General features: G+C 36.4%; 3 protein-coding genes and 1 pseudogene across 4 annotated transcripts in view; 2 read left to right on the top strand and 2 right to left on the bottom strand.

Moving 5' to 3' along the window:
• The window catches only part of LOC132603102 (LRR receptor-like serine/threonine-protein kinase GSO1), a 4,632-nt gene extending 888 nt beyond the window's left edge, over window positions 1-3,744 (top strand). Inside the window, exons 1-2 of the mRNA XM_060315996.1 lie at window positions 1-2,963; window positions 3,093-3,744. The exon at window positions 1-2,963 is cut by the window's left edge and continues 888 nt beyond it. Of these exons, the coding sequence (XP_060171979.1) occupies window positions 1-2,963; window positions 3,093-3,463 (3,334 nt within the window). The 3' untranslated portion in view covers window positions 3,464-3,744. The remainder of the gene's footprint in view (window positions 2,964-3,092) is intronic.
• A 41,010-nt stretch (window positions 3,745-44,754) lies between these two features.
• LOC132603101 (triphosphate tunnel metalloenzyme 3) lies at window positions 44,755-49,032 on the top strand. 2 transcript variants are annotated; one of them, XM_060315994.1, is made up of 3 exons: window positions 44,755-44,965; window positions 45,950-46,598; window positions 48,771-49,032. In XM_060315994.1, coding segments are annotated over exons 2-3 (609 nt in total). In that variant the 5' UTR covers window positions 44,755-44,965; window positions 45,950-45,990; the 3' UTR covers window positions 48,772-49,032. The 2 variants fall into 2 exon arrangements, with proteins under 2 accessions (XP_060171977.1, XP_060171978.1); XM_060315995.1 differs by lacking the exon at window positions 48,771-49,032 and having other exon boundaries at window positions 45,950-46,599.
• A 637-nt stretch (window positions 49,033-49,669) lies between these two features.
• LOC132601273 (F-box protein At5g07610-like) lies at window positions 49,670-50,793 on the bottom strand (annotated as a pseudogene).
• A 550-nt stretch (window positions 50,794-51,343) lies between these two features.
• LOC132603100 (phosphopantothenoylcysteine decarboxylase subunit VHS3-like) lies at window positions 51,344-54,958 on the bottom strand. Its single transcript, XM_060315993.1, has 3 exons — window positions 54,629-54,958; window positions 52,269-52,381; window positions 51,344-51,890 (listed from the first exon to the last, which is right to left on the bottom strand). The coding sequence occupies exons 1-3, from the start codon at window positions 54,755-54,757 to the stop codon at window positions 51,551-51,553; spliced, it is 582 nt and encodes a 193-aa protein (XP_060171976.1). The 5' UTR covers window positions 54,758-54,958; the 3' UTR covers window positions 51,344-51,550.
• Window positions 54,959-72,089: the final 17,131 nt, after the last annotated feature.

The raw sequence follows: 72,089 nt of genomic DNA, 5'->3' as shown, positions 1-72,089 counted from the left end.
TCTCCAAGTTCTCAGAATTGGAGATAATGGCCTAACAGGATCAATTCCAAATACTTTTGGTAATCTTGAAAATTTGGTCACTCTTGGCTTGGCCTCATGCAGCATGAGTGGTATGATTCCTCTTGAATTAGGAAAACTCAGCCTGCTTGAGAACTTGAATTTGCAGGAGAATCAACTGGAAGGTCCAATTCCAGCTGAGATTGGCAACTGCTTTAGCCTTGTTGCATTCAGTATTGCACTCAACAATCTCAATGGATCAATCCCTGAAGAATTAGCTAACCTTAGAAACCTCCAAGTTCTCAATTTTGCTAATAATAGCCTTTCCGGACAGATTCCTAGTCAGCTTGTCGAAATGAACCAGCTGCAGTATCTCAACTTGCTTGGTAATCAGCTGGAAGGTCCGATTCCCAAGTCCTTGGCAAAGTTGAGCAACCTTCAGAAATTAGACTTGTCTGGAAATAGGCTTACTGGTGAAATTCCTGGAGAATTTGGCAACATGGGTCAGCTACAATTCTTGGTTCTGACAAGCAATAATCTTTCTGGTAGCATACCAAAAACGATTTGTTCCAATGCAAGCAGCTTGGAACACTTGATGCTTTCTGAAAACCAACTTTCTGGTGAGATCCCTGTGGAATTGAGAGAATGCATTTCACTGAAGCAGCTCGATTTGTCTAACAACACGCTCAATGGTTCGATACCAGTAGAACTGTACGAGTTGGTTGAGTTGACTGATCTCCTCCTTAACAACAACACTTTGGTTGGTTCACTTTCTCCATTGATCGCAAACCTCACCAATCTCCAAACATTGGCATTGTCTCACAATAATTTACGTGGCAATATACCGAAAGAGATTGGGATGCTTGGAAATCTTGAGATCCTCTTTTTATATGAGAATCAGTTATCTGGAGATATCCCTATGGAGATAGGTAACTGCTCTAGCTTGCAGATGATCGATTTTTATGGAAATGCATTCACAGGCCACATTCCCATCACAATTGGAAGGCTGAAGCAGCTGAATTTCATTGATCTTAGACAGAATGATCTCTCTGGTGAGATTCCTGCAAGCTTGGGGAACTGTCACCAACTGAAGATCCTTGATTTGGCAGATAATCGCTTATCTGGTAGCATTCCTGCGACGTTTGGTTATCTTCGAGCTCTGGAGCAGCTTATGCTTTATAACAACTCGTTCAAAGGTAATCTTCCAGATGAACTGATCAATGTTTCAAACCTGACAAGAATAAATCTTTCTCATAACAAACTGAGTGGTAGTTTAGCTGCCCTGTGCAGTTCAACATCTTTTCTTTCTTTTGATGTAACAAATAATGCATTTGATCATGAGGTTCCACCCCATCTGGGATATTCACCATTTCTTGAAAGGTTAAGGCTAGGAAACAACCGTTTCACTGGAAAAATCCCTTGGACATTGGGGTTAATCCGTGAACTATCCCTGCTAGATCTCTCTGGAAATGAATTGACAGGTCCAATACCTCCACAGCTTTCTCTGTGCAGAAAGCTCACCCATCTGGATCTCAATAACAACCTTCTTTATGGATCCATTCCTACTTGGCTTGGAAATTTACCACTCTTGGGCGAGCTCAAGCTTTCCTCAAATAAGTTCTCAGGACCTCTTCCTCGAGAATTGTTTAACTGCTCAAAGCTTTTGGTGCTGTCTCTAGAAGATAACTCACTGAATGGAACTCTACGACTTGAAATTGGTAAACTAAAGTCTCTAAATGTCCTAAATCTTGACAGAAATGAGCTCTCTGGTCCCATTCCATCTACCATCGGCAACCTAAGCAAGCTCTACATGCTCCGGCTCTCGGGAAACACCTTCACAGGTGAAATACCCAGTGAGCTTGGACAACTCCAGAATCTACAAAGCATACTGGATTTAAGTTTCAACAGCATCACTGGTAAAATTCCTCCTTCTGTTGGGACACTCACTAAACTTGAAGCACTTGATCTATCTCATAACCAGCTCACTGGAGAAGTTCCTCCTCAAGTTGGTGAAATGAGCAGCCTGGGAAAGCTTAACCTTTCCTACAACAATCTTCAGGGCAAATTGTACAAACAGTATGCACATTGGCCAGCTGATGCATTCACTGGGAATCCACATCTTTGTGGAAGTCCTCTGCAAAATTGCCAAGACTCGAGGTCCAAAAATCAGGATCCACCAGGACTAAGTAACTCAACAGTGGTAATCATTTCAGTGATATCAACTACAGTGGCAATCATACTTATGTTGCTTGGAGCTACCCTCTTTTTCAAGCAAAGGCGGGAAGCCTTCAGAAGAGGAATTGAAGTAAATAGTGCTTACTCTTCCAGCTCTTCCCAGGGACAAAAGAGACCACTTTTTGCAAGAGCGGGTGCCAAGCGTGATATCAGGTGGGATGACATCATGGAAGCAACAAATAATCTAAGCGATGACTTCATAATCGGATCTGGTGGGTCTGGAACTGTCTATAAAGCTGAGTTGTTTAATGGAGAGATAGTGGCAATCAAGAGAATACCAAGCAAGGATGATCTGTTGCTGGACAAAAGCTTTGCAAGAGAAATCAAGACACTTTGGAGGATAAGGCACAGGCACTTGGTGAGGCTACTGGGGTACTGTAATAATAGAGGAGAAGGTTCAAACGTATTGATTTATGAGTACATGGAGAATGGAAGTGTGTGGGATTGGCTGCACAAGCAGCCGGCTAATAACAACAGGAAGAGTTGCCTCGACTGGCAGGCAAGGCTGAGGATAGCTGTGGGATTGATACAAGGGGTTGAGTACCTTCACCATGATTGTGTGCCTAAGATCATTCACAGGGATATCAAATCCAGCAATATTCTGCTGGACTCTAACATGGAGGCGCATTTGGGGGATTTTGGGCTGGCCAAAGCCATTCACGATAATTATGATTCCTACAACACTGAATCAAATTTGTGGTTTGCTGGTTCCTATGGTTATATTGCTCCAGGTATATAAATTCATATCTTTTTCTGAATTTTCGATTAGCATTTCTTGTATCTGCAAAAATTGTGTGTGTGTGTGTGTTTTTTTTTTTTGTTTTTTTTTTTTTTTAACCAAGTTGACTATTTGTTCGCAGAGTATGCTTATTCTTTGAAGGCAACAGAGAAGAGTGATGTTTATAGCATGGGTATTGTACTCATGGAGCTTGTGAGTGGAAGGATGCCAACTGATGGGAGTTTTGGAGAAGACATGGACATGGTGAGGTGGGTTGAGTCGCGTATTGAAATGTCTGAAACTGCTAGGGAAGAGCTCATTGATCCTGTATTGAAACCATTGTTACCCAATGAAAAAAGTGCTGCACTTCAGGTGCTGGAAATAGCACTGGAATGTACCAAAACTGCACCTGCAGAAAGGCCATCTTCCCGCAAAGTTTGTGATCTATTGCTACATGCATATAATGACAAGGTGGTTCATTCTGATAAGCTGAGTCCAGACAATTACGTTTAGCCAAGGAAATTTCTTAAGGTTTGCAAGATCAGAGAAGATCTATCTTTGTGAAAAATTGAATATGTAAAAGCATTGTTTCGGGCTAGGTTTATTGAGTTCACTGTTATTTGTTGCTAGTCTAATGCCTTAAAACATTTTTGGTACAGTTGATGGGAATAATACTCTGACAAATGTCTTAATGTCAGAAGCAAGAAAACATCCATCGATTAACATAATGTTAATCATAAACAAGAACTTTAACCGGTTCTTATCAATGGTCTGCCGCCAACATACTTATCCCGCAAAAATTTTCTCAACCTCGAACTTGATGTTGTATTCAACCATAGTTACTTGATTGTTTATGGCTCAGCAAAATTAAGCTTACTTTATATTCTTATTCAAGAATTTCACCCTTGGTAAAGGGAGAAGCGCTGCAGATGGGGGTGTGGGTTGGATATTATATTAAGTACTCCCTCCGGATCAAAAAAAGTATCAACTTAACCTTTTTTTCTTGGGTAAAAAAAGTGTCCACTTATTAAATCAAGAAACAATTAACCTTATTTTTCCGGATTTCCCCATATTAAGTGTTATGTGATCAAATTCCAATAACTATTTAATTAGGCGTAATTTAGTCAATTTACATATTTTTTTCTTGGAGTGAGTAATTCCTTAAGGGATGTGCAAATGACTAAGTGTACTCTTTTTCTGATACGGAGGGAGCACAATACAAGGAGTTGTGAGAAAGTATAATCCTCGTGGTAAGATTGATCCTTGACGACCCATAAGAGTATAGGTTCATGCTGCTGTCTGAGCTACTAACCAAAAAAAAAAAAGGACAGCCCGGTGCACCAAGCTCCAGCTATGCGTGGGGTCCGGGGAAGGGACGGACCATAAGGCTCTATTGTACACAGTCTTACCCCGCATTTCTGCAAGTGGCTGTTTCCATGGCTTGAAACCTTGACCTTGTCACATGGCAGCAACTACGAACCAATTCATTAGCACCGTAAAATAACAGATGTGGTTATGTTGACAACAGAAGCATAATCACATGAAAAAACACATACTTCATCTGTACACACTCCACATTTGCAGAAAATCAATCCTGTAGTTGATAGAAACTGGAAAGTCACAATTCTAAAACATACAATAAGCGTCAAAAACTGTAACAACAACAACATACCCAGTGTAATCCCACGGGTGGGGTCTAAGGAAGGTAGGCTTTACTCAGACCTTACCTCTACCTTTATGGGTGTAGAGAGGATGTTTCTATAGACCCTCAGCATATCATTATATTCTTGAACATTTTTTCCATGTAAAATGTTTTTCTGTCTATTTAATGGAAAGATTGATCCGACACAACCAGAACCAACTAGCAATAGTTTGCATCCTAACAACCTCATACCTAGATGAAAGTTCCAACTAGTTATATTGAATTGGCAGCGAAGAATTAGGGGAGCCCATTTCCACCATGCCAATGAATGGACCAAAATATAAGTAGATTTCTGCGTAAAGAAAATGGAGCCTTATTACTTATAATGGATTTTCCATTATTAGAAAACTCAACTACAGGCCTTCCACTTCCAGATACGGTTCTACTATAAAGCGTTTTAGCTGATTCCAAGATAAATGAATTTCTGTAGCCCAATAAAGAGGAAACAGCCACTCAAACAAACAAAGCGGAATCATCGTATAAGCTGCTACTGCTACTGCACCATCTTCTGTGAAAACAACCGACACTGTTTATCTTCATCATCATCTGCAACAAACGTTTCCATATCAATATGGGAAGTGATATACAAGAGCACAAAAAAATCAACTAAGGACTACACAAAGCATGCAAGTTTCAAAAGTTCTATAGACACAATTTGAAATGTTTAAGGCCAACAACAACAACATACCCGGTGTAGTCCCACAATTAGGTGCGGTCGGGGAGGGTGGAGTATACACAGACCTTACTCCTACCTTTGTGGGGTAGGCCACAAATTCCAAGATTCTTCATTCGTTTCTCAAACTCTATTTGGATTCAAACTATATCACATAAATTGGAACAAGAGAGTATCTCTTTTCTTGTTGGATAACCGAGAAATTTCCAACGGCCAAGTGGAGCACGGTTCGAAACTTCTTAGATAATGGGCCCGCAGCTCTACCCATCTCCACTTTTAGACCAGGCTTTGGGAGGGTTCAAACCAATGATGTGCATCTAACTCACACATTACGCATTGCTCCTCTAACCACTAGATCGTAGCCCTGGGGACTCTAGTATCTCTTAATCTTGTTAAAGTCTCAATCTTAATGATCAGGCTAGTTTAACCTGGCTTGACATAAAAGCAGTAATAGGACTCCAAAATCCTGTGTATGTAGCTTTGTGGAGTTGAACCAACATGCTAGAGGGGGACATGCTTCAAATCTAAGCTTGATACTTCACTTCAAGAAAATATGTAAAAAGTACTTTTGGCAATAAAAAAAAAATTATTGCATAGAATTTTCCCAATGGTTATTATCGCAACAACGTGCAATAACTTTTTTTTTTTTTGGGTTGTCAAAAGTTTTCTTGCAACAATAAACAATACAATGGCAGCAAAACTAAATCCTTTGGCAATAAAAAAATTCTTTGCCAATTATAAAACTAAGTTGTTGCCAAATATTAAATTTTTTGTTGTCATTTCTATACTTTCTTGTAATGCTTGGCCTAGGCCTCATATTGGCAGACTGATATGTCCATATAAGAAAGGAATTTGCAGTTAAACTAATAAAGTACTCCTGTTTATTGCTGAAGTCTAGAAAAATTGATAAAGCTTCATAGAGAAAATTCAGCTGCGTAAAGCTAATTATGCCCACCAAGTTAAAATTTACTGAAAAATTACTTGTTCATCATAAAGGTTAGACCTAAAAACTGAGGACCTCCAACAATACTATATCCTCCTTTTTTTGGTTGACAATGATATACCTGGATCAAGTTGATCTTTGTAAAATTTCTTCAAGAACATATCCTTTTTATACCCTAACATACATGTGAGACACATGTGATCTAAGACAAGGGCAAAAGAAGTTAATAGGAGATTAGGGATGGGTGTGCTAAGTTTCCTTTCACTTGCCACTCCCAGCAAAATAGAGACCGATTTAAAAATCTACTCCAATTCTTAAATCACACATGCTAAATTTTATGTTATGTATGTTTTTGAACAAATGATACAGAAGTAAAAGGTCAAGTATCTAATTATGGAGAAAACCAGATATGGTACGAAGTGCCAAGGAATGAATAGATTAGGGGTACAAACCTCTTTAAATCCTAAAAAGTCAAGCAATACATGCGTCCGAATCCTGCCTCTCTCCTCTCAACCCAAAGCTACTCTTTTGGCACCACAATGCCTCTTCTTATTTCGACCCTTAAACAAGCCTGCTAAGGCACAAACCAAACTGTTAGCCTATGGGCTGAGTTGTAATTAGCTGATATATAAAATCTATTGAACAGATTGTAACAGTTGTAATTAGCTGATAAATAGAATCATTCAAGTAGCATGATTGTAGGCATAATTAGCTAGGGCTGAGTAATCATAAGTCGTATAAATGTACTACCTATTCTATTGTGAACAGTATTCAGAGAGTCTGCAATAGAACTTCAGTTTATAATTCTATCATGGTATAAGAAGTCTGGAGAATCTTAACCAGTTTCTTGTCTTTTTTTTTTTTTTCTTCTGACCAGTTTCCTATCTTTTTTTTTTCCAGATCTTGCTTCTGCACTTTGTGTTCTCTTGTCTGTCTTTTATTTCTTATTGGTTCCTGCTCCCGGTGATTATTTTCATTGATCTTGTTCATGATGGAATCGAAGCTTTGATCTTTGTCTGAGTTGGTGATGACCAAACTAACTGGTAAGAATTTTGCCGACTGGAGTTTCACTTTAGGGTTTTTATCCAAGGGAAAGGTCTTTTTGGATTTCTCGATGGTTCGTCCAAAATGCCGACCGATGCGACAAAAAAAGAGGATTGGATTACGTCCAACGCTAAGATGATTGGAGGGAAGGTAAGTTATGTGTCGGACGACATCGCTGCAGGGTTTAGGATGTATGAGACGGTGGCTGAGATGTGGTTTTATGTGCATCGGCTTCATCGTCAACGAAGCCTAGCGACAACCCTTGAACTGGAACGAAACCTTGCTGCCTATGAGCAAGGTGACAAGGACGTGGGCAGTTACAACGCCGGATTCATGGCGTTGTGGTCGGAGCAAGATCACACTGTTCCTTTTACTCTTTCCGTTGCGCTATTAAAAGAGATATGTAGTGAACGACAACAATCTAGGGTGGTCAAGTTCCTCATGATGTTGAGGCCTGAATTTGATCACATCCGCTCTAATATCTTGAATCGAGAACCTCTGCCAGATATAGACACAGTAGTGGCTGCTATTTTGCAAGAAGAAATCCATCTTTCGTCCTCTCTGGTGTTGTTTGCAGCTCCTTCTACGGCTGCTCTTGCTGCTAGATCAAATTACCGTGCTACTTCACATGTTGTTTCGTCTGGCAAACAAATCCAGTGTTATGGGTGCCAGGGTTTGGCCATATTGCAGCCCGGTGCCATAAGAAACAATCAGGCCCAACGACATATTGCAACTATTGTCTTGAAATGGGCCATCTGCTAGTTGATTGCCCAGCCCGACCCCCTAAGCGATTCCCGGCCCGACACAAAGCTTTGGAGACAGAGGTGATAAAATAACCAGTTGTTGCTCCCCTGTCTTTTGATATGACCCGTATGACTGAGCTTATGGAGAAAGCCGTTGCCCGCATCCTTTAAGCATCAGCACAAGGTAAAAATAATTTAGCTATACCTTCTAATCTTAGCATATCGACAGTGGTGCTGGTAATTATATGACAGGTGATGCTTCACAATTATCGAATATTTCTCCGTTATAATCGTCTGCTGAGGTTGTTACTGCTAAGGGTCATGTTTTACCTACATCTAGTTCTGGTTCAATTGCTTCACTTTCAAATGTCCTCTTTGTTCCAAATTTGACAACTAATCTTGTTTCGGTTGGACAGTTAGTAGACCAAAATTGTATTGTTCTATTCTCATGATTTTCTTGTATTGTTCAGAGCGTGACAATGGGACAAACCATAGCAAGGGGATGTAAGGTGGGACACTTATTTTTCCTTAGATCAGTTGGTACTGAGAAGTTTACATGTTTTCTATCGGCTTCGGTGGATGAAGTTTCTCGTTCGAATAAATTGGTTGCCCTATGGCATAATAGGTTGGGTCATCCTCATTCTCACTGCCTAGATTCTATGCTCAAGTCTTGTTCGTTGCCGGATACACAAGCTCTTGGTGATGTTTCTAGTTTGATGTGTGAAAGTTGTGTCTCTTCAAAAAGTCACAAGCTATCTTTTCCTACTAGTGTACTAAATATGTTGCACCTTTTGATTTAGTTCATAGTGATGTATGGGGACCTTCCCCTGTATAGTCAAGACTTGGTTATAAGTATTTTCTTTTACTTATTAATCACGCTTCACGTTTTACATGGGTTTTCTTTATTAGAAACAAGAGCGAAGTTCCTACAATTATTATGAAATTTATTTCATTCATTCACACGCAATTTGGAAAGACAATTAAGATTTTTCGATCAGATTCAAGTGGAGAATTTACTTCCACAATCTTGCTCAATTTCTTTAAAAACAAAGGAATTTTGGCTCAACGGTCCTGCCTCCATACTCCGGAATAAAATGGGGTTGTGGAATGTAAGAATAGACATATTTTAGAAACAACATTAGCTCTGTTGGATAGTTCTTCATGTCCTTCTCGGTTTTGGGTTGAGGCAGTTCAAACGGTGATTTACTCGATTAATAGACAACCTTCTCCTGTTAGTAAGAATGTTTTTCCTTATCGATGTCTTTATGGAACTTATCCAAATCTTTCAAGGTTGAAGGTGTTTGTTTTTGCCTGCTATGTGTTGCTATCACTACATGACCGTCATAAATTATCAAGTAAGGCAGCTCGGTGTGTATTTCTTGGGTATAATGATATACAAAAGGGCTACTTATGTTATGATCAATCTCGTCGTTTACTATGAGTGTCCCACTATGTCATCTTTTTCGAAACTGTTTTTCCTTTCCAGATTTTGAAGACAGTTTGTAGTAAGAATACTACAAACAAGTTTGTGCTTTTACCGATGGTGGACGACGAAGTTACTGGTCCGAATGGTCCTTACCCAATTGTCTTTGTCGATGAGGACAATGGTAATTCATCTGGGTCACCATCTAGTCCTAGCTCTTCACACTCTCCCAGACCAGCCTCGTCAGAGCTCAGTTGTACTTCCGCTGACTCTTCATCTGAAGCCTTGACTAGTCCCCCACCTCGATGATCTTCTCGAATCTTCAATGCTCTAGTTCACTATGGCTATTCTCCCAATCAATATGGCAAGTCTTACGCACATCGTGCTCTTCAATCATCCATGGTTTTTACTCAGATTCTAACTTCATATGCTAAGGCCGCTTTAGACACCAATTGGCAGCAGGCCATGGCTACCGAAATTGAAGCTTTGGAGAAGAATCATACTTGGAGTTTGGTTGATAAACCTCCTGGATGTACAGTTATCGGTAGTCGTTGGGTGTACTTAGTTAAGCTTACTGTTGATGGGAAGATTGATCGGTATAAAGCACGGTTGGTTGCTCAAGGGTACAAACAAGAATACGACATTGATTATGAAGAAACGTTTGCCCCAATTGCAAAAATGACGACAGTACATATTCTGTTAACTCTTGCTACTGCTCGCTTTTGGAATCTTCATCAGATGGATGTCACGAATACATTTCTTCATGGTGATTTAGACGAAGTTGTGTATCTCAAACCACCTCCGGGATATGCTATCCCCATCCTAACCTTGTTTGCCGTCTTTGGAAGTCTCTTTATGGCCTCAAACAAGATCTACGGGCTTGGTTTGATAATTTTCGATGTACAATATGTTTAGCTGGCTTCTCTCAGAGTTCGTCTGATCATTCACTTTTCCTTCATCATTCAGTTGCAGGTATTACTATACTTCTCTTGTGTGGATGACATCATTATTATAGGAGATGATACTGGCGGTGTTGCTCAGTTGAAATCATTTCTTCATGCTTCATTTAAGATGAAATATTTGCGTCATCTTACATACTTTCTGGGTTTGAAGGTTGGGTATACCCCATCTAGTATTACGTTGGGCCAACAGAAGTATACGTCTGAGGTAGTTGCTTTGTCTGGTTTAACTGATACAAAGGTGGTTCTTATGCCAATGGAGGTTAACACCAAGTATGGTAAAAACGATGGTGAGCGTTTTCCCGATCACACACTTTATAGGACGTTGGTTGGTTCAGTTGTGTACTTGACAATGACTAGGCCGGATATCTCCTATGCGGTTAAGGTATTGAGCTAGTTTGTTTCATGCCTTACCCGTATTCATTACTCGGCTTTGCTTCGTGTGATTCGATATGTTCAGAGGACAGTTTCTCGTAGCTTATTCTTTCCGTCAGTTTCTACATGTTAATTAGAGGGGTATTCTGACGTTGACTAGGCTGGTTGTCCCGACTCCAGGCGATCGATTACGGGATGGTGTATGTTTCTTTGCTCATTACTGGTTTCTTGGAAGTGTAAGAAGTAGACTCGCGCATCCAAGTCGAGCACTGAGGTTGAATATCGCTCTATGTCAGCTGCTAGCTCAAAGAATATTTGGCTTCATTGGATTCTATCTAATTTGGGGATTCCCGTTACTGGTCCATCAGTATTGCATGTAGATAACACTAGTGCTATTCAGACATCCGGCCCATTATGAGAACATGAAGCATATCGATGTAGACTGCCATCATATCAGGGAGCTTGTTGCCGATAAGACTCTCATCATTCGGCATATTTATTCTCAGGATCAACTCGCTGACATTTTCACCAAAGCCATGACACGTTTACGACATCAATTTCTTCTCTCTAAATTGTTGCTTCGTGATACTCCACACCAATTTGAGGGGGGATGTTAGCCAATGGGCTGAGTTATAATTAGCTGATACATGGAATCAATTAAATAGATTGTAACACTTGTAATTAGCTGATAGACAAAATCATTCAAGTAGCATGATTGTTGACATAATTAGTTAGGGCCGAGTAATCATAAGTTGTATAAATGCACTACCTATTCTATTGCGAACAACATTCAGAAAGTATGCAAAAAAACTTCAGTCTATAATTGTATCACAAACAAAAATAAAATAACACTTGTTGAAGCTCAAGAGACCCTAGGGTAATCACATGCTTAGGACCCAACCATATATTCAAAATGGTTTTTCTCAAGACAGGAATATAACCCACCAAACAGCCAAACCAAACATAAAATAACTATTGTGAATTTCACAATTGAATTCTGACATAGATAGATGCCAGATTCTTTGTAGTTCATGCTGCAATTGTCACACCCCCACCGAGGAGTGTGACAGGCTCTGACCCGTAGGCCGAGAATCACCTGGCTTAATCGTTACTTGGACATCACATACCATAACTCAAAGCACATCTGCTCGCGAAAAAGGGCTAACATAAAATATTCAATAACTCAACACATTTGTACATATGCGGACCGGCAAGGTCGCTACAATATAAAGTATTTCATGAAGCCGACAAGGCTATCGAAAAAATATCAAGAAGCCAAAACAAGGCCGACAAGGCACACAAGGCCATACATAATATTTACATATCCCACAATGCCCATGAGCCTCTAAGAGTATACATATGAACATATATTATACTAACAGAAAAGTACCGAAAGATAGCAAGCCCGGAGTAGTGGTACTTGCTAACACCGCTAAAGCTGGAAAATCCTACTGCGGTTGCTCCCTAATAATTCTGTCAGAGCCTGCAGCACGAAATGCAGCGTCCCGTCAATGGGACGCCGGTACGGATAAAAGTACTGAGTATGTAAGGCAGGAGGGCAACAACATAATTAAGATAAAATGTGACATTAATATAGGCAAAAGAAATCCGAATATCTAAAAGTAGCACAAAATGCAATGCATGATAAAAAATCATTGGTATGCTATATATATATATATATATATATCAGTGTTCTATGTGTAATATCATGCCCACTCGATGTTATCATCATTAGCTCGCGTCCGGGGTAATATCGTAACATGCCCACTGCAGTGGTTTGCGAATCTACGTGCCATGCCCGGCCGACTATAGCGCGGCACGGTGTAGTAAAATAGTGCAATACATTTATATATATACAATGCATGAGAAGCCAATAATTTGACATGTGTAGTAAAGTAGCGCATTACAGTTATTTATATGTATATACCATTGTTAGGTCCGAACCGGGAAAGCTGCGCAGGAATATGCTTTCCTTCCGCAACATAATGTTCTGAGACCTTCCGCTTTCCTTCCGCGATGCGGACGGAAAGCGCAATGTCCTGAGGCCTTCTGCGCAGGACTCCGCTTTCCTTCCGCGCAATGTTCTGAGGCTGATTTTTGAATGAGAAGTCAATGATCTAGCCTTGTCCTTTCGGAGTGACATGAGGTCGGTAGCCACCAAATAGCTTATGGAATTCGTATCAAGCCCAAAGGAGTAATCGATGATGAGTAAAATAATATTTCAAGAATCAATCAAATAACAAGACATTAAGATTTGATATACAAAGCATGGGAATGGAGTGGATTTATTATGGAACGCTCAAGTTTATGTTCTAGTTGGATTTGTGCCCAAGAAAAAGGGAAACGAACACGTTACATACCTTATCCGTCAGGCCACCACTTAAAGAGTTCCTTACCCCGACGCTTGCCCTTCATCCGAACCTATATATCGAGAAACGCATCTTTAATCACACTTCCATCATATATCCATCAACTTATAAGAAATAATTATGGAAGACTAGTTTGGGTTACGAGAATTTGGACAGCATCTCCTCTATATCATCGACTTCCTCCAAATACCAAAACAATTCCCAAACAATACCAACAACATCAATAACAACATCCTCAACATTCTACAAGATAAATATATGTATTTTCATCCAAAATTCTCTTCAAACCTCAAACCACAAGCCAACAACACCAACACAACAAACCATAACTTTTATTCTTGCAACTATTCCTTAATCAATGTTGATAAAGAAAGAGATTCAATGATTCATACCTTATATTTACTAAGATAGCAAGATCTTCAATATCTACTTGTTTCCAAGCTCACTCCAACACCAAACGGAATTATAATTGCGACTACACGTTGTCCGGACTTCGATTAGTATTCCGTAGCTTGAATTTTGCTCAAAATCCTCACTTTTGTGTGATATTTAAGAGCCCTTTTGTTGCTGAAATTTCTGGAAGGTTTTGGAGAATTTTAATGATGAAAAATGGGGTTTTAACCCCTTTTATAGTGGCTAGGTCGGCGTACTGTAGCGGTACTGTAGCAGTACTGTAGCGACCCTGTTTCTGCTTTGTCATCTCAGTTTGTAACGCCCATAATTCTCTACTCAGATGTCCTATCGACGAGCAGTTTGTTGAATTAGAAACTAGACTCGACAAGATTCATTTTAGGATTTTGAAACACCTTAAAACTCCTAATATACATGGAGATATACCTCTCCAAATTTTACTCAAAATTCTATTTCAATTTTTCGACAACTTATTCTCCTTGATTTACTTGGTCCCAGAGTCCTCCATAGCTTATTATATGAACTCAAACCCTCTTAACCATCAGATAAATTCTCCACGTCTAGACTTAAACAACTAACGCCTAATAGATTTCACGTACAAGACTACGAGGTGTAACAGTAATGTACTGACGTCATTTTCAATATGGGTATGTTGATGGATCTGCATATAGGTGATAGGCATTGGTTAGCGTGTCAATATTTTTGATTTGTCAAACCATGGTACTCCTGAATTATTAAGATGTATCCACATTGGTTCTACATACTAAGTTGATCGTACATATTATTATATAGATTATACTCAATGATTGTCGTAAATGGAAAATCCCACTAATTGAACTTTGTTTTCTTAATGTACCCTATACTCAACTATGTAACCCAACCTTTGTATATATTTTACCATCAATTCAAAGAAGTTCTTCATCTTTCTCTTTTTTCACATGGATCATGGTATAAAAGAGCCAGAGAGGAAATCTTGAAGTACAGCTTATCACATTCGCTACAAAAGTTATTTGTTTACCAGTAAAACGGTTCAGTTGAATTTATAGACGTGGTCAGGGACACGTAGATCAAAGTGACCAGTAGAATTGTAATATTCGTATTGAAATAGCGAAGACATGCGTAAATAAAGTAAGTAAATAAGGAAAAGCCTGGGCAGCAGGTATCAGTCCCGAACTTTGCTTCCTTTGTTCCGGTCTAGCCGTGGCACTGGAGCTTAATAAAGATCACAATAAGATAAAAATATATGCAAAGAATAAGTATGGAACTGAGTATATTATCTTGTCTCTCGTGTCCTTGCAATGGGAATGATACTCTCTATTTATACTTAGAACTAAGGGCGTATATTCCATGTATTACGCCCTTGCTCATAATGAGCCTTAAATACATGGAAATAATGAATAATGATGAGGTCCATAAAGCACAAGTGCATCGAATTTGTGACGCTTGGATTGACTTATAACGGGAGACCGTTGGAGTCTCTTCAGGAGCTATTACACTCCACCACCGGTTTGGGCAGTCTTCCGATGCCATATTGCTACCATCGGTGGTAATAATGCCGACTCGCCTTATGATGTCCTTTATGCCGCTTGTCCTAACCATATTGGTACAGCTGTATACTCCTCATTTTTTTCTAATATAGATAGTCCCACTACTTCTCGGGATTCGAAAAGATTTTCCCAGGAAGTGGAAGAAATTCAAATATATCTAGGATGTGCCAGATTCCGAAACATTCTAGGACCTCAATTGCCGCGTCAATCAACCGAAGCATCAAAAATCAATGGAGATGACCACTGACGTTTAGTCGTCTCTAATAACTCCTCGATTTCTGAGGTTTCATAGATTTCCTTCCTTATATAAGCCCCAAATATTTTCCCAATCTTTACATTCGAGCAAAGAATTTCTTTCCTTACATGAAGTTTAGATTTCCTCTACTAAGGACTCAAACCTTCCTTTCTAGAATATCAATTTCAACTATGGCATTGTCTCCCAAAAGCCATGCAAATTCAGTCCCTTCTTCCTCTCGTTCTTCTGGCAATTCCCCGACTTCAGGGTAGGAGAAAAGCCCTGAAGTATCCTTTACCAAAGAAATTGACCTTGGTTCCCTCGCCATAGAAATTCTACCCCTTGCCTGTGTGTACAGGGGGGGACTTCTGTATAGGTACCCGCTATGAATCTGTAGGTGAGATTAATTCCCTAATAACCGACGAGGATCTGTCCCAAGTTTATGCCTACTACAACTGGGGTCCAGAGGTCGTGAACCTCGCCGTTAGTCCCGAGGGCAGGATGACTAACCATATAGAGGAGTATTCTATGGTTCATACTTACCCCTTCACCGTCGAGTTCACCTTACCAGTTCCATGTTTGATCGAGACCTTCTGCCGTAGGTATACAGTTTGCTTAGCCAACTCACTTCTTTGCTATAGAGGACCATTAACTCACCGACAGCGCCGAACTCACCTTCTCTACGACCAACTGATGCAGCTCTACTCTTCGCGCTTATTCGGAGGAACGATCCAATTATTCCCCTGCAGCTCTCGTGGGTTGATTGCCAGTGCCAAAGATGACTTTGAAAGGGGCTGGTCTGATCGGTTTGTGATTATACAAAAAAATCTTCTCCACCATGCCTCTCTGAAGCCCTTTCCAAAGACGTGGAACAACACTCATAATTTTTCAAAACCTTACCTTCGTTGATCCGCTTTTCCTTTTACCGTTGTATAACCTTCTCTAAATCTATAGCCGCTCCTGTGGCCTCGGATTTTGTACCGGGGATGTTTGACTGGGTTCTGGACCTGCTGAGATCCACTACAAGAGGTACCAAAACTTGGAAAATCTTAACCGCGGAATGGTGAAGAGGCAAGAACCATGGTGAGACTTCGACCCATGATTTAAAGTGATTCCTCATTTTTTTTTCATCTTCCCAAATGGAACCTTTCGGCTGTGCGCAGGAATCTCTATTCGAAGATCGTCAGCCCGGAGGATTCTCTCAAAGGCTACTGCTCTTTCTAACATTATGTCTGCCATTACTGGACACTCTGGTGGTCGAACCGCAGAGTACGGAGTCCCTTACAAATTGCTGGAGCCTCAACTGATAGGATAAGCTCCCGAGTGCGGTCCCAGCACCGCCTTGTTGAGGCGCGAAAAAAGGTGCAAGAAAATGAGGGTGTGATCAACCTTGATAGCGGAAAGAGAATCCTCCGACCCCTAAAATGGCAGGGCCAGAGGCCCCCTCGGAGAAAGAAGGATCGGATGACCCTTCGGAGTATGCAGATCCCGAGCCCATACCTTTGCACTTCAGTACCAACAAAATTGGCGAGCCCTCCACTCACTCAGGGCATTCTGGTTCGAATTTGAAGGTCATGTTGTATCAGCTTGCCAATCCTTGCATGCCATACTTCCACCACTTTCGTAATTTTTGAGGCGAGAAAAATGCAAGTGTCGTACTATGTAACCACTGAAAATCTCCAACTGCATCGAGAAGTTGAAAAGCTCCGAATAAGATGTCGTGAATCTGAATCACTGAAGCATTCCCTGCAATTGAGTTACGATGAAGCAAAACAGCAGATGGATGAAGAAAAGAGGTCCATGCAGGAGATGAATTCTACACTCCAAAACCTGCAGGTGCGAGCCCGTCGTTTGACAAACGAACTAGAAACCGCCCGGGGCCAGCTAAGATGTTCAGAAGATTCACGGGCCCACCTTCGGGCAAGGTAGGAGAGTTTACAGTGGTGTCGGGCTGCCCAAGACATAAGACAGTCTGATACGTGACCTTATCATTCTGAAGTCCCGTCGGGATGCCTTTCAAAAGGCCTTGGATAAGAAGCTGGACCTGTCAGAGACCTTACTATATTCAGACGTAGATTTTATGGCCATTGATTCTGCTATAGAGAACCTGCGATCATTGGAGGACAACAACTCCGAGAATGAAGGCCCAAGGGCTTCTCCTATTGAGGGTGGTTCGTTCTCCCCTTAAATTTTAAATCCAGATAACTTTGACGGGAATGTTCGCCCATGCTTTACTTATATCAGTACTTACATGCGCTTGTTTTAGTTTGTTTCGAACAATTGTATTGCCGTTTGTGTTTTGTGCCAAGGTTTCAGCAAAGTCTGGTTTTCACAACTTCTCTTGTGGGCCTTGCAGTTGTCACTTGCCTCCAGGCCCTGGAAAATTTCATATATATTTAAATTTTTTTCTTTAGCTTCCGTATTATCTCTTAGCTGTTTAAAGAACAAGAAGTATAAATTTATAGTTCCTACAACCCCAAAGGCAGGGCTTATTTGTTGTGCTTTGTCCTTAAGATTTTGGGTGCGTAACGTCCAATTTTTTTTATCACAGTCCCCTGAAAGGCTTGGACTTTGATAATTTCGATTATCTTGTCGGGATGTCCGAACTGTACTTGGTACTAATTTCTAGACATTCAATCTTTTTTGTAAGAAATCGTTTTGTTATAAGAGAGGGCCCTTATTTCTCGGTGATTAGAAAAGGACGCCTCTTATTTTTTTCGGTATGACATTAGTTGCATCCGTTTAACGTATGTTTTTAACACGACAAAGATATTTTCTTAACATGGCAGAGTCATTTTTTTAACATGGCAAAAACAACAGGAAAATTTATTTTTTTCCTTAACTTTAACTTGAGTTACAAAACTCCGGCTTCCATCTAGCGTGGTCAGTAACGCAATTATTCCATCCGAGCAGTCCCTGGTGATTATGTTTAAACTTTAAACCTTCGAGCAGTAGCCATAGTGTCACGCCCTGAACCATGGCTTAGGCCTAACATGACACTTGGTGCCTGATTGTATCGCTGGGGAAGACGGGTTCGCTGTAGCGGAACCTGTTCCCTGGGTTGATTTCTTTTTTCCTCTGTTTTTCCTACATCTAATTGCTGAACGATTGTGATACAAAACTAACTAACATAGTTTCATTACGTAGGTACTTACTTTCCTCCAGACAAATGACCCAACGACAAGAAGAAGCTGCCACATATGAAAAATTTCCCACTCCTCAAAGCAGAAAGCGCTATATGGAGCAACAGAGTAAGGTGTTATTGACCGAGCGGGGCTTCGCTATGGACGAAGTGGATGAGTATGCCTCGTATTTTTTCAATCGCCTTCAAGCCATGGGGTGGCACAATTTGGTAGAGTACCCCGGAAGATGGGTCCGACAGTTTTACGCTATGCTCTCTACGATAGATTGGTCTTGTCCGAATTAGGAGATTCTGATTTGAGGTGTTCGGGATAAAACTAGTGCCGAGGTAATTAATGACATCTATGAGCTGGATAATGTCCCAGACAGTGAGATGCTTGCTAGGGACCACGATAGTAATGTCCCTTGGCTGGTATCTATGCTGGTTCCGGAGAATAAGAGGCGTAAAGTCACTTGGGTTAATAGTTGGATCGGGATCAAAAGTACCTACTTTTCGGCTAACGCCCGCGGGTGGCTGAATCTTGTGTCTCGCCGAATCCTCCCCTCGAGCAACACAACTGATGTTACCTACCCTGGGCGTTTATAGTGGCTTGTGTGATGGTCGAGGTCCCGGTGAATGTGGGGAAGTAGGTGACTCTAGAGTGGAGGGATTTTCTAGCCTAATCAGTTCAGAGTCTGATGTTCCCTTCCCTTATTACTCTGCTGTGCAGCCGGGCCCAGGTGCCTAGAGAGCCTACTGATGTCATGGTCAACATAGATGTTGACTTTGATCCACTAAAGATGAAGGGGTCGAGAAGCCGAAACAAGAGGAGGAAGCTTTATTTTGATGATGATAGCGATGATGATCAGGAAGATGGTGGAGATGGGGTTGGCCCTTCAGCGCCTCCGGCTCAGGGACCCTTTGAGCGGATTAAGACCGAAATGGCGGCTATGAAAAATACAATATTGCGATTATTATGAAAGTCGGTTCATCTAATGTTGTTACTGGGTGGAGTGGCTACACTCTATACAAGGTGAAGAAATATATAGATGCTCAGACCAAGATACAGGAGTCGGTAGACACTTTGCAGGGCGTCTATATTTCTATGGCTGAGAACCAGGGAAGCCTCTGGGCAGATCTCGACCAGGATAAGCAGAAAAGACGGTCTAGGGACAAATTGTTTGCCCGAATGTGGAAGGGAATCAAAAGCCTCTTAAAGGCTTTAGACCCCAAGGCGAATCTCCGCAAAGTGACAAAGGACGACAACCAGCAGTTCTCTTTTTTGAGCCGGTCCGGGCTCGACAGCAACTCTTCCGACAGCTCCAAAAATGGTGATCAGAAAGTGAAAAGCTGGGGCAAGGCGGTAGCCTAGGTGTATCTCCCGCCCTCCTCCCCCTCCTTTCCCCCCCTTTAAGCATGGTTTTTCATTGCCTTTGTGGGCCTTTATCTCAAACAATGGTTTATTTTGTTTGGTTGTATGTTCTGAATGATTTCTTTTATTTTTCTCGAATTTGGTTTTGGATAATTGTGTTTTGGTACTGAATGGCCCTTGCCCTCGTTGGTCTAGGTGCTGTTATAAGTTGTGGCTTTGGAATTTCTGGTTTTTCTTTGAGTTTTGAATGAACTACACATATTGAGAAATTTTGAAACAGGGGATCTGGTCACTGGAATTTTTTTTACCGCTGTAGTGGTGGGATTCCGCTATAGCAGATTCGTTGTGACGAGGAAGGCTTCGCAACAGCGAGGATTGGGAAACTTTAAGGTCCGTTGTAAGGGACCAAATCCCGCTACGGGGAACTCGCTACGTTAGTGTATGCACTGCTGCAGCGAAGGGTCTGAGGCAGTGGGCGTTTTTCTACTGCCCAACAGGATTGTACAACACAGGGAACCCATTGTATATAAACGTAACACGCACATATAATTCACAAATCATTGATAGGATGACACCGCTAGATACCAATTGGACTCGTCGAGATACCAATTGGGATCATCCAGATACCATTGGGATCATCCAGAAACCAATCAGATTCAGCTTGGAGATGAAACTGACTGAGATAGCACGATAGGGAAGAAAGAAAAGAAGTTTCCTAGATCCCCCCATAGCCTCTCGTGGATGGGTACGGACGTCGCCATACCACTCCACGAGACTCTACTAGACATGTCTCTTCTACTCGTGAGATCGATAACCTGGGGCTCTGATACCAACTGTCACGACCCAAATTAAGGATCGTGCGGGCACCTACCTGATTTCCTTTTAGTAGGCAAACCTCATAAATCAACCCATTATTGAAACTCATTTTCCATTCAATAACTGATAAACATTAAGTGCGAAAACAGAAATGACACTCATTATAAATGCAAGCTTATAATTTCCCGAGACCTAGTCTAGACTTATACAAGAGCTTCTACAATACAGAGGAATAAGCTTAAAATGAACGACACAACCTCTGCCTTGGAACAAGATGCACAGAAGCTGTAGGAATGTGTCTGTCACTCCGATTTATGAAACCTTCAACAATAACCTGAAACACATCTATAACCCACAAAGGATGTAGCAAGATCATTATCAACACATCACACGTACTGGTAAGCATCATAGGCTGACTAGGATTAGTTTATGCAATATGATATAAAATCAAACGGAACTCACGCAATATGATATAAAATCAAACTGAATAAACAGATAGGTACAGTCGTGACACCTTTTTAAATCCTACCCGTACTTAAACAGTTCTGATATCATATCCCATTACCATGTTAATGAAACACTAGGAAGTAAGAACTGACAAACAACAGCAGTTACATTCAAGTCATACTCCTGAACCAATTAAACCACAGCAAGTTATAAAGAATAGACCTTAACCTCCCTATCAACCAATACCAGTGGGACCACTAATTCTTACCCTTTTCCTCACTACTTTAACATACTCGTAATTTAACAATTAGACACAACAGCACGACAACCCTAATAAGATAGTAGCCAAAAGTCGCTTATCAATTAAAAATAAGCTAGGTAAAAGCAATACAACCCACAACTATATCTTAATCGTACTTTCAAACCTGGACCATGCTAAAAGAAATCACTCCAACATCACCTTCCCTTATTAGCCAACGAAGCCATGCAATCACACGTAACACAACCACTCAACCATAAGGATAAATCAAGTATGAAATCACAGAATGAGTCATGAGTCAAAGTAATACAACCAAGACGAGTATCGCCCCCATCACATGTATGGAATTAAGTAATATGTAATGTAACCCGAGTTAGTATCACATCCGCACACACATGCTAGATGGTATTATTTATCCAAATATCCATGACTTGTAGGGGATCCATGGTGTCCATATACCACTCGCTCCGGAACTGACCTCGGATCACGAGCCCGTAACTAGGCCACATCCTCACCCCTGTCAAATGTGCCTTTTCATATTTATATAGTCTTTCTTAAATCAATGTATTTTCATTTCAACAATCAATAAGGAATGCAAACAAACAATGAATCAATATCAAAGAACATAAGTCACCATACCACAAGTCATATTAAGACTCAAGAACCAATTCATCAATAACATGAACATGGGATTACTCCAAGTCAACAAGAAGAGTATTCATTAACTTCTTCTTTATCATATTATAATAGTTCATCACATAATCAATCAATAAATATCAAACCTAGGAATTTCCAACCACACTTTATGTCTGAAGTTCTAATCATGCTTTCTCCTATCAATTTCATAACATATACAATCAACTAATCAAAGTCTAACTCAAGTAGACCGTAACTTACCTCAAGGCTGAGCAGGTGCCACGAACAATCACGGAGTCTTCATCCCTTGCTTCCAAATCCGGAAGCCACGATGGGGTAGTCTTGCTTAGGCCTCTATGCGTTATGTCTAGAAATTCTCCCAAGTGACGGCTTAGAGAAGGTTTGGTGGAAAAGTAGAAATTAATCCCGTAATAGGATTTTTTTTAACCAGTTCTAGTTCACTCAGACCGCTGTAGCGGTCTGATTTTCCTCTATGGCGAGTCCTAGACCACTGTGGCGAGGCTGTTCTATCCAGCCCCACAACGCTTTAACTCCTACCAATTTGATCACAGTAAAACAAATATACATAAAAGACTTCCCCGTGGACTAATTATATAACAAGAAACTTGGTTTTCATACACGGGTTGTGGAAGCTCCAATGACGATAATGCGGGTCACTACATTTAGGAACTTGCACTTTAGCTAAACACCCCCACACTTTGAAGTAATTCAAGCTGAGCTTTCTTCCTTTTCATTTTTCATATGGAATAATTTACGTTTTTCAATAGGCACTCGATTGAGTATTCTGGTAGTCATAAGTATAGCTTCCCTCACAAGTTCTACGGGAAACAAAGAACTTATTAACATGGCGTTCATTATTACCAATGATTAATTGAATGTCATATTTATCAAACAATAAAAAAGGGTAGCCTTTCACCAAAATCCATGTTAATACATTTAATTGTATTTTAATTTAATTTTAATAGACACGTATTTTCATGGAACGTCAAGACATTTCTAGTGACACCCATTCATGAAAGAACATAACTTTTCTGTACAAGTATATAACCAATTATCAATTTGGTACTAGTTAATCTCAATGACCACCATATAAAATATCCATTAAAGATTTTGTTGGTTTGGCTAATACAAGAATGCCATCAGTTTTCTCATCTCTTGTTATTCCAAATTAAACACCAAGTCTTATATTGACTTTATCGTAAGCCAGGAAGCCCCCACATTTCAAATATTTTAAGTTCATTGTTCTTAGGAAACTCAAAATTAAAGGACATGTGAAGAATTTCTCTTCATAACATCAAATCAAAACGCACATTAATGATCCTATGTCAGCATGCACATAAAAAAAATGCCCTCAAACGTTTTGATGTTAGAACCTTATTAGCCAAACTTCATGCTAAGCAATCATTCTTTACTGATGCTAAATATTTTTGCACAAAGCATCAAATAACACCCAACTTTTATTTCCATCAAGCCTCTTAAGTTATCCTTCAATGATACGACACAGAGTACGACACAAAACATCTTTCTTATTACCATACGTGGCTTGTAGTTTTAGAAATTCCTTTGAAGTGTCTTTATCTCGTGATTGATTTCATTTGCTAGATGATATGCAAGAATGACATGACAGAGCTCTCCAGTATCATGTCAAAACAACATCTTGTCAAATTGGAATAATTAAATCAGCTACTAAAGGTATCAAACCATCATTTTTTTATGGTTCTGCCAATTAGGATTCAACCTTTCTAATTTATCAAATAGATTCAAGAAAATTCTTGTATTATCCAGATAAAAGTAAGGCAAAAACTTGTCATAAAGTCACCAAATTTTGCTAAAAATTTCATGATATATTTTCCATTCTACATGGTCAAAATACCCTTCACACGAGACACATGTTTAATGGAAAAACATATTACCTACTATTAGTATATTTAATTTAGATGGAAAATTAATTAGCCTTAACATAAGTATGGAACAAAAAATCTATTGTTCATTTCATTTTTAATTGCCACTGCAATGTTGTCAGACCGATTCAACTTCCGTCCATCACAATTCACTCACTGTAAATGTGATGATATACTCTGTAATCTAATTTTCAAGAGGCAGATTTCAAAAATTTGCATACACCTAAAAACAGAATAATTTGTTTTGCAAAAGTTTTTCAGGGAAGTTCATCTAATTTTTGAGCCAAAATAATATATACATATTACTTTCATGATTTCTAGAATAACTTTTCAAGTATTAATGTAAGCCTCATTCATGTCTTACTATCTTGAAAATAACATTTCACGCGCTTCTTGCATGGCACGTAAATAGAATATACTTTGAGATCATCAACTAATAAACGTCTACCCTAACATTTATAAAATCTAAATTTCATAAATCATAAAGAGTAGAAAATTAAAGGATAAGTGTCGCACCCCATTTTAACCCGGGTCAAAATTAGGATTAGGACATTATTGGTGATTCCTATTTTATTTATTTTGAGGAGTCGCCACCTAATTAATTTAACGGTGAATTAGGACACCAAGATGTTAACTAAGGCAAAGTTAAAACTAAACCTCAATTAATAATCTGCTTAACCAGTGTAATTCTAGGTAAGGGCTCTATATTATCCTAAAGGGAAGGGGTTAGGCATCCTTTAAAATCCGTTAACTTACGGTTATCCGACCAAACTTAGGTTAATTAATTGAAGTAAATATAATGTTTAAATTCGTAAATGTTGCTAAAATTTTAAAAAGGAAAATAATATTAGTGAAAATAAGATTTATAGAAAATATAATATAAAAGAAAACTTAAAATGCCATTTTTTTTTAAAAATAGGACTTATAAAAGTTGTTAAGGCTTCCAATGAAAGTATGATAGTGCTGTTTAAAATATAATAACTTTTTAAGAGAAGATTTAGTAGATGTGAACTTTAGATAGAATTACATTATATGAGTATAGTAATGTAGAAAATCTAAACTTATTTTTTATAAATAGAATGCAAAATATAACGAATTTTCTTTCTCTTTTATTTAATTATGCTTGGCTATAAATATGTATAATTGGATGAATCTTGAAAACAGTGTTTATAAAATATACTTGAGTTTATATTTACGTATTAGTGATGTTTTAAAATGTATATGATAGTAAGAATAAAATATGATTCCTTTTACTTAAAATATATAGTCATGTTATTTTGCAAATCAATTGTTCCGAATAAAACAAATATTAGACGTTATAAATAGTTTTAACATGAAAAAAAAGAGAATAAAACTTATGGAATTAATTATTGGTTTACTACCCATTACTAAGACTAAACCCCACTAATTTCACTACGGTTCATCTAAATTAACAAGTGTTAGTCATGTAATACAAATTAAATGCATAAAAAAATAAAATAGAGGAGTAAATAAGTTAAATGGGCTCAGCCCATTTCATGGCTGCTATGATCAGACTGCTGTTGGACTTCAGCCCAGTAATTTCATTGTATTGTTGTGGCCTGCCGCTGTATGGGCTTGGCCCAGAATATTTTTTTTATCTGCTGCGGCGGTAGATTGACCCGAGAGGAGATTGCGTTGGGCTTTTAGCCCAACACCAAATGCGGAAGAAGACGAGTCACTCGGAGTCGTATGCGATGGTCATGCATAAAAAAATGAAAGGAAAAGGATTAATATATGATCAATAAGTAAGCTTAAACATATCAGTAAATTATGTATACATACTATGTATGTCTATGATGTGAAAGCATATGAAATTTCGAACAAGTATGGAAAACACAACTTATTTTAGGATATTAAAAGCTTGACATAACACTTAAAACAGCCAGAGCATAATTAGAAGTGAAAAGTGCAATGCACTCACTGATTTAAAAGCAACAGAAGAGTAATTTTAGACCAAATGTTCATTTAATCACTTAGGAGGCTTAATTTCCATTATTCTCCAACATCTAAAAACTCGTTTTAACCAGAAACTTATACTTATTTACAGAACTGCTAAATTACTATTGAGAGTAAACACAAAGGAAAGGCATGCTTCACTTCTCTTTAATCTATACTTGTAATCACATATAAAACAAAAGCTTAAACTTCCTATAAGAATAGGAGAAAACAGACCCAAACACACATTAATGCAAACTAGAGCATGTACTTTTTGCAAGATTCATAATAATTCCCACTGTGACAGAAAATGAAAACCCCAGTCACAAACCTACTATATTCTTTAGTGCAAAAACAAAATGAAGAATAAGTGCTTACATACTTATTTTTTGTTTATAAACGAGGAGTTAAAGGTTGAAAAACAAGCTGACAGCTCAAAACAGTATACAGCATGAAAGCACAAAGGATTTTGTAATTTGAATGACCAAACAGAGACTTACTAGGTGACCTTAACTACATATTCTAGCAAAATAAGGAAGGCAATTGCCATGTTTTAAGTGTGGTTACCATGACATTTCCTTTTAATCTAGTTAACTAGTTATAGCTTCGATCATGTTTTCATCCATAGATAGTCTCAAAACAAGTTCTCAATGCCATTTTGTAAGATAAGGAGACTATCAAATACTTTGAACCCATATTAAAAGTAAAGCCATATTTTCCATGTTCGAGTAAATTTCAGGAAATCGCAGTCGTTTACAGCCTACAGTTGACTGAAACAGACTGGTTTGGACATATGCAATGGCCAGTATACACATGATATTCAGGGCATACATGATCACTCTTATATGAAGTCACTCGGCATCTTAATTTGACTCAAAGACCAAACTAGGTAGATGCCAAATAGCCTAAGCAAGCACACATGGACAAATTCATTCTTCAAAATCAGCAGGCAAACGCAAGACAAGAAACAGGCTGATACGTTGAGACTCTCTTACAACAAATAACAAGAACTGACAGGAGTATTCAATGCACTGCAGCAACAACAAAAATAGAACTCCCTATCACCAAAAGCATGACAATAAACTAATACCGAGTGCAGAGAATAGAACCATATCCGGATAAAACATTACACATAATCCAAACTGAACAGAAACATAACAAACTTCAAAAGATAAGAGCAACAAAGGCCCTAAGGGCCCCTGCTGAACTTAAAAAAAAATGAAAAAAAATAATTGACAATACTAGTACCATTAAAGAGTCAATAAGAATCATGATTCAGCTAACATAACTAACATAACATTCTCAAGCTATTCCAATATCAAACAAGACCTATGGACTATACTAATAACATGTTAAATCATACTAACTTCATTTAAACAAGTTATAGGCGACTGCAACTAATTAAAACTGAGCATAAACAAGTATCAATGAATCTCCGAGGATTATGCTAACCTACCTTATTACTATGACATTATTAAACCACATTGAACAAACTTATAGAGGTGTTCTTCGTTAATATAATCAGAAGTAGAACAGAAATCAGCCACAGATTCGACTACTAATTATGCCTGACCTAACAACAACCCTTAAACGGGTTCGAATATCCTACTGACTAATTAACCAGATTTGTATAGTTTGATCATATACATCATATTGCAAAGCAAAGAAGATCACAACTTAACAAGATGACATTTCAATTCTTTTTTGGGAAAATGAACAATCATTTTTAAATGTTAATGCGATAAATGAACACTAATGCAGGTTTGGTAAAGAATTCCAAGTAACGAACTGGCATCATGTTAACAATAAACCATATAAGCAAGCAAAAAGATCGAATGAGATAGCACACTATAAACCAAACTGAACCATCCAGAATGTCATTATCGATATCATAGCAGGCATGTGAAATTCTTTATATATCTTAACCAATTTAGTAACTTGTCAATGAATCATAGACTGAATCATATTTGAGTTATTTCATATGCCAGCAATTTGGCCAGATTTGAATTTCGACGCTGATTAAGTTAAATGGCAACAGGAGACAGGACAATGCCTAACTTAAACTAACATACACTTAGTGAAATAGCGACCACCAAAAAAACAGTTGGAACTCATAAGCAAACAGTAATCGACCAATCTCACATTCGAATTATTCCTTCAGTTGTCCAAGCAGTAAGCCAAGGCAAGTTTCAAAGAACTATTAGAATTAAGCATGAACTGCCTTAAAACCAAACAGGCCTGCTGATGATTGGGTAAGCTCACTCAACATCTATTTAACAATCACAAAGAAGGAATGCCGAGTTCACATACAGAGGTCCGACTTATTTTACCATATCTATTATAGTTCATGTGTATATACCAAGTTCTCAAGTTAACAATCTCCATATCTAAGCTCAAAAGTTTACCATACTGACACATAATCAAATTCAAACATCTTCATCTGCATATTCGTAATAAATACTTTTAAAAGCTATCAGCCCCAATCTAAATAACTTGGATCTTGCTTTGAATTGATATTTAAGCACACAGGATCGTGCTGCAATTTAACTTATCACCTACTATCACTAGTTGGTATAATCATCTTCGGATAAACTCTTACGAACACATAAATACTGAAATTAACTGGATTGAATTGAAACATAAACAGCTAAACTCTGTTAACTCCTGAACTGGAGATTAAACCCCTGAATAAAACATGAACCTCCAGATATCTCAACTATTAGAACGAAACTAAACTAACTAAATACGAACACGCCTAAGACCACCATGCTACTAAACTGAAAATAAACCAACTACGACAACTAACATGTATGGACACACCAACACTTGTCAAATACCAGACTGAAACTAAATCAACTAAAAGGGAAGTTGTTTACCTTTTTTGAGTGCAGCGAAGTGGGTACGGGGCCTCGATATCCACTCGAACACTCTCGAATCCGAGCTTGCGATGCTCGATTTCACAGCAACAACAAAACAAACGAATACGAGCTGAACTAGTATTCTTGACCCAATATTGAAATAAGATTACGATTGCTGAAGAAAACTGATTTTTTAAGGAATTCTACGCGGTTAAAGGGCTTGTATTTTAGAGATTTTTTTTTCGGGATTTCAAAGAAAACAAAAGAAAACTTATTTCAGAACTTAATTTTTCCCAGGGGTTTTTTCTGTGATTCAAAAAAAAAGCTACAAAATAGGGGGGGGGGGGGGGGGTTTGGGGTTCAGGAACTGTGATTCTTCCTCCCCTTCCTGCGATTCTAACCCCTCCTATTTATGGGGATTTGGGAGTTCTTTTGAGTTGAAGAAAAAGGAGAGTGGAGCGGGGGGACAAGACGAAGGTGGGGAACAGAGGGAAGTGGGAGCGGGGTGCAGGCGGCGGTGGTGGGGACGATGATGAGAAAAGGAGCGGCGGTGGTGGGGTTGAAGATGACGATGAAAGAGGAAAAGAAAGGGAGAAGGGAAAGGGAAGAGGAGCGGAGGGAGCGGCGGAGGAAAATAAAGGGGGGGGGGGGAACCCTACCTGTTTTCTTCAATTAAGAAACGGGTCGGGTCCATTTTTGGACTGGGTAGGATTTGGGTTGTGGGCTGATCTGAAAAATGTGGGCTGGTCATTATTGGACTGGTATTAAATGAATGGGCTAGTCCGAAGTGTTGGTTAATTATTTGGCCTGCGGTGAATTAAGTTGGGCTGGTAAATTAAAATGATACCAGGTAAATTAAAATGTGGACTGGTATTGTGAATTGATCCGAAAATAATATGAGTTGATTGGGCTACTACATTTAAATAAAAGACTTATTTAAATAACTTGTGTTAAAATATTACTTAATATAAAATATGCAATTATTAGTGCTCAGATAATAAAAATGGCGTTGTAATAGCCGTGCAATAATATTTCAAAAATCCACAGTAAATAAAATTATTATTTAATTAGGCGAAGATAAATGCGATGTGAGTGCGTAAACCGGTAAAATGTGCTAAAATGATAAAATAATAATAATAGTAAATAATAATAATAATAATAATAATAATAATAATAATAATAATAATAATAATAGTAACTGTAATAGAATAATAAAACGTGAGTATTAATAAGAGGCTAAAAATTATAGTAAAATATAAATATATATTTTTTTAATTTTCCCAAAATATTAGAAGCGTAAATAGGTATTTCGGAGGAGAGGCGGGACAAAATTGGGTGTCAACAATAAGCAGAGTAAAGAAAGTAAAATCCAAATTTATTGCCACTTTTTGAACCGATTCATCCTTGAAGTAAACACACATGTTTCTGTGATTTATGCCTCATTTGTGCGAACTCTTAAACGGTGGAACAATGACGATCTTTGTTAAAATGCTGCAATTAAATCCTTAATCACAATTAATTGATTCTCAAATTCCAAACCCTGGAATGCATAACCGAAGAGCCCACATGACTTTCATTTTCTTAACTTTTCTCTTATGTAAAGAGTAGTACTCCCTCCAAATGTGTAGTAAACGCACGAATGAATTACTGGAGCACGCCAGGTCAATTATCCACTTTAATGGTTAGATGGACTATGGAAAAATGTGATATCCAAACAAAACAAAAGATGCACGCCTAACACCCTTTTCTCAAACGACACAATTAGTTGGTGATATGCCATCAATGTAATTTGTTGGTGTCGTAAAATTAATTTGGCGTTGTAACTCGCCACACCAACGTCCTATACAATAATTAATACAACAATGAAGAAACTTGTTCCGCGGCTGAACAGTTTTGTTTGATGTTGTCAATCGAAATTAAATTCTGATTCTTATCTACCTATTTTCTTACTCAGAGAATAAAATGGCGAAGTTTTCATATCTTCAAACCGAATAATCTCTGACACAAATTGATTTAATAAAACGGTGAAGTTTTTATCTTCTTCAACCGAATAATCTCTGACACAAACAAATTTAATAAAACGGTGAAGTTTTTATCTTCTTCAAACCAAATAAACAACAAGCTAAGATTTTATATCTTCAAACCAACTAACGCTACTAAATCGGTAAAGTTTTTATATTCTTTAAACTGAATAGTAACTTGGAGTACAAAATCATGCAAATTTTAATCTCTAAACAGGGGAGTAGAAAACCACAAAGCTTTTAGTCTCCAAAAGGAGAACTTTTTTATTTGTAAAAAGAGTACTTTTTTATATCAAAAACTAGTACTTTTATTTCTGAAAAGAGTACTTTTATTTCTGGAAAATGTACTTTTATTTCTGAAAGAGTTACTTTCTTCTTCATCGAAGTTTCTAATAGGTTAACAGAATACAAAATATATTAACATAATAATTTCCTTAATATATTTGTCAATCTGTATTCGGAAAATAATCTAAAACAGAATCTAAAAAGAGAGAAAAATAAATTCGAGCGTACTGAATTCACAATGTGTCCTTAAGGAAATTATTCTCCTCAAGTACCCAAGTTTATGGAATATATCCTCCCAAGATAAAATGAATTAACTCACCAGCGTAGCGGTACCTCAAACCCCAATGAACGACGAATGTAAAAGACGACAGAAATCACACGCAGAAAATATTTGAAGTATAGAAAAGAAAGAAGAAAAGATCAGAATTTTCGAGGAAAAACTGAAGGGATGGCCAGATATTTATACCAACAACAGGTGTATGTTAAGGAAATAGGTGTGTCTTTTCGAAAAAGGCATGTGCCTTTTTGAAAAAAAAATTGTCTTTCCGAAAAAGGCAAAGAAAATATAACTTTCATTTTCCATTCACACCAAAAATACCTAACAAAAACTTGTGTACTCCTTTATAGCTTTTTTTTTTTATCATGGAACCGCCACATTATTGACATTCTTTTGTGGATAAATACTTTGTTGTCAAGCATTAGTTTATTACCAATACACATGTTTAATTGATATTGTATTGAATGCTGAAAATGATGTTTTTCATTAAAAAAAAAAAAGGAATGTCAAAATGGGAATTTTTATTTAGTACAATTGCAGAGAAATTATACCAATGTTTAATTCTATAACATGTATAGTATTTGGTTCTCTGCATTTGCAAAGTGAAGTTTATTGTTGTTATTACTTTGACAATATTTAAAATTATCACGCCCCGTATCATGACCTGGACATAACACGGCACTCGGTGTCTTGCTGCATCTGACCAAGCGAACCACATGGCTTGCTGAATCAACATGGGGCATGTACTGATGTGGAATATAATATAACATGCATGGTGAGAATAAAGCATATGTTAAGTAATCATAAGTCTGAAACTAAATGATAAATGTTGAGCCAATACTTGCAATACGAATCTGAATATCTGACATAACATAACAGAACTAGTCTAGTCTATGAAACCTTTAACATGAGTCTGACTGCTAAGTTGTTTACCGGGACAAGGACCCTGGCATACCTTTACAGCATAACTGACAGTAAGTAAATAAAGTTAAAACCCCGAATGAGATGGCGCTCACCAATAGCTGGTACGTGTAAAGTCCTAACGAACTAATCCCTCGTCCTGTAAGTCTGCATCGTGCAGCCATCAGGCAAATAAAAGAGGACGTCAGTCTAACTCGTGTGTATTATGTATTTCAGATAATTCCTACAAAAAGAATGTACACCAAAAGAATGTCAACTACTAGCCAAAGGGCTACTTGTTGAGGACTCTCAGACTCAGGAGTTCACATCGAGGCTCAGGCGCTTGCACCGGATGTAGTGCCCCCCGATTTCGGGATCACGCGAATCAAATAAATTAAGTTTGTCAAAATTTTGAAAAACCTTGGTAGAATTTTGGACAGGAATTTTTGGTCCAACTTGAGGGAGATGTATCTCCTAGAATATGAGGAGTTATGGAATGCATAACTTATGTAAATTGAAGTTCATTGAGTTTAGTTTGCAACACAATAAATTTCTCATTGATACGACAATGGAGTAGGAAGTTATGGGTGTTTCAAGACAGATTGCCAGAGACTTTCGCGTTCGAGAGCCAAAGGCCTCGCGATCGCGAAGGCCAATTAGAGAGGCAGTGAAACCGACTTTCAAAGGGTATAAATACCTATTTCTCTCCATTTTATCATGATTTACACTTCTCTTGAGCTCTATAAACCTCGATATATATCTCATAAACACTTATATCCCCTTAGATCAAGAATTCAACAAGATTACACTAAACAAGTTTATGAAAAGTGATTGTTCTTGCTTCTACTTGATGTGGTAGTGAGTTTGGTCTTGAAGCAAGTTGTATGAATTGAAGTTCTTCAAGTATAAGGTATATTTTTCCTCCTATCTCTTATTTTGAGTTGATTTGAAGGAAGCAAGGCTTAAAAGTGAAAATAGTTTTGGAGGAAATATCATAAAGTGGTGTGTTGTAGTTGTTGAGTTTATGACTGTTTTGAGCATGTTGTGGCTATGTTCTTGAGCTAATTTCCTTGTATATGGATGGTATCTAATATTGTTGGTGTGTTGATGAGATTATGCTCCTTGATTAGGAAGAAAAAAGTGTATATTGTTATTCTATATTGGTATACTTTGGGTTGTTTGGTGTATATTCTTTGTATGAGCAGTGAAAGAAGTATTTAAGGACTTTTGTAAGCTTATTTTTATTATTGTGGGTTGTTGTATATGTTGACATGATTGGAGAGTAAGGGGAAATACTGCCCGTTTTACTTTAGAATCAAGTTATCGTTGATATACGTGATATACTAGCTCCATCTAAGTTTATATATGTATTCCTTGTTATAGGATTGGCGTGCTAGTTGTAAGTAGCCCGATTATTGGATTTCTTGGACGGCTTGAGGTATGTAAGGTTGTCTTTTTTTTCTTAAGGCATGATCTTATCGATACATACTTACACCAATGATGTCCATAATAACTTCACTCTTAGAAATGTTAGGAGCTTATGCATCTTGATGTTTCTATGACATAATTAATCTTGTTTATTGTTATTAATATCATTTATGGCCATTGATCCTTTCAAGGTGAGATATGCTGACAATGATAGATCCATAAAGATAATTGGAGGTATAACGACCTTACGTCACTCCGATGAATCAAGAGATGTGTTCTTATGGAATGTTTTGTAAGACATGCATAGTATGCTGATCATAAGATCCCTAATGAGGTACTTAATGCTAGAGGAAAGGTTTATGATGCACCCAGGAATTGACTAAGGTTTAGTCAATCAAAAAGAAGTCTTAGTGGCCCAGAAATGTGCTTATAAGTTTTATATAATCATATAGGCATTAACGAATAAGTAATGATCATGAGAAGTGTATAAAAATCACCCATAGAGGTCTGATTATAATGTTGATTATATTTACTACTGGTCTACAGCCAGTTGGTCATACTATGTATCACTATTTACGACCATGCTACGGCTGGTTAGGCAGTTATTACCACTAATCTACGGCGGTCGGGCAGATAGGTATTTACCACCATGCTACGACTGATTGGGCAGTTACCACTGATCGGTCGGGCAAATGCGCTCTACTATCGGGCAATAATCGGATGGCCAGTTACCACTGATCAGTTGGGCAGATAGCACCAGAATTATAAGTAGGCCAGAGACACAGTATTGTACATAGATGTAGTTAAGCACATAAGAGTATAGAAAGACGTACATGCTATTCTCATCGGTAAGTCAGAAACGCCAGGTTGATTCTTATCCTTTTTCTTTGCAGTGTATGTTTATTATGTTACATTTTTCGCCTTACATACTCGGTACATTATTCGTACTGACATACCTTTACTAGAGGCGCTGCGTTTCATGCCCGCAGGTCTTGAGATACAGGTTGATAGATCTCCAAGTAGGATATCAGCTCAGCAAATAGTGTTTTGGCACTTCACTTGTTCCGGAGTTGCTCTCTGAGTCAGCATGGTTGCATATGCATTTGCATGGGTATGGTGGGACCCTGTCCCAGCCACATTATGTCATGTACTCCAGTAGAGTCTTACAGACAATATGTATAGTTAGATGTATGTGACAGTCTAGTCCAGCTTGTATACTTAGGATTAGCTTGATGACGTATGTATATTATGTTTTGGGCTTGTGTCTCATACAACTTATGTATCTATAACTTAGCATTATGGCCCACCCAGGTATGACTAAGAGTTGCATGTATGTGGTGCTCGGTAGGTTAGCTCCGGGTGCCCATTATGGCCCTCCGTTTGGGTCATGATAATTGACCACTTCTAGCCGATTGAGGTTAGAGAGGCGAAGGCCTACGAATTTGAGAGACTCAAGCAGAATGGTATGAGTGTGAATGAGTACTATCTCAAGTTTGTTTCCTCGGCTAAGTATGCTCAGTATATGGTCCCTGATATGAGAGCCTTAGGAGATTTGTGTTGGGCCTTATACTCGACTTACATGGTGATGCGAATATTACTGCTCAGAATGGGACAATTACTATCATCAAGATGGTTGCTTTTGTTCAGGGTATTGAGGACAGAATGAAAGAGCAAAAAGCTCTTCAGAAAGAAAAAGATAGAGAATTTAATAAAAAAGCTAAATCTGCAGGTAACTTCAATCATGGGGGAGGTGGAGGCAGGAAATTCTTCAAGAACATGTTATCAGGACCCGCTCTATCTACAGTTAGTGCCCCAGCCCCAAAGTTCAATAATGATTAGAAGAGACAGAATTTCAGGCCAATATTACTGCTCAGAATGGGACAATTACTATCATCAAGATGGTTGCTTTTGTTCAGGGTATTGAGGACAGAATGAAAGAGCAAAAAGCTCTTCAGAAAGAAAAAGATAGATAATTTAATAAAAAAGCTAAGTCTGCAGGTAACTTCAATCATGGGGGAGGTGGAGGCAGGAAATTCTTCAAGAACATGTTATCAGGACCCGCTTTATCTACAGTTAGTGCCCCAGCCCCAAAGTTCAAGAATGATTAGAAGAGACAGAATTTCAGGCCAACATACTCCTATTCTCATGCTAGTGTGGGTCATATGGCTTATGATAATCTTGTCTGCAGCAATTGTGGTAAGAGACACCTAGGGAGTGTCGCATGGATATGGATATATGTTATGGGTATGGCCAGCGGGGCCATTTTCAAAGGGATTGTTCATCAACGAGACAGGGCATCGGTGGTAACGTGGCCCAGTCCACTAATTCAGCAGCTCCTCGGAATTCTCAAGACCAGTCAGGGCATGGTGCAGCTAAGTTTGGAAATGTAGGCGGAGCTCAGAACACCTTGTATGCTTTGTCAAGTTGTCACGATACAGAGGCACGTGCAGATATTGTCACAAGTACACTAACAGTTTTCACTTTCGATGTTTATGCCCTTGTTGACCCAAGATCCACCTTATCTTATGTAACCCTATTTATTGCTAAGAAATTTGAGATAGAACCAAAAAAGTTGCATGAACGCTTTGAAGCGTTCACTTCAGTTGGAGAGTCAGTTATAGGTAGACATATTTATTGGGGTTGCCCGATTTTAGTCTATCACCGCAGAACCATAGCCGACTTAGCAGAATTAAGGATGGTAGACTTTGATGTAATCATGGGTATGGAATGGTTAGCTTCATGTTATGCTACAGTAGGTTATAGAACCAAAATAGTAAGATTTGAAATTCCTAATGAACCAGTCATAGAATAGAAGCGTAATTCAGTAGTACCCAGGGGTAGATTTATTTCCTATCTTAAAGCAAGAAAGATGATTTCCAAGGGGTATATCTGTCACTTAGTTCGATCAGGGATACAGATACCTAGACCTCAACTCTCCAGTTTGTACCAGTCGTTAATGAGTTTCCAAAAGATTTTTTCCAGAGTTTCTCCCGACAGGGAAATAGACTTTGGAATTTATCTACTTCCCGACACTAAGCTGATATCTATTCTACCATACAGAATGGCTCCAGCAAAGTTGAAAGTGTTAAAAGTCCAGTTGAAAGATCTTCTTGACAAGGGATTTATTAGGCCAAGTGTCTCACCTTGGGGCGCTCCAGTCTTGTTTGTCCGAAAGAAAGATGGTTCCTTATACATGTGCATTGATTATCGTCAATTGAAAAAGGTTACCATTAACAACAAATACCCTCTACCCAGAATAGATTATTTATTTGACCAACTTCAGGGTGCCAGTATTATTTTAAGATTGACCTCAGATCAGGATACTATCAGTTAAAGGTTAAGGAAGTTAATATTCCGAAGACTGCTTTCAGAACCCGTTATGGTCATTTCGAATTTCTTGTCATGTCATTTGGGTTAACAAATGCACCAGATACTTTCATGGACCTTATGAACAGGGTCTTCAAGCCGTATCTTGAATTATTCGTCATTGTGTTTATTGATGATATTTGGATGTATTCCCGTAGTGAGACTGAACATGTAGAACATCTCAAAATAGTGTTTCAGACACTTCAGGATCATGAGCTTTATGCGAAATTTTCAAAGTGTGAATTTTGGATTAAGTCAGTAGTGTTTTTAGGCCATGTAATTTCAGGTGAAGGTATAAAAGTTGATTCTCAGAAAGTTAATGTCGTAAAGAATTATCCTAGACCCACCTCAGTTTCAGATATAAGAAGTTTCTTGGGTCTGGCAGACTATTACAGACGTTTTATAGAGGGATTTTCCTCTATCTCATCTCCATTGAATAAGTTGACACAGAAAAAGGTCAAATTTCAATGGTCAGATGCGTGTGAGCAAAGTTTCAAAGAGTTGAAGAAGAGGTTAACTTCTGCTCTAGTTTTGACACTACCAGAGGGAACTGAAAGGTTTGTGGTTTATTATGATGCTTCGGAAATTGGTCTCGGATGTGTCTTAATATAGCATGGTAAGGTTGTAGCTTATGCATCTCGACAGCTTACGGCTTATGAAAATAATTATCCAACTCATGACTTGGAATTAGTAGCCATGATTTTTGCACTGACGATATGCGATATTATTTGTATGGAGTGCATGTTGATATTTTCACCGATCACAAGTGCCTGCAGTATATTTTCAAGCAAAGAGAGTTGAACATCTAGAAGAGGAGGTGGCTGGAGTTGCTTAAAAACTATGATGTGGATATTCTCTATCATCCAGGAAAGGCAAATGCTGTAGCCGATGCTCCTAGTTGGCGTTCCATGGGAATTTTACCTCACGTTGAGGTAGACATGAGAAATATGACCAAAGAAGTTCACCGCTTAGCTAATTTAGGAGTTCAACTCTTGGACTCCGAAGATAGGGAAGTTGTTGTTCAGAACAGGGCTTATTCCTCTCTAGTGGCTAAATTGAAGGAGAAACAGTTTAGTGATCCCTGCTTATTGCAGCTAAAAGAGGGGATTTACAAGCATAAGACAACGGTTTTCTAACAAGGGAAAGATGATGGTACCTTAAGGTATAGAGGCAGACTATGTGTTCTAGATATTGATGAGCTTAGAGAGTGAATTATATCAGAAGCTCACAATTCTAGGTATTCCATCCACCCAGGTTCCATGAAGATGTATCATGACCGTAAGGAAATTTATTAATGGAATGATATAAAAAAGAATGTAGCAGATTTTGTAGCTAAGTGTCTGAATTGTTAGCAAGTGAAAGCCGAGCACTAGAAGCCGGGTGGGTTGGCTCAGAATATTGATATTCCTGTTTGGAAATGGGAGATGATAAACATGGACTTTATAACAGGTCTCTCTCGCTCATCGTGAAGACATGACTCGATTTGTGTGATTGTGGACTGACTTACTAAGTCAACGCAGTTTTTGCCAGCTAAGACCACAGATTCAGCAGAAGACTATGCCAAGTTGTATATTCCTGAAATTATTAGATTGCATCGGACCTAGTGTCCATTATTTCATATCGTGGTGCTCAGTTCACAGCGAACTTCTGGAAATCCTTTCAGAAGGGATTGGGTACCAAGATAAATCTCAGCGCAATTTTTCACCCTCAAACAGATGGTAAGGCAGAGTGTAATATCCAAACTCTGGAGGACATGCTGAGAGTATGTGTCCTAGATTTCAAAGTTAGTTGGGATGATCATTTGCCTCTCATTGAATTTGCTTGTAATAACAGTTATCATGCTAATATCAAGATAGCACCATTACAAACTCTGTATAGGCAAAGGTGTAGATCACCCATTGGTTGGTTCGAAGTTGGTGAAGCAGAGTTGTTGGGACCGGATTTGGTCTATCAGGCCATGGAGAAAGTCAAGTTGATACAAGTGCGTTTGAGAACGGCTCAGAGTCACCAGAAGTCCTATACAGATGTGCGGAACAGAGACTTTGTAATGACCCGATTGGTCATTATAGTGCTAATGACCCTTTTACCCCTATTGACCTTTTCCCGAGGTCATCGGGCGGGTTTTAGAGTGACTTTTGGAAGATTTGAGCCTTAAAGTGGAATTCGTTTGACCCAAAATTGACTTTTGGGTAAACAGACCTTTTTAAAAATTTCGTCGATTCCAAGAGATCCGGATGATCATTTATGACTTGGTAATGTTTGGTTCCTAATGCAATTGAGAGAATTTTAGAACTTGGGTTGGAAACTTGGCTTTAGGCCATTGGAGGTTGACTTGGTCAAATACACCTCCGTTGGGAAATTTGAGGCCACGGGTGAGTTTGTAGAGCGTTTTTATGTATGTTTGCATGTTTGTTTTGTATCTGTGGGGCCTCTAGTTATAGTCGAATTTCGGGTTGGAGATTATCAAAAACTAGTAGCATTCTTTGTCTGGTGTCCGCCGCAGCGACCCCGCGGTAGCGAGGGACTGACGGCTATAGCAGTCGTAGTATAATTGTGACGAGCCTCCATAGTGGTCGACCAATCGTTGTAGCAGGCTTGCGGTAGGGTTGCCACTATAATGGTTTTGGGATTTTTTAGTAGGCTGCTGTAGCTGTCCCTTGGCCACCATAGCGCATGCACTGCAGCGGGCCCATAACGACTGCAGCCGATGTCGGGCAGAATTATTTTCCTTTTCTCAAGTTAAAACCCTTAAACCCTATCACTTCTTCTCATCACTTTCTAAGCACTCTTTGGGAAAATTGATCAACTTGTGGACTGAATCTTCTTGGAGGTAAGATCTATGACCCTACACTTAATCCTTTACCTTCCTGGATCCCTAATCCATGCTTAGAATCATCAGAATCAAAATAGAGAAGATGAGTCCTGTGATAAATTTCTTGAAATGGGTTTAGACTTCTAAAATGGAAATTGATGGTGAATTGACTAGTATAACCATAGAATTTGATGAATTCCTTGTTGTTAAGCTTATTTCTTCCACTATTAGTGGTTAAATTGAGGATTGAAGAACCCAAATTTCGGGGTTTTACTTTAAATCTGAATTAGGCTTAATCTTGAATTATTTTAGCAATTGATTAGTGGGTTTGATCATCTAGAGCTTGAATTGCATATTCTATCTTTTAATTTCCTATTTTACACTTGTGGGCCAGTTTCCCCAAATTCCTTGTGTTAGAATTTGACCTAACTAGAAGTATAGTAATATAGGTGTCATTATTTGTGGTTTTTAATATAGAATTGATTATGAATAGACTTTGAGTACTTGGAGGTGCTACGAAAGGAAAAGGCCAAGGTGTGACGGTTCGTGGCTTCTGTTTGGCTTTCCAAGTAAGTCACGGCTTACCTTTTTTGTTAGACTTTGGTTAGCAGGTCATATGTAGAGTTAGTGATTGTTGGAGAAAGCATGTAAACCTTCAGGTATGAAGTTGGGATGGAATACTTAGGTTAGTATTGTTGTTGATTATGGTTTGTCGCCTTATGGTGTTCTAGTGAGTTGTTGCTTATTGGTGAGTTGTTGACTTGTCGCCACGTGATTAATTCTAGAGTTGATGCTTAGTGATTACTTGTGTGTCATTTATCATGGTTGAGGTTGTTTGGAAGGAAAGAAAGGTTATGATATTGGTATTGTGATTGAGATATGTGTCTATATGTGGTACCATTGATTCATATATTCTTGTTGGCAATGGTAGGTGTCTGCACGTTCCCCTAGTTGTGGCATGTCAGACTTAAGAGTTCCAAGTTGATGATAGGTGTTCCTAAAGATTTCACCTATGAAAGGTGTGATGAGATTTGGCAAGAAAGGGAAACTCAATCCTAGATATATCGGACCTTATAGAATCCTGCGACGGGTTGGTCAAGTAGCCATAAGAGTTGGTTTTTGTTCACCCAGTGTTCCATGTGTTCACATTAAGAAAGTGTGTGGGAGACCTGTCATTGGTTGTTCCCGCTGATACTATAACGGTTAATGATGGCCTAACCTATGAAGAGATGATTTTCTGCTAGCCCAGCATTAACTCTTCGATATATTTCTTGCTGGAAGTACCCCAGTGGCTATTCTTGATCATCAGGTTCGCAAGTTGAGAACTAAGGAAGTAGCCTCAGTAAAGGTTTTATGGAGGAGTCAGAAATTTGAAGAGGCTATATGGGAAGCCAAAGAAGACATGAAATTCAGATATCCTCATTTGTTTGAAGAGCAACCAGAAAGCGTTCAAGTCAAATACCTTTTGAGTCCATGTCATGTCCCTTACATATTCACACCTCACGTTTCATGTTCATGTTCATGTATTCACGATTCATGTCTCATGTCCCAGTATCCATGTTTCCACAAAAACCATGTCATGTTAATTCAGTCTCCATATTCCATGCCATGTTTTTTCATGTTCATGTATTCAAGCCTTGTTCAGTCGCATTTTTAACCATGACCCATCATTCGAGGACGAATGATCCCAAAGGAGATATATTGTAACATTTCGTATCTTCAAACTAAGCTGTGTTCATGATTCGGGGACTTAGAAACTCGATGGGGAGTGTTAGAATTAAATTCATTTCAGTTCAGTGAAGTTTAAAATTTATGCCCAGTTATACGGACCGTATATTTATATACAGACCGTACTTGAGGTCGTATAATGAAATACGAACCGTATTTCGATCCGTAAATCCTGAGGGAAAATTTCCAGTTTCTGGAATTTGCCAACTTATATGAGCCCATTTTATACGGACCGTACTTGGAAGTACGGGCCATACTTTTAGCCATATAATATAAATAGGGGTCGTAACTTGTGACCATACAAATAATTACTGGACCATACCTCATGACTATAATTTTTGACGCAGCAAAATATAACACAAGAGTTCAGCATTTTATTTCAGTTTTTCATACTCCCAAGCCCTAGCATGAAGGTTTTCTCTTCCCACCATTAAAATACACCAAGGTAAGCCTGTAACAAACATTCCAAGTGAATTCTAACGTATATTTATGATTTCTAAATAAGAATCCATTATTCCTAACCTAGGGTTTTAAAAAAAACTCATCTAAGGGATTCAAGATTAAGGCTTTTGGGATTCTTCTCAAGTTCAAACCATTGGTTACAAGGTTTGGAGCATTAACATGTATGTAGGGTTTCTATCTATGTGTGGGAACATCATTGCTCTTCCCCGCGCCACATTCTTCCATGATTATACGAAAACTAAAACTAGGGTTCTAAACATGTTCATGATAACCCTAAGTATATGTACCAAGATACACCATGTTTGTATGATTAATTCGTATTGTGTTCTTAATATTTCATTCTGGTTATCGAGAATCTGCTCGTAATCCATGAAAATCCATATTTTGCATTCCATGGGTTCTTAAATGCAAGATACGAACTTTTATGCATATTTCATGATATTTAATATGCATCCATGTTTTCATACAAGTTATACTATATACTATATCCTTGCTACATTATACTCACGAATCATGTTTATAAGCCATGTTTATGAACCATGTTTGCAAGTCATGCTTACAAGCCATATTATACATATCATTGGCCCAGATGTCAACTATATCCATGTTCATATTTTTGGGAGTAGCATAGGTTTACAGAAAAGGCTCAGATAGCCTGAAACTACATATGACAACGTAGGAAAGGGTCGAACCGCCCAGATTAGGACGACACCTTCAAACAGTTGAAAAGATCCATTTTCATGTCATGCTTATGTCTCATACCCTGGCAAGGTGTGGGGTTGCGCTACTGGTCGGGCTAGGTGCCAGATTTCAGGCACCCACTTGGTGATTCCATGTTATCGGCTATATATATATTTATTTATTTAGTAGGCGTTTGGCCATAGATACCAAAAACAAATTCACTTTTTTTTGGAATTTCTGAAGTTGGAGTTGTGTTTGGCCATAGTTTTTGAAATTGTAGTTTTTGGTGAAATCTAGTTGTAAAAAAGTGAAAAAAGTGAATTTTTTTTGAAAAATAAGTTTTTTGAATTTTTGGTATTCCGGAATACAATTTTAAGTTGTATTCGGAATATTTATGGCCAAACACCCAAAAGTGAAAAAAGTAAAAAAAAATCCGAAAAAAGTGAATAATTTTTATGGCCAAACGGCACCTCATTTAGAACAGAATAAAAAAGAATGTGTATCAGATAAATTAAAATAGTATATTATGTTACATATTTATGGAACATAACTATACTTTTTAATAATTAATTTTAGTAGCTATAATATTATATTTTTACAACTTATAGCTATTCACTTTTCTACCATTAACTTACCACTCCCCACACCCCTATTTTTTAGCTGTACACTTTCTCTCTCTCCCTTTTTCCTTAATATACACGTTTCTAACTCCCCATCTCCCCTAATTTCGTGCTTTTCAAATCAGTTGCTGATTTCTTTCACTTCCTTTTTTTACGTTGTATTAATTGCTCATTAATTTCAATATTTTACCCCCAAAATTCAATTCTATTTCCTAAAATATGTAAGATTCTCTGTTATTTTTGCGTTTTAAATGACGAATATATTGAATTCATCTGTTGAAATATCGAATTCAATTTGAGTTCATAATTGAGGTAATAAAGTTTTCACTGCAACTTTTTAATTTTTTTATTTTTCTGAAATTTTGAAAAATATATGAAAAATAGATCTGAAATATAGTCAACAGAAACCAGAATAAGTAATATTGAACATATTAATCAAAATATAATTAAAAAATATAGCCAAAATATAGTCATAATTGAGGTAGCAACGTTTTCATTGCAACTTTTTTTTCTGAAAATTTTCTAAATATAGTCAAAATATATGAAAAATATATCTTAAATATAGTAAACAGAAACCAGAATAAGTAATATTGAACATAATAATCAAAATACAATTAAAAATATAGCCAAAATATATATGAAAAACAACTAAAAATTTCAGAAAAATAAAAAAAAGTTGCAATTACACGGTGAAACGTGTAATTCAGTTGATGAACAAATCAAGCTTTGCATGATTTATGGAACATTAAAAAGAGATTTTTTTTAGTTATATTTTGAGAAAAAATATGAACAGAGTTTTTGAATTCAAATTTTATGTGAATGATTAGATGTTGAATGAGATATGTGATTAGATATCGAAGAGAATGAGATTTGCGTGATTTATGAAACATTAAAAATAGATTTCTGTTTAGTTTTGAAAAAAGATTTTTTCCTTAAATAGAGACATTATTTGCTCAACAATTCCGTGTATTTAGTGTATATTTTGACTATATTTATGCGACGCTTCCAGAATTTAAGTATAGAAAAAACCAGCTACGAATTGTAAATAATGAACTTATAGTCAGTAGTAGCTTGTTACAAGAGGCTAAAAGTTAGCTATTCTTGAAAATTTTACTTATTAGTTTTTTATCTCGGGCCTGAGATCAGAAAGGGCTTTTGGGGACTGAATTGCCCCTCTTGCGTAGGACACGAGAAGAAGTGAAGAAATGCTTCGAAGAAAGCCAAGCAAAATCGAAGTGAAAATAGAAGACAAAGAAGAACTCGAAGAAGCTCGCAAACGCGCCGCCGCCGCCGCCGCCGCCGCCGCTTCCAATACCACCACCGCCAACACCACCGGTGCCACGTCACTCCTCCAACACTTCGACCGCTCTACTATCGATCCCTCAGCCACCAAAAACCATCGCATTGGCCTCAACTAAAAACAACAACTTTATAATTCTGTCACATCGTCCTCACTTGATCTCACGTTTTACAGTTCATTTCGTTATTTTTGCCCAGTTTATCGTCCTTAATTAGCCTCACGCGCGGTCGTTAAGTCTCACGCGCCGCCCTTTTACAGTTCTGTCACATCGGCCACAGTTGATCTCACGCGCTCCGTCAATCAGGAGCGGATACAGCTCTTCAGGTACGGTATATTTGTATTATTACTCTCTGCGTTCCAATCTATGTGGCACGGTTTGGAATTTCGATGAGTCAACCAAGTTTTTCTTTTGATTCCTTGCCTTTTAAATATTTTAAGTTGTGATTTATAGTACTTTTTACTTAGGTTTTTCAAATATATAAATTTTATTTGTAATTTTCTACCTGATAGTTACTATCAAGTATTTGAAGGTTGCCTTAGCGTAATTGGTAAAGTTGCTGTCACGTGACCAGGAGGTCACGGGTTCGAGCCTCTGGAAACAGCCTCTTGCATTCAGAAATGCAAGGTAAGGCTGAGTACAATAGACCCTTGTGGTCCGGCTCTTTTCTGGACCCCGCTCGTAGCGGGAGCTTAGTGCACCGGGCTGCCCTTTGTTACTATCAAGTATTTGTATTTTCTATCTGAACAATCACCAATTATTTATCGAAATGCACCTCAACCTCAACTTCCTTATTAAGAAAAACACACATCAACTAGTATGGAATGATGCGTGGTGTAGAGTCTCTTTTTGTTGTTAAAAATGGTGCTAAATGACACTCTGCTGCGGATAATTAAAGGAACTAATTGGAAAATTGAAAAAAAATTAAGAGATAACGATCAACAACACACATGAAGTATCACTTTTTTTGGGAGTTTCCAGCACCATCAGATACTAGTCTAGGTATGTTTTGATAAATAGTTGGTGATAATTCAGGTGCGTTTTGATAAATAGTTGGTGATAGTTCAGGTAGGAAACACAAGCACCTGATAGTTTAAGTAGAAAACTAGCAAAAAATATGATACTTCAACTATGTTTTTGACCATTATCTCATTTTATTTCAAAAACTTAAAGCTTTTGTGTCTAAATTTACTGTCAAAGTTTAGAAGTTTGAATCTCGAAATTCAAACTGTGCCACATAAATTGGGACAGAGTAAGTAAAAATTCCATTAAATATTTGATTGTGATAATTTAATTTGAGATTACTGTAGGAACCCATAAACTTCAAATCCTGGATCCACCTCTGCCGTCAATGGAGGTTGAAGTGAAGCTCCGGTTGCCGGATTCAACCGCACATCAGAAAGTTCTCTCACTTCTCTCACCTTACCACACGAAAACACACCACCAGCGCAACACTTTCTTCGACGGCGCGTGCGGCGAGCTGAGCACGCGCCGGGCAGTTCTCCGGCTCCGATTCTACGAGAATTCGGAAAACGTGAAATGCATGTTGTGTCTCAAGGCTAAAGCCGTAATTATCGACGGTGTTAGCCGAGTCGAAGAGGATGAGGAGGAATTGGATCCGAAAATAGGATATGAATGTGTTTCTAACCCTAGACAATTGATGCAGGTAGATACTAGGGTTTTGAAGAGGGCAAAAGAGGAATTTCATGTTGGTGAGGAAGGGTTTATTGGATTGGGTGGGTTTAAGAATGTGAGGAATGTGTTCGAGTGGAATGGTGTGGAATTGGAGGTAGATGAGACTATGTATGAGTTTGGGACTTGTTATGAGATTGAATGTGAAAGCTTGGAGCCAGAGAAAGTTAAAGCTATGATTGAGGCATTGTTGAAGGAGAATGATATTGATTATAGCTATTCAGAAGTGTCAAAGTTTGCTACTTTCCGGGCCGGAAAGTTGCCTTAGTAAGTGAATTTTATAGTATTTGATTAATTATCTGATATTGCTGCATCTTTTATGTGTCCATTGTGATCGTGTGTATTCTAATATTGTATGTGTGCGTTTGTGTAAAGTTAACTTGCATACGCTTGGTCTGATTTTATGCTTGATAAATTGGCGAATGAAATGAAATTCACAAAGTATCGCCCATGATAAGTGTTACTGTGTTAGGAAGTATTTTTCCCATCGTCTCTTGTTTCTTAAACATAGGAAGAAAGCATGTATATCTATATATGATCAGAGCTTGCTGATGGAAATGTGACTTATTTTTCTTCTTATCACGACTTCATTCTTATATATCTGACAAGTAATAGCAAGTATGTAATGGTTGTACAAAAGATATAAAACTATTTGGTTTGTTACATCCCTAAATGGATGGTTTGGAATTAGTTTAATCCATCGCCGCTAAATCCATGTTTTCTTTGTCATGGATTAATTAGGATTTTACACTATCCAGATTTGGCAAATCACCTAATATAGAACAATGGAAAAATGACTGTATGGACTATCATTGTAAATGACCTTTGTTTACCCAAATCTGTGACTCAGTGAAAAAGTTCAAAATGTGCATTATAGTAGTTGAAATGCTTTGAAGTTTTTTTTTTTTTTTTTAAATGATGTTACAATATGGTGTGAATAATATGGCTGCTTGAGTAGTACTATTTGAATTCTTTGACACGAGAAGTCTTGGAAGTTGAGAGTGGCCAAGTAAATTTAGATTATCAATATGTCAAATAAACTAAGACAAAAGAGACAATTGCGGTTGGCATTCTTCTCACTACCACCATGGATTTACGAATGCAATCCCAAAACCTTTGTGGAGTTTTAAGTTTAATATAGAGGTATGACGGTAACCTTACTTTGAAGCTTAGTAGCTAAAGCATACTTGTGTGTTAAAGGGGGTATGCGGATTTGGGCTACTGAGTGGAACCAGACCATTCAACTTGCCATTTGCACTCTCCTAGGGTGTGATTGTAAGGAAGCTCTATTAGCGAATGTGATTCCCTGCCCGATAAGCTGATCACCCTGCTGCTTGGCTTGGAATCAAACTAGTCTGTCTTGCCCTTTCCTATATGGGCCCATATCCTATGTTCTTCCAATGTTACTGTATTTCTGGGATTCCTATTTACTGAACCATATCGAATAAGCTAGTTTTACGTCTCTGCAATTTTTATTGCTTGGGATGAATAAAAGGAAAATTTGATGTAGCTGATTTATCCCTTTTGAGTGTTAATTTGAAATTCCTAGTAGTAGCACATTAGCCCAGAATTCAAAAATCATATGAGTTTCTAACATGGGATAATTGTTAGCTATTACTGATTAGTATTGTTAATGAACTTAATCTATTCTCTTTTTCTAGAGGCAGTTTATATATGAAAGTTTCTGTCAGAAATTATTAAAGGTGAAGGTATTAATGATATGGTGCGTAGTATGTGTAAACAAAAAAACATCTGCTGAGCAGCTGAAGATTTTACTTATGAGCTTTTAAGTAATACCATGGTCCTGTGGTAAACCAGGTAGGCTTACCTGAACCAAGACCCTTGGGTCAAGAAACATTGAACCCAGATGGTCGGTTGCTTGGGCAGTCACCCATTATAATAAACGTTTGACTATATACGCAAATATATTTGCTCAGAGTTGAAGCACACCTGCTTTTATAAAGGTGGATTCGCCCAAGATTGTGCTGGTTATAAACTGTAGGAAATTCTAGTGTCTATCTCATGTTTATTTATGATTCACGAGCAAACATTATAGAGTGCTTGTAATTACTAGTGCTTGAGCGCTTGGAGGTTTTAGCTGTGGCAATTGGTGAAATGATAGTAACAGGCTTGCGATGCATTTCAATTTGCTAAAGGTGTTAATTCTTATCTTCAAGCACACATTATGGTTTTACAATTGTAGCAGTAGTGTGCCAAGTGTTCTGATATTTTAGTGGTCAGCATGATTAGTTTCTCCAATCATACTCCATGGATTTCCTGCATTTACTTTGGCGTCTTTCATGTTTTGTGAACAAAGAAAGTGAAATCTGAGCATGAATCTTTGTATAGATTTATCAGGCATCACTTCATATCACTTGATTTCTTGTGGTGTTTTGTCAATTTAAGTGGCTAAGCAGCTATATTTCTATTGCACTGCAGGTTTACCTCATAGATGGTACCATCCCTCGAAGGCTTGAAGTGTTGATTTCCTCAATATTTTGCAGTTAAGACTTGAAAGGCATGAAATAATATTTTGTGGTTTCCTGATCATTTACCCTCCTGCTGATAAGAGTTTTATTAAACCTCTCATTTTTATCCCCCCCGAATATTAGTTTTTTTATTTTATTTTTTGGAGTACTATTTAGAACATCAGCATCTTCTATTTGTGGAAATGGAGCATGATGCTAAACTTTGGACTTTACGTTTCTTACCTCTGTGTGTGCGCACGCGTGTGATCTTTTTTGTGGATCACCAATGCTCCTCTACGCTCAAGTCCCAACCAATTAAATTTAGGATGTGTTTGGTATGAAGTCAATTTCCGGAAAATGACTTCTCTTCTGAAAAATGTTTACCGGTATTTGGTTATAGACTGGAAAGTAATTTTCAGAAAAATACATTTACTAAAGACAGATAATGATATTAGCAATGGTGGTGTATTGATGAAACTTTTGAGTATTAAATATTTAAATATTGATAATAGTGACCGAGTGTTGTGGTAAAAGCTATGAAAATGAAGACATGCGGCAAGTTCATCAAATTCCTCATGAGTGCTATTGTTGAAATCACTGAGCTTGTGGAATAACTTCTCCACCTGGTTGTAACGTAGTATTGCCATTTAGAATGAATCCGCCTTTCTCTCCCCTTACAACATTAAGCACAGCCATGCCATAGTAATGAAAATTTGTAATCTGAAGGTAATGTCGAATTATACGAGGAAATGCCAACACAACGTCTTCAACATTCACCTCGTACTTCAAGTAATGAAAATTTGTAATCTGAAGGTAATGTCGAATTATATGAGGAAATGCCAACACAACGTCTTCAACATTCACCTCGTACTTCAAGAACAACCAGGTTGCGATTCTCAGTTTGACTATAGGTTTTCGTCTGCTACTGGTCTTCCTCAACAAATTCAGATTTTCTCTCTAAAAAAATTGGGCTTATTGAATATCATATTGGTTTGGCTTTGTTCACTTTCATTTTATTAGCAGTAACGTTTTTGACTGTCTTGTAGCTCTGTACCATCATGTTTCATCTCCAATATATTGTGCAAAGCTAGTTTCTGGCGATTCACAAGCATTAGGTGCAAATAGCCATAAGACTCCCCAAAATAGACAATCCTGTGATCCTCTTCATGATCCTGGACTTCTTGTCTGTAAATGAAATTAGACATGGGAAACTTTTCAAACTTTTCTTGTTCCACGTTGAAACGTTTGCTACAGCCTACATGCCGCATAAATGGCTCCGTAAACTAGTCCGTGTCTGAAACTTATATCGTGGCGTAGAGGAAAAGGTGGACCAGAAACTCTCCATTTCTCTTTTTCAGATGAGTAAATCTCGATCTGGTCATTTTCAACTTCCAGTTCAGATATTCGAAAACAGATAAGTTTGTAATGAGGCGTTCTCCACGAATCAAAGGCTAAACTCATTCCGATGACCTAGCAAGTGATGAATTGTTGAGTAGTCGGGTGGAATATGTAGTAGTTCTTGTTAAATTTGAAAGGATTATGAAAAGTGCAGCAGAGCAAAAGTCCATTGCAAGATTGTAAGATAAAAGATTTTAGGAGTCATGTTGTAGAAAAGGGAACTTTTGTAATGGTGCTTGAATTGGATTTTCCAAGCTAAAAGACGCAAATTTGTGAAAAGGGTTGGTTAAAAATGAATAATGGTACAAAAAGATGCCACTTGCAGGGTCGAAACAAGGGATTCTGAGGCGCGTGAAGTGAGGACTAGAGATTAAAGGACGCCATTTTTTCGATACACATTTGCATCGGACTAGTGATTTTACTGGCACACGAAGAAAGATCTCTGTGAATAGTTCTTTATCAGAAAACACTACACTTGCAGAAAATGTTATGATCTTTTTGCTCTTTGGCAATCTGTATGTGTAGAATTTTGGAATTGAAATGACCATTTTAAGGTTGTTAAAGGTTGAGCTTGCAGAGAACGTTTCCTTTGTCATTCTTTATTTTATTTGGTTGTTGGATTTTAATTTGATTCCTCCAAATGCAACTGAGAAGTCAATGTAATACTTTGTTTAATACAAGATGATTAAAAAATTGCGGAGTTGATTAAGCTTAGTTCATTTTAAACTTTTGAATTGATAAAGACCTCTGTATTAAATTCTCCATATATAACTTTTCAAGACTTTAGGAAACTGATAGATACCATACCAAGCATGCAAAATATCAATCCAATTAAATAGAACATACTTTTCATCAACTATCACTAGTCAAATGTACTATTCCTTCCGTCCGAAGGTCGATTTGAACTCGTAATGATAATTTAAGCGTAGATATGAAATTCTTAGCTAAGTAATCCGATTATGAAATTTATTTCAAGGTTTGACCATGAGACTCGGGGGCTGATTCTTTGCCTTATTGACAGGAGAAGACCATTTTGATCCTTCTTTTCATTTTTCTTTACATAAGGGAAGATACCTTTTCGCCAAAAAGAAGGAAAATCATTAGGCTTGAAGTGACGAATAATAATAAGTAGACTAGGCGAAGCAGTTTAGAATAATCGATCGACATAACCGGCTGATAAAAGGGGAAGCATAAGTAACAATCCACATGATAAAAGCAGCTCTTTTTGTTCTGAACCAGGATGGTTAATTTCCTACACTGTCAAGAGACAGAAAAGCTAAATCTCCCTCCTCTTTCCACTACATAATCTCAACCATTGATAGAGAAGCAGAATATAAACATCTAACAAACACTTCACTTTCTCTTCTTAGCAGGTGGTTGATCCTCCTCTTCCTCATCGTCTTCTTCCTCTTCTTCTTCGTCATCATCATTGTCATCACCATCATCGTCATCATCCTCGTCATCATCACTCCCTCCGTTTCCATTCGCAGCAGGATCCTCCTCGGGATCTTCTCCTTCATCGTCATCATCTTCCCCTTCTTCACCGGAGAAATCTTCATCGTTTGCATCATCGTCGTCATCCTGTTCCTCAGCATCTCCACCGTCGTCTTCATCATCATCCTCCGTATCACTGCCATCTTTGTTCTCAGGACAAGCTTTGTTCTTTTGATTAAGAAGTGCCTCAAAGGGAAACCTGAAATCGACATCAGCAGACTTGTTGAAGCTTTGTTCCATGGAACTCCCAGTTCAGTGACACTAAGAGATCGTTTGGTAGGGTGTATAAGATTAGTACTGAATAGGGTGTATTAGTAATGCCGGTATTATCTTTTATAGACTGTTTGGTTTGTTGTATTATTCGAACAGTGCTAGTATTGTTAATGCCATGGTCTACTATGTATAAGAATAGTACTGAATAGTGAATAGGGTGTACAGGCAATACCGGTAATAGTTGTACCAATTACCAAACTTAAATTTGCAACCAAACATTGTACTAAAATTTAGTACTGGCACTATTCTACCTAATACACCCTACCAAACGATCCCTTAAGAATACAGGAGAGACGAATATTACCTTTTTTCAATGCTTACAAACTCTGACAATGGAGCAATGCTTTCGAACTCTGACAATGGAGCAGGGCTTACCAACTCTGGCAACGGAGCACCATCCTTCAGCAAACATCCTGCCTGAAATCCAAAAGTTTTCATAAGGGAATCTAGGCAAAAATTGAGGAACAAGATATCCCCCACCAATGCACATTGAAGGTCAATGAATATCACTGAAAAAACAAGGCAAGTAAACAGCATAAGCTTAATGACATGTAGCAAAGAACATGAACTTTCACAGAATTAAATTAAAAAAACAAATGATATTATGCTTATTGAGGCAGAACAACCGGAATTCAAGGTAAAAGCCAAAAGTAAATTAAATCTTCAATGGTTGATAGTGCATTTACAGCCATGACAAATATTGGTGAAAGAAGATGACTCATCACAATAGAACCCGAAGCTCTCTTCAAAGAAATAGTTTCAAGCAAGAATAATTACGAATAGCAGAACAACAAGATCCGGTAAAAGATGTCACAAATAGCAGAAAATTGAACTAGAAACCATATTATGACACCGTATTTCCATGTTCCAAATGTTAGTCTGATCCGTGGATATTTTTAAATATATGAGCAACAATTCTAGCACAAACATTCTCTATGCTACTTCTTGCATTGTCTTCCTAAATGTCATGATAGTTCTTGAATTATTACTTTAAAGAACTCTTGTTTTCAGTAGTTAATTACAAATCAAACACAACCCATGTTCAAATGCCAATTCTTCATCTCCAAACATTATAGACCAGCAAGACTAGAAGTTTTCGTAACACTAATAGCCTCACAATAAGTTAGGTTCACACGATTCAACATGGGATTAGCCTTTTGTTAATAGCTTCACGTACCTGTCCTTTGCAACCATCTACTCTTTTGACTACTGAAGAATCATCACGAGATGAAATTGTTTGTGGTAATAGCCCTGGATTACCTCTAAGATAAGGCCTTAATGGAACTTTTGTAAGCTCCGCTCGTGCTAAAATGGCCATACATGTTATCATGAAGGAGAAGAGCGGGGACAAGGTGTATTTTGGCACCATTTTCATCAACAGAACTAGTGAAAGTCCTTTTCCCTATGAGGCTTAAATACACAAGATTCACATAAACAAGGGAGGAGTTCAGGAATAGGTTACTTAATGTTAGAAACATTTATTAGTCTACTAAATGAAATTCAAGTAACAGCTTTGTTAATGAAACAGTTTCAACATTTATGTATTGGAATAAATTACGGTTTTACAGGTTTGATAATAAGAGCCAAACAGGTTGCAAGATCTGAGTATTAAGTGTAAGCAAAAGTTCTCTAAACTTGATTAACTAAATCTAGACAAGCTAAAGGTGAAGGCCTGAAAAACCATAATGTCATATCCATCTAATCCATCAAAATTGGGAGTTACAATTAAGAAGCAGCAACAATGAAGGAATAAACTGAGTTCTCCAGTAAGCAGTTATTCAAAAAAGACCACAGTCCATATACACAACTTTAGGAACACAAGAACAAACACATAAAACTAGAAATTCAAATGAAACAGCTAAATTATCAACTATGAAGCCTCAATTACCCAATAAAGAACCAAAAAAAAAAAAAAAATTGACCCCAAAGAACAAGAACATATTTGGTCAGTGGGGGTGGACTCACATACAAACCACACGCAACAGAAGCAAAAAAGAAAGCAAGAAATCTAAAACCCACAGCATAAAAATCAAAACCTTTCAAGAAAACAAGAAAGTGAAGTTGGGAAAACTAGAAATTCAAATGAAACAGCTAAATTATCAAGAAAAAAAAAGAAATTGACTTGGGGGTTGGACTCACAGACAAAACCACACTCACAAATGAGTTGTTCATACAACAGAAGCAAAAAGAGAGCAACAAATCTACAACACACAGCATAAAAATCAAAATTTTACAGGAAAACAAGAAAGTGTAAAGTTGGAAAAGCGTGTTATGTATAAAAGAATTAGCAAAAAAGAAAAAGAAATTTGACTTGGTATTGGACTCACAGACAAAACCATACTCATAATTGAGTAGTTCAACAACAGAAGCAAAAAGAAAACAAGAAATCTAAACCCCACATCATATAAATCAAAACTTTACAAGAAACAAGAAAGTGTAAGTTAGGAAAACTAGAAATTCAAATGAAACAGCTAAATTATCAGCTATGAAGCCTCAATTACCCTATAAAAAACAAAAAACAAAAAATTGACTCCAAAGAACAAGAACATACAAAATTACACTCAACAGAAGCACAAAGACAGCAAGAAATCTAAAACCCACAGCATAAAAATCAAAACTTTACAAGAAAACAAGAAAGTATAAAGTTGGAAAAGTGTGTTATACCATTAAGGGCAGAGAAGCAACAGATCTTTGAGCAATCAAAAGGGTCTCAGCAACAACAGCTTCAAGAACAGAGTTCATCACTATTTTCCCAAAAACAGCTAAATCAGAGCTGAAACTATTCACCTCCATTTTTACTCTAAAAAAAACCCAACTTCTTTATTAAAAAAAATGCTAAAAACAAGAGAGACAAGAAAGAGAAACCAGTAATAACAATATTGAAAAGAGTAGTTGAAAGATTTGGAAGAGAGAAGGGAGAGTTTCCTGGACTAGGGTTGGTTTTGATTGTACTGTCCCCACAATCTGGGGGTGGGGGCAGAAGAAAAATTGGAAAAAAATAGGAGGGCTTTTGGTGTTAGGGTTTTGTGGATGTGAATACAAACTTTGACATTTTGTTGGGGGACAAAGTAAACACAAAGAGAAAATGTTCAAAGTCACCTTGACCTTTGTTCACGGTTTGGTTAAAAATTGAACCAAACTTATTAAATGAATAGACATTATTTGAGTTGGCTTTAAATTTTAAAAACCGATAATATTTTATTTGATTTTGATTTTACTAAAAGCAGACCGAAGAAAAATGGAAAAGAAATTGAAGGGTTTTTAGTGTTAGGGTATTGTGGATGTGAATACAAGTTTGTGTTTTGTTGGGGGGCAAAGTAAACACAAAGAGGAAATGTTCGAAGTCACGTTAGACCGTTATTCACAGTTTGATTAAAAACCGATCCAAACTGAATATCGAAAAAAAAACTGATTAGATGAACCGTTATTACTTGGGTTGGGTTTGAGTTGGTTTTAAATTCTAAAAACGGATAACATTTGGTTTGGTTTTAATTTTACTAAAAGCGGACTGAAAGAAAAATGGGAAAGAAATTGGAGGGTTTTTGGCGTTAAGGGTTTTGTGGATGTGAATACAAAGTTTGTCGTTTTGTGGGGGCAAAAGTAAACACAAAAAGAAAATGTTCAAAAGTCACCTTGACCGCCTTATGATTTACTGTTAGGGGTCGTTTGGGTGGGATATTTCAAGAGGATAAATTAACTAAACAAAATATAAAGGCAAAAGACATAACTTGACCCCTAAATTTGTCCCCAAAAGTCATTTTCACACTTAAACTATATAGACGACCTATTACACGCCTGAACATCTCAAAAGTGAATTTATTTACCCCCTGCAAACTGATGACCACTTGCACAATGGAAAGTGTAATACACTCGCCCGCCACGTCAGCGCCAAATCAGATTTCTTTTAAATTTTAAATTTTAAATTATTTTTCTTTTCTTTTAGTTAATTTATTTTTCCTTTATTGTAAAATATAAATAACCCCTCAACACACCCCCCACCCCCACCCCCACCCCCACCCTCCTTCTTCTTCTTCTTCATCTTCTCCATCACTAACCCCTCAGCCACTACCCCATCACTAACATCACCCAAATCTCTTTTAAACGTCCATTTGAAGGGCAGTTTGTGCGATTTCAATTTCTCTAGTGGAATTTTAATTTCTCCAGTCCATTTGCAGGGCAGTTCGTGCAGTTTCTTCATTGTTTAATAATAATGAAGAAAATTTCTCCAGTCCATTTAAAGGGCAGTTCGTGCAATTTCTTCATTGTTGTTAAACAATGAAGAAAAATTATCCAGTCCATTTGAAGGACAGTTCGTGCAATTTCTTCATTGTTTAACAACAATGAAGAAAAATTATCCAATCCATTTGAAGGGCAGTTCGTGCAATTTCTTCATTGTTATTAAAAGTCCATTTGAAGGGCAATTCGTGCAATTTCTTCACTGTAGTTACGTATTGTTTCTTAAACTTGGACGAATTTGAGTGTAAGTGGGACGAATTTGACGAGGAATTGGATGATTTGTTCCTCAATTCAGTTTTTCCGGTGGGGTGGTGGTGGGCGTCGGGGCGGGGGTGGCGTGAAGGTGAAGGAGAAGAGGGAGTGGGGTAACGTGGAAGGCAGCAGTGACGGGGGGTGTGGAGGAAAAGAGGAAGATGAGGAAGAGGGGGTAGTGACCGGGGGGAGGGGGCAGTGAGGGTGGGCATGGAAGAAGATGAAGATGAGGAAGAGGGGGGTCGGGAGGCGTAGAGGAGAAGAGAAAGGAGTGGGGTGGGGTTGGGGTTAGGGGTAGTAGTGGTGGAGGAATTATTTAAAAATCATTTTTATTTTAATTTTGACTTCACTTGCCTATTTTTGAATTATAATTTTTATTTTTGCCACATCAGCTTCTAAGGGGTAACAAATAGCACTTTAAAATATATTAGGTGTGTAATGGGTCGTCTGTATAGTTTAAGTGTGAAAATGACTTTTGGGGATAAGTTTAAGAGTCAATTTATGTCTTTTGCCAAATATAAAATTGAGTCCAAACTTAGCTTCCATTTGGCCATAGATGTTAGGAGCATAATTTGAAGATTTGTTTCAAATTTTTGTTTGGCCATAAAATTTTGACAGATTTAAAAACAAATCTTTAATATCAAATTCTGGCTCAAACCTATTTTTGGGCCAAGATCTATGTTTTGGCCTTTTCAAACCTTTTAAAAACTACCTCAAACTTTGTATTTTTTATATATATAAAGCCTCATCTATTTATGACCCAACTAATTTTATCTATCATATTTTTCCATTAATGCCGTATCTACCATATTCCACAATTACTATCGTTGAGGGAATATTATATTAAAGAATAGCTAGTTATTAGCGTTTTTTTTTCTTGCACGGATGAATCTTTATAGTGTAATTCGAATTGCAGTAGATAGTAAGTGTGTTGTTAGCAATTGTTGTTATTAAAATATCATGTTATGCATAATTTGGAATTAGCAATTACGTATGTTTTGTATGATTGGGTATTCTTGATAGTTTTTAAGACGCATGAGTATAAGTAATGTTTCATGATTTCCAAAACAAAAAGTGAAATATGTTTTGAAAAACTATGGCCAAACACATTTTCAAAACTTGAAAAATTTCACCTAAATCAAATTTTTCAAATTCTTTTTTGGGAATCTATAGCCAAACGGTAGCTTAATTCTGAATATTTCATCTTATCTCACCAAAGCAGATATTATTATTTTATTCCACCTTCTAGATGAGATAAATTTATTCAAATATTATAATTCCAAAATAATAAATTCAGAATAATTTAATTCGCAAATCAAACGGCGCATATAAGTACATGATAGTAGTAGTCTATGGACATGCTTGACAGTAGGTTCAAAATAGTTGCTTAGGTATACGGAATAGTTTTGGCCAGTTAAGTTTCAAAGTTAACACTTTAGTGTCTATCAAATATTTATCAAATTCCTTTTTGTTAGATTTTACGAGAATTAAAATTACCGAAAATTCATATTTAGAGGTATAATTTTTGTAGTTTCTGTTATTTTAAAGTTATTTCTAAAATTTGGTGTAACTTTTTGAGGTGTAATCTCTGCTATATTTTATATCTTTTTCGTTTCTAGTGTTGTTTTTGTGTTGAATATTTTAGGATTTGATAAGACTTTTTTGGTGTTTATATTTAAACCTTATTTTCATTGTGTTCGTCAAATTTAACAGACGAAATTCGATAAATATTTGTTAGAGACTAAAAGTGTTAACTTTTGACAAACTTAAAATTAAAAGACCAAACCTTTCGGTAGATACTATACTAATAGATCATTTTTTTTTAAATACCATTAGCACCGGATAAGAAACTTATTACTCCCTCTTTTTAATTTATTTGTCTTACTTTTCTTTTTAGTCGGTTTAAAAAAGAATGTTTCTTTCATATTTTGACAGCTCTATAATTTCAACTTTCACATGGCATGTTTAAGACCAAAAGATTATAGGACATTTTGATACATTACATATCTTTAATTTAAGACCACAAGATTCAAAAGTCTTCTTTATTTTCTTAACTCGGTGTCCAATCAAAACCAGACAAACAAATTGAAATGGAGAGAGTATTAGGACATTTGGTACATTCTACATATATTTAATTTGTGGTCGTTAATTTATGACCATAAGATTCAAAAGTCTTTTTACTTTCTTAAACTCTGTGTCAAGTCAAAACCAGACAAACAAATTGAAACAGAGAGAATATATTGTTGTTGTTAAATTTTTAATTACATATAACTAGAAGGGAAGGAAGAATAGGAGGGGATTACAAAATGATAATCGAACTGGCACTAACAAGGTAAAAGTTCATATAACTAACCAACTTGATTACTAACATTTTCCATTTAATTAAGCGCCTGGTTGGACAAGAATTTCTTCTTCTTTTTTTCAAACATTATTTGAATATTCGTTAGAATTATTTTTGGTTAGTTGAAGATAAGTTTTCCAAATTTGAAAAATTGATATTGATCAGGTTTCAATTGAGTTTTATTTTCACTCACAAAATTTTAATATTTTTCCAAATGAAGTGTATGTTCAACTACAACTAACTCCCAAAGTACCATTTTTCAACTACAAATACTACTCTTTCCTCAAGTATCACTCAGTTCTTATTCCAGAGCCTACTAAGGTTTTGGATTGTTCTTCGTACATCATGCAAAAATAGGAGTGGTAATTACTTATTTAAGCAAGGTGAAAATTTATGTTATTACGTGTAAAGATCGATTTATATACAACTTAATGAAAAATAAATTCACAAAGTATAGTTGTGAGATTATTATAGTACTAGAGGGCATGACCCGTGTGCTGAGCAAGGCCCAACATTTTACATTTTAAAGGGGTGGGTGCTTTGCAATCATTTGGTGGTGAGCGATAGTATTAAAGAATTAAAACATACGGTAAAATTGCAGAAGAGGAAACATAAAGCTACATCTATATTGATGGTAATATAGACCACAGGCGGCCTAATGAAATTGGTTGCCTAAAGCAACTTTAATAAAAAGTCACAAATATATTAACTAAAACGTGCATTTTGTGCGTAGCACATGCATCTCCGTCAATTAATTAAAAAAAAAAAATTAAAAATCACATATGTATTGTTAAAATATGTGTGTGAGGTATATACCATATTTTTTTTATAATTGATTTCTTCTAAATATTCTTCTTCAATCTCTCTCTCTCTCTCTCTATATATATATAAGTTCTCTTTGACCATTTAATTTTCTTTTGTCGGTCTTTTTTATTTGTCACTTTAGTCTTTCAATTTTAGTTGTATCAAAGTTCATTACAACGATCATCATGTTTCATTTTTCCTTATATATATAGGTACACGTTCTTACGAAGAAAATGGTCCAAATGAGAATGTTTTTTTTATTGAAATATATTCCTTGTGATACAGTGCACAAAATGGTAGCGATGTTAAGCATATTAACATATGGAGATCTCTCTATCTTTGGGATAAATAGGCCTAATAAGGATCTTTTTTATCTTAAGAAAGCTACTAGTAGATCTCCTGTTATTGATGTTAGAACAATGAATAAAATCGAAGAAGGAAAAATCAAGGTGCAGGAAATTAATATTTTTTTTCCACTCCAATTACGTCTTTTTTATTTATCACTTTAATCTTTCAATTTTAGTTTTGTATCAAAGATTTCTCAAGAAGAAAATGGTCCAAATGAGAATGTTTTTATTGAAACATATTTCTTGTGATACAGTGAACAAAATGGTGATGATGTTAGGCAAATATCATATGGAGATCTCTCTATCTTTGGGATAAATAGGCCTAATAAGGTTCCTTTTTATCTTAAGAAAGCTGCTGGTAGATCTCCTATTACTGATGTTGGAACAGTGGACAAAATCAAAGAAGAAGAAAAAAATCAAGGTATCGGAAATTAATATATTTTTTTACTCCAATAATTAGTATAAGTATCCCCCACCCCCACGCCCACGCCAAAAAAAAAAAAAAATTCATGATTTTTATGGTTGATTTCATTTGGTTATCATGTTTTACCTTTGCTCAAGAAAATCAAGAAAAATTATGTTGAATTTACTGGTGGTAAGAGGAAGTAGTTGATATCTTAATTTTGTTACAGGGTACAAAAGAATAATTACAAAGTGGCTCAAGTTATTTGATCAATATGATGCAAATTCTGTATATAATGTTCAAATTTAAAATGTAACAATCCAACCTTTAATTTAATGGTATGTTCTTTGCAAATTTAACTATTTTATGAAATGCTTTGTGTAGGATGATGGTATACTATTCAATAAAATGGTTGGCCTTCACAGGTAATATAGATTACAGGCGGTTCAATCAAATTGATGGCCCAAAGCAAAATTTTAATAAAAGTCACAAATATATTAATTAAACGTGAATCTCGTGTGTCGCACATGCATCCCGCGTCAGTTAATAATATTTTAAAAAAAATCACATATATATTTTTAAAATATGTGTATAACAAAATTATTTTTTTATCATTGATTTCTTCTAAATATTGTTATACCCCATTTTAATCAGATTAAATTGGAGTACAACATATTGATAATTTCTAAATTAATTAACTAACTTAAGGAGTCGCCACCTAATTAATTTAGAGGTGAATTAAGACACCTATCAATTACTAAATATTAACTCCGTTTAAAATCTACTAAACCTAAGATTCTGAATAAGGGTTCAATTAATCTAAAGGAAAGGTGTTAAGCACCCTTTAAGATCCGTATTAAAACGGTTAACCGGCCGAACTTAATTAATTAAAACAAAAGGTACATTGTTATGAGTTTAGGGAAATAGCTAAACATTTAGCTGAATTCAAAAAAAAACTTACAAGCAACACAAAGTTTTATAAGTAAAATAATGAATCTAAACTGAAGAAAGAGTTGAACCGAAACTTTAAAAAAATGAATTTGTTGTTTATTTAAAGGCGTCCAGATGGCATATTAGTTCAAAGGAAACTTTGGTGAGAACTTCTAATTGGACTAAATGGGTTTCTTAAGTCATGAAATATATACGCTCTTTTATGCCAAAAAAAGGGTACCTTTGTATTATAAAATAAAGAAAGTACTCTATGTGATTAAATAAAACTTCACTCCTAACTATGAACCCAAACTTGAAATAAACCCCAAAACACACACATCAACATTTATACATAAAGATTTAGATAGGACAAATGATAAAATGAAAACGAAGAAAGACGCCATGGGCATCCCCAAATAAATTCGCTTGTTTTCTTGTTGTCGCATAGGGTTAAAGAAGGTAGAGATATGATGACTCTATGTTGGTATGAAGAGTCTTGTATCAAGACTCCATGTTGCTCCAAATGTGTACATGTAAACAAAGACGAGAAGGAAAATAAAGAATTAGAGAAATAAATAAATTCTCAAACATAAGGAGTTTGTAAACTAAGGGAAGCCTTGGCGTAACTGGTAGAGTTGCTGCCATGTGACCAGGAGGTCACGGGTTCGAGCCGTGGAAACAACCTCTTGCAGAAATGCAAGGTATGGCTGCGTACAATAGACCCTTGTGATCCGGCCCTTCCCCGGACCCCGCGCATAGCGGGAGCTTAGTGCACCGGGCTGCCCTTTTTTAAGGAGTTTGTAAACTAAGGCAAATCTGGACTAATACTAATTCTCAACTATTACACGCATACCTTAACAGTGAATATAAATGTATCTATAAATGTGAGATACAACAAACATTATGACCATTTAAACATTTATGTAACACATTGTTCCTCTTTTTGTCACGAACCAATTCTCAGAGCAAAATGAATAAGAAATTTTGACTGCGATTTCTACCCGGCTGAATTAGAACAATATTACTCTAAGACTTCAAAATTAGATGTAAAGGCATTACACATTTCTGGAAATTTTCAAACAAGTAAAATTCCAAACATGATTTCTACAGCACACAATTACTATTACCTTCTGAATATTTTAAGTGACATGGTTTCTAAGAAAAGGACCAACTTCTTCTTCAGTCATGTTTTAATACAACAAAGGAATCAACCAAGTTTATTTTTAATAAACCAACAAACATAAGCCACATTCTTTTATGCAAAGATCCGAAAGCATGATTTTAAAAAAAAAAATAGTAGTATTTTAATGAAAAACGGGGGAAGAACACCAGAAAATTCTATCTACAAGCTCAGCATCCACCAGAATCTCCATAGCCAATATAACCATAGTCGAAAAAATGGCAGTAAAGACGAAATGCAACAGAAAAACGAGATTATCATTCCTAGGATGCTCATGTAATAAAGACCAAATAGATCTCCATAAGTCAGCCCTGTACAAAAAAAAAACTTTTCTACTACTTGCATGAACAAACTTTAACCTCATGATCTACTAAATTTCGACACGAGAATTATAAATGTAAATAATTTTCTACATGATCCACCCCCCTCATCTCAAATTAAAAATCAAGAATCACTATACATATAAACATCAAACAAATAGATCTAGAATATTACTTCAAATAACAGCTATTTATAACTACTTGCTAAAATAACAGATTTGTCCATCCCTCCACTATTTCACCATCATATACCTGCTTAAAGTGGATCTACAGTTTTAATTAACAACACCAACTACTTATAGGTAATAATGGATATGAATTTAGTTATACCTTAGCAAAACCTTCAGCAGTACCCGTTTGAGTATTTTAACAACAAAAAAAATAAAGGATCGGAATCAGATTTACGTAAGCAAATCTTAAGTATTTTATTTTGACACTCAAGCATATATATTAACCGAACCAAAGTAGAATTGTAGTAATGCTCCGAACATTTATTATCAAGCAAACCAAACAAAATTCTAAAACATGAATTTCTAAGTAAACAGAACCACTTGAAATGAAAGGAAGAGGTGAATGGACACGGAGTCGGATTTACCTTTCTATGGAGCAATGAACTGGGCTTTGAGGGCTTAGATCTTTTCGCCTTCAAACAAAATCAGAACGGACAGAGATCGAGAGAGGAAAATACTAAAGTTACTTTGAGAGATAGTAGAAAAATATCAATGGCCTAAAATGAGAGAGTATTTTTTTTATCCTCCAAAAAAAACCTCCCTCGGCTGGAGCATTAGAGAAATATTTATAGGCCCCCATCACGGGCTTGACTTTGGATCTGAAAGATCCGTTTGAGTCAAACTTTCTGAAAAATCCAGATTTTTTCAAAAGTTTTTTTGGCTTTTAGTTTGACCAAATCTTCTGACAAAGATGAGAGATGAAGATTTTAAAGACTTTCATCGAAATAGGCCTACAAGTTCTGGTTTAGAATTGAGAGGGATTGGCTTTGTTCATAAGGGGAAAGGGTGGGGAAAATGGAGGGTCGAAGATATCTTCTTGCTTTGGCTGAGAGTGGAATGGAAAACAGAACATGTTGGTGAATGAAAAAGAGGGTGTTCATTTGGGCTGGTTTGGGATTCGTTTGGGTCAGTGGGGAGGAAAAAACAAAACGGGCTGCTGAAAATAATAGATTGGGCCAAGTGGTATACTAGTTGAAGGGATATTTGGGCCACGAAAACAGTGTTTTTTTTTATCTCAAACATTTTCTTGGGCTTCCTCATCATAATAATTTATATAAGTTATACTTATAACATATGCTACTGTTTACTAACATATATGTATATCTATAATATGGCCAAAATAAGATTCTAAACTAAAAAATTTACATATAAAAATACTAATGAATTAATAATAGTGGTAATATAAACTATAAATATACTAATTCGCATAACAATAACGTCTTAGTAATACTAAAAATGATAACGAGATGTAATTATAATAATACTAATGTTAATATTAATAATAAGAGTAATAATAATGGTACTACTAATATAAGTAGCAGTAGTAAAAATGGTAACAATTACAATGATGGAAAAAAGAAGAAGATTATTAATGACTAGGAAGCACAATGAAATCGATTAGAGGAAAAGTGAGACAAAATTGGGTGTCAACAAATATTCTTCTACATTCTATATATATATATATTCTAGAGAACGGATATTTCATTTCATTTCTTATACTGTATGTTACGTTTTAAAAGCAATGTAGATTGTTTATTCCAATTTAAGAGTTCCATATATATAGAGAGATCAGTGTTTTAAAAAGTGTGGGCATAAGGCGAAGCATTTTACATATGCCTCGACGAGGCGTAAGGCCGAAGGCTATTTAATTTTGAGTATTTTATAAATTAGTAAAATAAACATATAAATAAAAAATAATAGAATTAGTAAGAAAATGTATAAATCTAGTATTAACATGCTAACATGTGCACGAACCATTAAAAAAAGCTTGAAAAATGAATGACGTAGAGATGCATTACACTAAAAACATGACGGTGATGAAATATAATTAGAGTTGTAAAAATGATAGGTGCTCTGTCCTAATAATTTAACGATAAAAATGATAAAAATACAAAGTTATTCTTTTAAAATCTAAAACTAGATAACAAATTAATACTCATACAAATAGCCAGAATAGAGTCTTCAAACATTATCTAAACTAGAGCGATACCAAAAGAAATTCTAAAACTAAAAATTATCTTGAAAAAGATAAATTGAGAATGCTAAAAAAATCTTGAAGAAAATAAAGCACAAGACAGGAAAATGCAAACATGGAAGCATAGTAAGAACTAGAGGACAAAACTCTTTACTTTGTAGTTTGCACTCTGCATACAAAGGTCTAAAGTGTATCTGTTACTCTGTAAATCAAAGAGAAAAGATTATGAAATTAGGATAAATAATTAGATTTTTTTTTTGACTTTTTGAGATCTTTAGTTTGAAAATTTACTATGAGTTAACTTTTGGATATTTGACTTTTAAAAAAGACATTATTAAGCAATTTTGGCTCAAATTTGAAAAAGTTTTCGGGGCTTACGCCCAGAATGTTGGGGCTTACCACTAGGCCAATGCCTATCCCGCTAGTATGCCTCAGAGCGTTCTTGGTACGTCTCGTCCCGGGACTCACCCCGAAAACGCCTTTTAAAACAATGATATAGATCTTGATTACTTCCAATGAAGTTCTATGTTTTTATTAAATTTTTGTCTGCTCTCACTAACGTGTGTCCCGCCAATTTAATTGTCCTTAAGTTTATGGATGTATGTCATTAAGTCGAGGTGTAAATATTTTTTTTTCCCTTCTTCGTTTTGATACAAATGTCAGTAGTCCTTTATTGTCTTGTGATTTACTCAAAGTTAGGGGGGACCAGCTAGCAATGGATCCAAGTTATTTGAGAGCTTTTATTATATAGTCAAAGTTTGTTTTTTAATCCTAATTTCACATCTCATTTTTAAAATCTTGGTTTGAATTTAGGATAAGGTATCTTTGAGGAATCTAGATAAGTTCATTTTACTCTTTTCTTTAAACACAATTCAACTCTAAGAAAATTTAAACAAAACAAAAGACAGAGTGCAATTGTCTCAGTAAAAACTGTCTCATTATTCAACATTCTCTAAAATTTAAAAAATATTTCAAATGGAGGAGAAAAACCAGAGACGGATTCACATATTTGAAATTTATGAATTTTTACTATGATTTCAAATTAATATACAATAATAACTGAATTCACATTAAATATTTATTAACATTTATGAGTTTCTTATTATGTATATAACAAGGGCTACAGGGTTTCGCAAATCGCACTCTACATCTGCCACTGAGGAAAACAATAAACAAACAAAGTCAACTTTTCTCTTTTAATTGTTTTTTGGTTAGCAGAAAATGACTTATTTTTTGAAAACATTAAATATTTTCCTTCAAACCAAACACAATGGTACCACAATTTTGCTTAAATTATTCCAGAAGCAATGCGTATAAAATAGCAGTCTCTAATAGAAACAATAGAAAAGGAAAATGAAAAAGGAAGAGAAGTCTAGCAAGTGCTATAGTCATTTCTTCTCATTGCATCCAGGAGAGAAAAAGTGTTTTTGTTCATTGATTTTGAATACTTACATAAAATTGTCATTTAGTTTTTGGAGGTGGATACTACTCTTAGTTCTAACCTCACAACCTAATTGAATTAAAGAAATTAGACACTTTATTTAGTTTTCCAGGTAATAAAAACATAATGTTGGCTACTTCAATAAACTAATGACTTATAATAGAGATACAAATTAAGGATATCTCATATTTACAATATATTTCTGCATTTTTCTTAATCCCTTAGCTAAGCCATTACCATTAGAAACTTCTCTTGATATTTGAAATAGAAAATAGGTCCAACAATTTGTGTTATATAAGTAATAAAATATGGGGTTTTTAGAAGCAATTCCTTGGAAATGTTTATGTTGTTACGATGTTAGAATGTTAAGCAATGTAAACGGACAAGTACATAGATAGCAACTTGGAGAACCAATATTTAAGACGTAGCTTAAAATTATAAAATATTTAATATTTAACCAACTCAGAATCAACTTCAGTTTGCGTTAATTAGTGAAGTTGAAAAGTTTCGAGTCTGAAGTTTCAAACTTCAAACATACGCCAAATCCCAACTTCAGATATATAGTATATGTCTGATTTTGAACTTCATTTTGAATAAAATACAACTTCAGAGATGAAATTAATTTCAAATTTGAATATTTGAAGTTAGTACGTATTAGCCTAGGTATGAAATTGCATAGACATTGAAACTTGACATTACTATTCCGTCTGCATGAACTTTATAAAAATGTGGATGCAAGTGCAATATGTTATTTACAGGAAAACAAATAAAGATCAGTGCCATTTTACACTTCCACAAACAAAAATTAATACGACTAACAAATTAAAAGGCAAGCTTTTCGTTTCATTATTTTGACGATACGAAAATGTAATGCACTTTGATATTATCCATAATAAATGCAATCAACGAAGATAACATGCAACGTAACATACTTTGATCGAAGTTTAAACATCAACACTTTGTTCAAAAGCGATGAGTATATACTTTGAAGGAAAACCTCGGTGTTTCACTCAGTGCAATATAATTTATTCGAATTACAAAATTTCTTGAGAATATGTGGTGATATTCAGCTGGTCCTAGAACAATTGAAGTTTTTAGCCAACAGTGGAAGGTACAGGCAAGGCATTTGTATACAGTTTACTAAAATTGGATACAAATTAAATATATATATATATATATATATATATATATATATATATATATATATATATATATATATATTTTGGATATAACTTAAATAAAACATACAAAATGGCTACCTAGTGCAAATCCTACCAATGTAAAGATGGATAATTGGCCCATGACATACTTTTGTTTGTTTCTAGCGAGATTGGGCTTTTAGTGTTGAAAGAGCCCAGACCAATTCAATTAATTTTCGACGAGCCAATTTGAAGGTGCCTTGATATATAGTCGAAAGGGAAAAAAGTGTTGTCAAATTATATTAGTCGTGCAAAAATATCAGAATAATTTAAAAAGAAAATATCACTAGTTTTATGCATTAGTTTTATTCCACCGGATGTTTTATGATACTCCATCCGTCTCGATTTATGTGATGCATTTTGACTAATTATGAAGTTTAAGATAGAAAAGAAACTTTTGAAACTTATGAGCTAAAATAAACTATAGATATTTGTATGACTGTATGTCATATTATGAAAGGTAAAATGAGAAGTTTAAAGTTAAATTATTTAGAAATATATAAACTATAAAGTGTGGAATAGACTTAAAAAAAGTACATCATCACATAAATTAGGACAAAAGAAGTATTGACTTATACTTGAAGTACATATATATTTACCCGTCGTTACCTTTTAAATCGATCTCTTTGCACCATTTTCCAATATGAAAATAAAAATAAAATGATGATAAATCTCTCTTTTTCAAACCCCTTTGCACCATTTTCCCACATGGAAATTTGACATGAAATCTTGTTCAAGAAAAGCAATAGAGGAGAAGGCCATACATGAAAGATTAAGAGCAATATCAAGTTAGCCAGGATAACTTGCCTACAACCAAATGAAAAGGATCATTAATTGCTATTTTGAAGTGTCAAATATAATGGAGTAGGCAAGTCATCCTTGGCTACTAAACAATACTCTTAATATCATGTAAGACCTCTACTCAATTTATGTGATGTGTACTTATAAGCTGGTCTCAATGCCTCTATATATAGCTTCAAAAGTTGAAAATAATTGTGATGATCATTAATTATCTTCTATTATCTTTTATCTTCCCATATTTTGTTCTTCCTATATATTTGACATTCTTCCTGTTTTGGAATAATATATTCTCTTCCTGATTTTGGATGAGAATTCTGTTATATATTTGATACACATTGTAGCAAGTTCTGCATTATACTAGCTACAGCAGCTAGGCCAATTACATTATCTCAATTCTCAGCCTCACGCTTTGCGAATGATTTATTGCTCAGAAGAAATTCACAAGGTGCAATAGATAAGTTATATAGAATCTTTTCACTAAGGGTGTGTTCGGTACGAAGGGAAATGTTTTTCATGGAAAATGATTTCTTGAAAAATATTTTTCAGGAAAATAAGTGGGTTTTTTTACTTATTTTCTTGTGTTCAATAAGTAAGCAAAAAATATTATCCTAAAGGCATGTATATAATCTAGACAAATACTATGGGGTGGGGGTAGAGGTGGGGGAGGGTACGTAGGGGTGGGGATGAAGATCAGGCGAGTTCGAGGGAAGGGAGGAGACAATCAAAATTAATGCGGAATGTTACTTGTGAGACTTGTTTTCCCTACTTCCATTAGAAAAGTCATTTTCCTCATTTTTTTAAGGAACTTGTTTTCCAAAAGAAAATGTTTTTCAAAATTTTTGACCAACCTCAAATGAGGAAAATATACCAAACATGTACTAAGGGTAAAATGAAAAACTGAAGTTATATTTTTTAAAATACATATATGTGTCATTTTCCTTACCGGGCTAATAAGAATATAGTATCACATAGAAACGAAGAAGTATATATCCAGGCATATATACACATTGACAACTTTCACATATTTGAGGAAATAGTGTCTATATATCTTTTAGTTTGTCCAATAATTGACATGCATGAAATTCTACGACTCAAAATAGTGAACCATACTGACTATTGACTAAAGTTGGAATATGACTTTCGGTAGAGCACATGCCTAAGGAGTCTCGTGTCAAACCCTTTTAACACGAGACTTTGGAGAATAAAATCCATTTGATACCCCACTTAAAAATAATGTCAATCATAATTCAAAATGGTTCGGATTTTGAGCTTTATAAGAATATATAATCAAAATTGAATTTCCTGTATGTCACTTTCTATGTTTTAAGAAAAGCTATGTATTGTTTGATATTGCGAATGGAGAAAGCGAGATAGCCTTTCAGACATAGAAAGGTCAAATTCAAGAGAAGATGTTTAGGCTATGATCTAAGACCAAAAAGTTATTATCTTTAGATACTTTTACTTTATGATAATTACAATGTTATTGCATGTTATCCCGAACGATAGCATATCTATAACTTTTTTTTATCTCTTCCTAGGTGCTCCCACCTTTTTTGCTTCCTTGAAGATTCGAACCTGTAGCCTTAAGGTTGGAGGTGGACGATGCTTACCATCTGAGCAACCCCCTCTCTATCAGAAACATGTAACTTATTAGGTTGAGTGCTGAAGGATTAAATGATAGTAATTGAGAGTAGGCTGATCATGAAATGCTTCTAATCTTGCGTAAATTTGATACTTGTACTTTAATTGTAGTTGTATGATTTCACTATATCTTGAGGTAATTCATGTATCGTCATTGAACTTTACTATGGTAGCAGTAAAGTCATTAAATTGTTTTTTTGATCTCAATTAAGTAACTGAACTTTATCGATCATAATAGTAAAACCACAAAACTATTATTGTTACTATCTAAGGTAATTTCATGTATTGTCACTGGGCTTTACCATTGTGACATTTAAGGTAGGGCAATTCGCAGAATTGCCCTTCTTTTGGGGTGGTCTTTAAATTTTGCCCCTCATATTTGTGGTCTTTAAGTTTTGCCCTTAGCTTGGATACCTGAGGTTCTGGGTTCGAACCCCCGCTCAGGCATAAAATAAAAAAATAATTTCGCAAGACGGGGCTGGAGGGAGTGTATGCCGGATCCGACATAAAGTCCTTAAGGAAAAACTAAAGTTATGCCGGAGGGGCATAATTTTTCCTCAAGGCATAGTTTAGTTATGCCTCATGGGGCAAAACTTTTCCTTAAGGAACTATGCCTTATGGGGCAGACTTTTAATTAAGGCATAACCAAAAGTATGCCTCATAAGGCAGAACTTTTCCTTAAGGCAAACTTTTAGTTATGCCTTAAGGAAAAGTTCCGCTTTATGGGGCATACTTTTAGTTATATTTTATGGGGCACACTTTTAGTTAAGGTATAACTAAAAGTATGCCCCATAAGGCGGAACTTTTCCTTAAGGCATAATTAAAAGTTTGCCTTGAAAAGTAAAAATAAAATAAAAATATATGTCTCAAGGCAAAGCCTGCCCCCTCCGGCATAAAGTCCTTAAGGAAAAACTAAAGTTATGCCGGAGGGAGCATAACTTTTCCTCAAAGCATAGTTTAGTTATGCCTTATGGGGCAAAACTTTTCCTTAAGGAACTATGCCTTATGGGACAGACTTTTAATTAAGGCATAATCAAAAGTATGCCTCATAAGGCAGAACTTTTCCTTAAGACAAACTTTTAGTTATGCCTTAAGGAAAAGTTCCGCCTTATGGGGCATACTTTTAGTTATATTTTATGGGGCACACTTTTAGTTAAGGCATAACTAAAAGTATGCCCCATAAGGCGGAACTTTTCCTTAAGGCATAATTAAAAGTTTGCTTTGAAAAGTAAATATATATATATATATATATATATATATATATATATATATATATATATGTCTCAAGGCAAAGTCTGCCCCCTCCGGCATAACTTTAGTTTTTCCTTAAGGATTGTATGCCGGATCGTCATACACTCCCCCAGCCCTGCCTTGCGAAATTATTTTTTTATTTTATACCTGAGCGGGGGTTCGAACCCAGAACCTCAGGTATCCAAGCGAAGGACAAAACTTAAAGAACACAAATATGAGGGGCAAAATTTAAAGACCACCCCAAAAGAAGGGCAATCCGTGCAAAAAAATGTTTAAGGTAAGAGATGCCTTGTTGACAACTGAATTCATTCAGAAGTGTTAGTTTAGTGCACCACTTAAGACACTAGAAGGAGGATGAATTGTAATCAGCGTAGATCCAGACGCATCAGAAGTTTGAAGATAAAGGACATGATTGCTATCGATTTCTGCCATTGTTGTTATTTTGAGCTTCGTAACCTAGAAATTGTTTGAATTATTTCGAGTTCGATTACAATTACCAGGAATTTAGATTTTTGAGGTTCGTAACCTAGATATTATTCGAAGTGTTACGATTTCGATTGCAATTACCAGGAACTTGAGAATCTACTCCTCAGTGAGCTAGCTTGATTGTTAACTGCTCTAATGCCATATTAGAATATCAATTGCACCATTTCTGTGCAATCGAGAAGAATGAAGATAGAAGTAGTTAGAGGAGAAATATATTTTGGAACGGAAAGCTCACTCTTCTCATTCATAGAAGCAGTATATATACACAGCTTAACCGACTAAAGATTA

This window comes from Lycium barbarum, chromosome 7 (genome assembly GCF_019175385.1).
Source record: "Lycium barbarum isolate Lr01 chromosome 7, ASM1917538v2, whole genome shotgun sequence".
In the NCBI taxonomy this organism is placed as follows: Eukaryota; Viridiplantae; Streptophyta; class Magnoliopsida; order Solanales; family Solanaceae; genus Lycium; species Lycium barbarum.
This window is presented reverse-complemented; position numbering and strand designations above follow the sequence as displayed.

Excerpts from the sequence above, each read along its gene's own strand:
- LOC132603100 (XM_060315993.1), bottom strand. The coding sequence starts at position 54,757 with ATGGAGGTGAATAGTTTCAGCTCTGATTTAGCTGTTTTTGGGAAAATA. Across the intron at positions 52,382-54,628 it reads TTGCTTCTCTGCCCTTAATG|GCAGGATGTTTGCTGAAGGA; the intron begins GTATAACACACT and ends TTTGGATTTCAG. Across the intron at positions 51,891-52,268 it reads TTTGTAAGCATTGAAAAAAG|GTTTCCCTTTGAGGCACTTC; the intron begins GTAATATTCGTC and ends TGTCGATTTCAG.
- LOC132603101 (XM_060315994.1), top strand. The coding sequence starts at position 45,991 with ATGGAGGTTGAAGTGAAGCTCCGGTTGCCGGATTCAACCGCACATCAG.